General features: G+C 38.5%; 3 protein-coding genes across 3 annotated transcripts; all 3 read left to right on the forward strand.

Annotated features, from left to right (window-relative positions):
- Positions 1-6,028: 6,028 nt before the first annotated feature.
- Positions 6,029-11,132, forward strand: LOC132068747 (peroxiredoxin Q, chloroplastic-like). The gene is made up of 4 exons (XM_059462438.1): positions 6,029-6,400; positions 7,008-7,145; positions 10,109-10,198; positions 10,678-11,132. Exons 1-4 carry the CDS (start codon positions 6,182-6,184, stop codon positions 10,894-10,896), a joined length of 666 nt encoding a protein of 221 aa, XP_059318421.1. The 5' UTR covers positions 6,029-6,181; the 3' UTR covers positions 10,897-11,132.
- A 42,566-nt stretch (positions 11,133-53,698) lies between these two features.
- LOC132067048 (uncharacterized) lies at positions 53,699-54,722 on the forward strand. Its single transcript, XM_059460204.1, has one exon. The coding sequence runs from the start codon at positions 53,920-53,922 to the stop codon at positions 54,544-54,546; it is 627 nt and encodes a 208-aa protein (XP_059316187.1). The 5' UTR covers positions 53,699-53,919; the 3' UTR covers positions 54,547-54,722.
- Positions 54,723-63,819: 9,097 nt separating this feature from the next.
- On the forward strand, positions 63,820-64,173 carry LOC132066488 (uncharacterized). Its single transcript, XM_059459793.1, has one exon. The coding sequence runs from the start codon at positions 63,820-63,822 to the stop codon at positions 64,171-64,173; it is 354 nt and encodes a 117-aa protein (XP_059315776.1).
- Positions 64,174-72,089: the final 7,916 nt, after the last annotated feature.

Genomic DNA, 72,089 nt, shown 5'->3' on the forward strand with positions numbered 1-72,089 from the left:
GCCCGTCAAACCCGAGCTTGTGAAGAAGAAGGTTATTCCTAGGGTTTCATTAAAGTTGTGAAGCTTGGGAACTTGGGGTTGAAGTAGATCCTTGGAATTTTAGACCCCTCAAGGTATGTAAATGATTATTACCTTTGTATTTAAGTTAATTATCAAGAGTTTTAGTGGCTTTAAGTAAAGAGAATATAGTTATGGAAGTTGTAAGTGAATAAGGGTCAAGTTAGACTTGAGGGCTATTTTGAGGGATGATGTGAAGTAGAATTGATTGTATGGTGATATGTAGGAAGTTATATCGTTATTGTGGATATTGTTGTTGATGTTTGGGTTGGATTAGAATGGAGGGGTTATTAAGCTTATAAAAGAGATGTTGCCCGAATTGCATAAGTTGTAAACTAGATTAAGGTTGGTATGAGTACGTTCTAGTCTAATAATTGGTACTTGGTCTTGTGTGTAGATTTTTCAAGCTCGGGATAGTAGCATCGCTAGCCTAAGAAGCGGATAAGGTATGTTAAGGGTACCCTTTCTTTCTTTTGGCATAATCCCATGATATGAACCAACAAGCGAGTAAACGAGCTTCCATATTACTCTACTCTTAGAAGCATTAGGAGTACTTTAGTCTTTGATGTTCCTGTACCCCGTTGATGATTGTTCCTTCTGTTCATGGGTCCAGTTCTATGTATACAGTTTATTCATGCATTACATTCATTCACATAAATATGCATATTGACCCGTGACCAGAATGCGTTATATATGCGAATATTAGATGTATATGGGGTATGGGAAGAGGGATAGGCATTATATACACATTACCACCTGATCAGTTGGTGCATAGTGATGATGATGATATATGGATTGGGCCGTATGTTCCTCGGCATTATTGTATGGGATATGGATCGGGCTGAACGTTCCTCAGCACTATGACCTATATTTATATACATGAGCATGATTATTATTGAGAGCATGCATATTATGAGCCCACAGAGGCATTGTCAGAGATACAGACTCATGCACATACTTTCAGATACTAGTCCATACAAATGCATACAGATAGTCAGTTTGACTTTTGAGTTTCAGATTCCATTTATGATTCTTATACATATGTTACTCTTATGCCTTACATACTCAGTACATTATCCGTACTGACTCCCCTATTGCTCGGGGAGCTAAGTTCATGCCTGCAGATTCAAGTAGACCGACAGGTGGTCCAGCTCAGTAGGACCTCTCTATCCAGCAGTGGTCAGTGCGCTCCATTTGATCCGGAGCTGCATTCAGTTTTGGTATGCCCCTTTTGAGATGTATATGCATGTGAGTATAACGGGGTCCTGTCCCGTCCTTTCTACAGCGTTATACTCTAGTAGAGGTCTGTAGACAGTTGTATGTACGCGTTAGATGATGTAGCCTTGTCAGCTTCCATTCTTTTGTGTACAATACCTGTAGCAGCTCGGTTGACTTGCACTGTTCCTCAGCTTGTTTATTTATATATGCATACAGATTGTACAGAGTTCACGGTGTCTCCCTTTTATGAGGCAGTATGAGATCCGTTTAAGTTACTTATGGGCCCTTGATGTTCCTTATTGTCCAGATATGAGTACAGGGTGTTTGGTCGCTAGAGGTCAGACACTCGTCATGACTCATCGGTTTGGGTCGTGACAGTGGGGGAAGTAATGGGTTAAGTTTTAGAAAATTAACTGGCGGTGGTGGACGGCGATGGACGGTGGTGGGCGGTGAAGAATAAGGGAATAAGAGGAAAAAAGAGAGAGAGAGAGAGAGAGAGAGAGAGAGAGAGAGAATGAAAAAAAAAAACTAAATAATGCTTATAATTTTTTTTTTAAACATTTTTATTTGCTTCTCACTCTCTCAAAGAGAGTGAACTACACTCTCTGTGCCACCTCACCATCCAGGGAGGTATTGATTTCACTTTAAAATTGTCCAGGAGGGTAATAGGTCACCCGTAAAGATTGGGTGCGTCATAATTAATCCAACTAAACGTTGAGGGGGCATTTGACTATTTTCTCATATATAAAATATACTTCTACATATGTATTTATTCGGTTCGGTATTTTTTATAAAATAAAAAACCCACCCTGGTTATTCAGTACGGTTATGAATTTATTTTAAAACTTTCGATTTTATTAAAAAGAACCTAAAAATCGGTTCTGTACGGTACAGTTCAGTCGGTTCAATCGGTTTTTGAAAAACCATTGACACCCCTAATTAGCACTAATGATGAGTTTTTATTAAATTTTGATCAATAAGTATCTTATATAAATGGACATCAAGAATGTGCCTAACCCTCGTCATTGGCTCATCTTTACCTTCGGCTTCTACTTTCATTTTGGTGCTCATTATTTTCACAAACCAGTAAGTAGTACTGTGAAGCTTTTACATACTCTCTGTAAATTTTATGACATCACATTTTCCTATTTGTTATGCAAAAGGAAAATCTGCTTTGTGTCTTCGAGTTGTAGCAGTGATACCAAACAAACATGACATTGTGCTTCAAGTTCGTAGTTGATTGAATCAAATCCTTTCTGTTTTGTGTAGGAAAATTGCAGGAAATATGCATGAGGACTTACATGTGCCTCCCTGGCGTAAAATACTAAGTTCTACTTAGGTTTTTATCGGGAATGGTTTAGGTATTCAATTGAAAAGAGTTTAAATTGAGGCTTCTAAGTGGAATTGCGAACAAGTTTAGGTGGCCACGGATGACTTAAGCTAAAAAAAAAAAAAAAAAAAAAAAAAAAAAAAAAAAAAAAAAACACCAAGTAGCAACTACGTTGATTGAATGTCATAGTCCGTAGTTGGGGTCAGCAATTCTCCACCGTGCAGAAAGCGGCTATTCCCACTTTCGCCCCATACACACACTAATAGCCTCCCCGCTCCATTTTATTCGATAAAAATACTTCCTCCGTCACAATTTAAGTGTGTAAATTTTTTTATTTTTTTTTAATTTGTTTCAGAAAAGAGTTTTTCTTTTTATATTTAGTATAAGTTTCACAATTCAAAAATCTTACATGATAAGTTTAAAATCACAAGATTCAAAGGATATTTTAATACATTACACATATTTTTAATTTAGGAACACAAAATTAGAAAGTCCCCTTTTATTCTTTAAACTTTAAGTCAAGTTAAAGTAAGACATTTAAATTGAGACGGAGGGACCAACAATGTCGACCCAAAAGTATCTTGAAAAAATCCAAATTGCTTCTTATTCCACATCTAAAAAACATACTCTAATAACATGTGTCGTCCCACTTAACATTATTTAATTTTTTTTTGGTAGGGTGAACTCACTTACATGACATACTAGACGGCGTATGCCTGTGCGCAACACTTTGAATTATAATATATCTATTTGTATGTAGTTGTGTTTGAGTAGTGATAATCTATATATTTTATATTGCTAATAAACATACATAAGTTTGCATTGTTTTTTTTATATATATATATATATATATATATATATATATATATATATATATATATATATATATACACACTATGTTCAAAACACGATTAATATAACATTGTAGTTTGTGCTCCATATCCAAAACTTTATTATATTAGTGTTTGCTATGACTACAAAGTTGGCAAAAATTTATTAATACTTTTTAAAAGAGAAGACTTATTTAAAAGGAAACTATTTTCCTCTCTTTGAGATAAAACAATAGCAATATTTAAGCATCAGTTGATACTTTGAATTTTAATTCGATTAATTTAAAGGTGTAAAATATTCTATTGTTAATGTATGTAGACTGGACCTAAACAATACTTATTATTTTTTATCAAATTTTGATTTGGATAATTCTAATTCAAATTATTAATTTATTTTTACATGTTTAAAACGAAACAAAGTAGAAATTTGATTTTCTATTTAAACAAAGAATTACTATTTTTTAATTTTTGATAAATATTCTTGGCTTAGCTCATTTTACTTGTCATATTGTCTTTTGTACGGTTTTTTAAGGAAACGTCAATTAGAATTATAATTTGACTAATTTACCTTATTAATTATTTGATCTCCATTTAATATTATTTTTTCTTTTATGACATTAATCTCTTTTCACATTTATTAGAGTAAGAATAAAAATGAAAAAGTAATTAAATTCTATCTTATTTTAAAATATAAATATTTTAAGTATATTTATTTTAGTAAACATAACAAATAAATGACATGACTGAATAACAAATACAACAGTTAAATATCTAGATTAGATCTCAGGCTAATATAAGAAAAGAAAGAAAATTGTATGGTTTTGGTATTTAACCTTTTGAAGAAAAGCAACAATATGGAGTCCATATTTTTTGTTGTACAATAATTTCATTTGCTCTCACTAATGGGTTGATACGCATGTGGCAATGAATCCACCATTATTGACTTAATGGAGATACTTTGGGAATTACATGAATATTGTTTGATTTTTTAATATGGAGTGCACGTTTATTTTTTTGACATTGCTTTTTTTTTTTAATATGGGTTCCATTTTTTTTTTTATATTGCTTGATTTTTTTAATATGAAGTCAACTTTTTTTTTTTTTTTTACATAAGTTTGGAGATGGTGGGGTACACTTTTTTTTCTACTTTTTAATATGGGTCTTTGACATATATATACATCTTAAGGAGAAATATTTACGAAACGTGACGATAGTTTTATATTTACAAAACATAACATTACAAATCCTATACAAAACATGCTTTATATTTAAAAAAAAAAAAAATTAAATTATTTTTTATTTTTTAAAAATCATTTTTTTAAAAAAATATTTTTTTATTTTATAAAAAAAATTAATATTTTTTTTTTTGCTCAAAAACTTATGTATGAAAGTTGTATGAAATGTGTATATCTCGCTCAAGACTTAAAAAGTTTGCTCAAAATTTAGTGTATGAAAAATGTATGAAATGTGTATATCTCGTTCAAGGCTTAAAAATCCGCTCAAAATTGTGTGTATGAAAACAATATGAAATTTGTATCTTGCTCATGTCTTAAAATTTCGCTCACATTTTCATGTATAAAGTTCATGTTAGATTTAAAAATTAATACAACTACAACAACATTGTATATAACTTTGATACAACATTCAAGACTTAAAATAATCGCTCAAATTTTTGTGTATGAAATTTGTATATCTTGCTCAAGGCTTAAAAAGTTCGCTCAAATTTTATGTATGAAGAACGTATGAAATGTGTATATCTTGATCAAGGCTTAAACATTATGCTTAAAATTTTATGCATGAGAATGGTATGAAATGTGTATATCTTCCTCAAGACTTAGAATTTCATTCACATTGTTTGTATATAAATTTCATATTAGATTTACGGAAAATTAATACAACTACAACAACATTGTAACAATTTTCATACAATATTCAAGGCTTAAAGTTTTCGCTCAAAATTTTGTATATGAAAATTATATTAAAAATTTTGCTCACACATACACATTTCATACAACTTTCATACATAGAAATATGAGGTAATTTTTTAAGCCATTGAGCAAAAAAAAAAAAAAAATTAATATTTAAAAAATATATATAAAAATTATTTTTTAAAAAAATAAAAATATTTTTTTTTAAAAAAAATATTTTTTTTATAAAAAATATATATATTTTCTGGAAAAAAAAATAAAAAAACGAAAAATATATGAAAATCGGTCATGTTTTGTAATATATCGTTATGTTTTGTAAATAAGGAAAACTATCGTTACGTTTCGTAAATATTTCTCCAATACGTATATATATACGTAGTTTTAAAACTTTTAATATTGTTTAGTGTTTTTAGTATGAGGCCCATCTGATTTTTTTTTTTTTTTTGGTCCGTGATTGACCACGAAGCATGGTAGTAAAGTAAAGTAATGGTAATAATGAGCAGGGGTTTAACAGCTGTAAGTTATAGTTTAGGGACAATACATAAATTAGACATAATTAAAGTGTGAAAATAATAAAAACCTGATAATTTAGTAGAGTTTTGATCTCAAAAAAATGGAAAATAAGACAAAGTAGTAGGAACTGTGTTGACGGTACTATCTTAGTCGGTAGTTGGGGTCAGCAATTCTCCACCGCGCAGAAAGCGGCCATTCCCACTTTTGCCACGCACACACTCGATCTTATTCTATACTAGAATAGAACTAGAAAGCAACAATCTTCATCTCTGCTCATTTACCAAAAGTATCTTAAAAAAATCCAAATGGCTTCTATGTCCTTCTCTGCAACAAAGCATACTCTAATTCCTTCACTGCTCCAATATTCTCAAACCCCTAAAATACTCTTCAGTCGGAATCTAAGCATTGTCTCAAGATCATCAAAATCTAATTTTTATGGTCTTAAGCTCCTTCATTTGCCTTCTTTAACAACCCCTTCTTCTTCTTCTTCTTCTTCTTCAACTAAAAGTTCCATTTTTGCTAAGGTACATTGCTTCCCCCCTGCTTCACTATCTTGACTACTTTCTCTTAGCTTTCCATTTGTTTTTTTTTTTTTGCTTTGTACCCCCTTTGTTTCAAAGTACATGTGGTGTTTTTTTAACACGCTTTTTAAGAAAATATATTTGGACTCTTTTACCCTCATTTTTGTCTCAAGATTCAATATGTCTTCATTAAATATTTATTCAATTGAGATACTTGTAGTTTTTCTAATGGAGTAACAATTACTTATCCTCTGATCATTTTTATTTGCCCGATGTACTTAAGTAGATTGACTGTACAACTTTTAAAGTATGTTTGATTGATTTCAATCATGACAATTAGGATTGATATAGTAAAATTATCATTGTATTTATAGCTTCTTTGGATGTGCCAAGTCAATATAAGACAAGTAAAAATGGACGAAGGGACTACTAAAGGTTAAATATTTATTCTATTGAAGTGTTTGTAGTTTTTAAGAACAACAACTACTACTACTAGAGATAAAATGGAAAAAAATAATTAATTTTGTAACTTTTAAAATGACAAATTATTTGAGACTGTGGGAGTAATGATTACTTTAAACCTTATTTGGAATTGTGGCATGTTATGTAGGTGGATAAAGGTTCAGTGCCTCCACCATTCACATTAAAAGATCAAGATGGAAAAGATGTGAGCCTCTCCCAGTTCAAAGGCAAGCCTGTTGTGCTTTATTTCTATCCTGCTGATGAATCTCCTGGTTGCACCAAACAGGTATAGTCCAATCACCACAAATTACGTTTAAATTGGGTTCAATTTTACATTGGGTTGAACATTTTATTTGTGTTAGTTACTACTTGGACAGTCAAAAGGATATTTTTTTTTTACCATATTCAAATACTTTCTAAATATTTTGAATTGTTAACTATTGTGGCTTATAGTACTTCTTATGTAGTTTCTAAATATATTAATTTCATTTTAAGAAATTGAAGATTCTATGTTCGAGAGCACACTGGACATTAGTTAGTTTGACCCTCGTACTTTGAATCAAGCCAAATAAATTGAAACAAAGGGAGTAATTATTATAGACAAAAAAATACAGAAGAAAGTATTGAAAGCATGATTTTGTTGGTTTTATTGAAGTGTAATCCAAACAATGACTTCATTTTATGCAAAAGATTTGCACAAAGAAAGGTCCTGGTGGTATCATGAGTTGGGAATTAAAATCAATTAGCTGAATAGATGTGAATGACCAATTGTTTCTTTTACTAACTTCTTTGAAATTAGGGAAAAGCTTTTAGAGGAATGGGAACCCTTCACCTAAGTGATGCTACCATTAGGCTACAAATCCAATCACAACCAAAGCTGAATTCCAAATTTGATCAATGTGTGACTTGTTTATTAGATTGGACTTTCTGGAATAGCTGTACTGCACTTCGAACTTCTTAGAATATCTATGTTGGAGTCATTACTCTATTTTCTGTGGTCACCTCATTTATTCCTTTTTTTTTTTTTCCAGAAACAAAGTACTGTTATATGTTAACTTAACAAAATACACGTATAAGGATCAATATCTGAGTGTGCAAAGAGTGCACACTCATGACTAACTAAAACATCTAGAGGAGGAGAGTGACTTAAAGAGTCATTACAAAAAGGGGGATTTTGGGTTGCTGGTCCTGTCGAGCAGTGATCTTTATGAAGGATGTCTTGTAGCGGCACTGAAGTCGGAACGACGAGTCTAGTAGTTGTCTTGCCTAACTGATCAGCTAAGTAGGCCGGCACAGCAATCGCGGGCTGTTGATCAAAAAGCGTTATTGAGTGGTACTCATCCAAAACACAGGCATGTATTGCAAGTTGGTTGTAACTGCATTTTGCTCCCTATACATGTGTTTTCGGGGAGGATCACCCTGCATGAGGAGGCACCTGCAATCAGATATAATGTTAAAGAAAAGTGAGTGTGTTGCATTCAGCAGAGGGATTAAAGCTGCTGCGTCAATATTCACTTCCAATCGTTTTAGATTGTATTGTAAAGCTAGACGTAGTCCCTCACTAAGTGCCAGAAGCTCTGTTTCTATGGTGTTGTGACTGAAAATACATTTACAAGACCAATGAAAAACGTTTTGTTGTAGTTACTGTCCCTTTCAAGAATGCTCTGTCATGCTTTCTTTAGTATTTTTTGTCATGGGTTCTTCACTCCCGTTGTTTTCTTTTTTACTTGAGCCGAGGGTCTATCGGAAACAACCTCTAACTCCCAAGGTAGGGGCAAGGTCTGCGTACACACTACCTTCCCAGACGCCCCTTGTGGAATTATGCTGGGTATGTTGTTGTTGTTGTAAAACTTTCACGTTTTACTCCAGTTACCCTTAGAATCGCGAACAACCCCTCCCAGGCCACTAAGACCTGTGGTTATGTTGGTCGCTCCATCCGTGTTAAGTTTGAAGGTGTTAGATGTTGGTGGATGCTATTTCACTTGGAGGGGGATTTTTGGGACAGTTTTGCGATGGTCAAGGGCTACATAATAAAACTCATCAGCTCTTTGGAGACTAGCAGGTTTAGTTAGGGGCGTGCTAGTGTCACAGAAGAGCTTCTAGTTACGGTGGAGCCATATCTGCCATAAAACGAACGGATATAGAATGGAGTTCGGTATGTTGAGTTCGTTTGACGTATCTGTCGTATGAATCAGAAGATGTAGCATTTGAGAGGGTGATGATGAAGGGTAGCTGATTTTGTCATTACAGTGGTAGCATTAAGTTGAGATCAAAGATTCATTACTGCTGGGCATTCTTAAAACAAATGCTTGATGGTTTCACTTGCCTGGTGGTATAATGGACAGACATCAGAAGGGATGAAACCTAAGTGGTGGTAATAGTAAGAAGTTGGAAGTCTTCGTGGCATACAAGCCATGAAATGTCGTAATCTTGGAGGGATTTTGAGTCGCCAAATCCAAGCGAATGATGCATTTGGCTGGGGTGTTCGTAGAGCGTTATACATTGATTTGACTGAGAAGGTGCCTGTTGAAGTGAGAAGTTCAAAGGAAATTGTCATGGCGATTATCGAAAAGAGGGAAGTGCGTACTTTGGATACGTAAAACGAGTTGAGGTGGTAGCTCGAAAGGGAAGTTTGACAGGTTCCATGAGCTATTAGAGATGTAGTTGGAGAGAGTGTGAGTGTCAAGAGAGTGTGAGTGTCGTGATGTTTTGGTAAAGGTCCTGCTACTAGGCTTCTGATAGAAGTGTGGCATGGGGCCAATGGTCAGACCAAAATTTAACTAGTTGGCCATAGCCCATGTTCCATTTTAGGCCTAACTGAGAACAATTCCTACCTTGTGGAAATTTTTTTTATAGATGGAGGAGTAGTCATGTGGGGTTTTTGGTGTTTAAGTGAAGTACGGAGTAAGTATGGTCTTCGCCCAAGGGGAGGTGGAATTCTGAATGAGTCGACATGCTTTCCAAGCAGTGCGTTATCAGTGAAAAAGATTACTGCTAGACATAAATTAAGTCTAATCCCATATAGGGAACTGCTCAATTAGAGACAAGTTTAAAATACAAAGCTAGATCTATTGCTTGAAACTGTTCTAGAGATAACCCTCATTCTTCTCATTTTGTTTCCTTTTTTTTTTTTTAACTAGAATTTACGTGCTTTACTCCTGAAAGGAAAAACCATACTCTTTATGCTTCAATAGCATATACATAAAAAGTTACCTTCGTAATAACCAATGTGTGAACGTTTTTTCACAGGCATGTTCCTTTAGGGACTCTTATGAAAAATTCAAGAAAGCTGGAGCAGAAGTTGTTGGGATTAGTGGTGACGATCCGGAATCCCACAAGGTATTATCGATTTAATTGATTGGTTATAAAAATAGTTGGCGGAAGTTCATTTTTCTGTTAGGTAGTCAGTTATCTGGACTTCTGATTCTTATTATCAAATCAGATTACATTAACCTTGCTGTTCCTATTAGTCTCATTCTAAAGTTTGCATTTGGTTGAACTCCCTGATGGTTTGATTTCACAGAGAAATTACTAATCAGGTTCTTGTTTCTAATGGAATAATAATCATCAGCCAAGCAACACGTGATTTCTTACTTTTACTTTGTTTGGGAAATTGCACAGATAATTAGTTTTGCCAGCTGCATTGATTTGGATTTCTATTGGCACACTGTCAAAATTATACTTTTCATGTCAAGGATGTACTCGAGCTCATCATGTTTCAAATTTCTTATATTCTTCTCATCCTTTTTTTTTTTTTTTTTGGATTTTTGTTTGTGTATATTGCCAACTGTTATAACCAAGGTATTTGGGTTGTACAGGCGTTTGCAAAGAAATACGGACTTCCATATACCTTGCTGAGTGACGAAGGCGACAAGGTTAGAAAGGAGTGGGGAATCCCGGGAGACCTTTTTGGTGCATTGCCCGGAAGAGAAACTTATGTGCTTGACAAGAATGGAGTCGTTCAACTCATATATAACAATCAGTTCCAACCTGAAAAACATATTGATGAGACACTGAAGCTACTTCAAAGTCTCTGAATGTCAAACGTTTTCGCTCGATACATTTCTTTCCCACTGGCCATCAAATTTCTCTTATATTTAGTATATATTTTATACAACCACTGTGGTTGGTGTCACAGGAACTGTAAGGTTAGGGTCACAGTAAAAAATAAGGGATAGATTGTTGTATTACTATTGTGAGTGATGTAAATTTGCGGGAAAGCCTTTGTACGGATTGCACCGTAACTGCATATTAGAGTTCTTTCAATGGTTCAGCTTTCCACTCTTTGAACAGTTGAACAAACCCCAAGCAGCAAAGTGAAAGTTGTGGAGCAAAACTATAGTCGTGTTTTTTTTTTTTTTTTTTTTTTTTTTTTCAGTTAAGAGATCCACCATAGTTGAGGCCCAGTATATACATAAAAATAAGGATTACAAGGTGGACATAAACCTTAGCCTACAAAGCAGACAGTTCAGCTGCATCAAGAACAGAGTCTGCACAATGACTGGATCTTTCTTTACAAGAGAAGCAAAAGAGTACAGTGAGCACATAGCAATATAAGTTAACTGAGTACCACAAGAAAGACTCATTGTACTAGTCATTAGTAAAAACATTCTTTCTAATCTTAAATCTGAAATTTGGTATTCCATCCTGCTTCACTGAAGCTATAGCTTGCTCTTGGGAAAGAGAGATCTTCAGTGAAGATAATGTGCCCTCTGTCAGTAACACAAATTAGCCATCTGATCTGCAATGCCATTTCCTTCCCTGAAGATGTGTAACCAAACAAAAATGATCCTCTATGCATCAAAGACCAAATTTGATTGATGATGCTATGGATTTGCCATGAAGCATTGATCTTTCTATTGATTATATCAACCATCAGCATAGCATCAGATTCAACAATAGTCTTAAGGAGACCTTTGTCTATACACATGCTCATTCCTTGTAAAATAGCCTTAGCTTCTGCCACATTATTACTGCAAATGCCATCGAAAGAAGCAAAGGCCATTACCATATGGCCACCATGATCTCTAATAATTGCTCCTGCAACTCTAGGATTACCTTTACTGCATCCATCCACATTCAATTTCATCCCGCCATCCTCTGATTTAGACCATCTCACCCTTATGCTTTGCACAGTGGATAAAAGCATTTAGTCTCTGAGGTTGTTTAAGAAATTATGAGTATATAGTAGGCTGATACTGGTAACTTAGAACAAATGACGAGTGTTAAAGAGTTCCAACTAAGTATAGTGTCTCACATTGGTTCAACGAATTATTAGTCTTCTTATATGGTCTTGGATAATTACTACCTCATGAGCGAACTTTTAGGGTGGAGACAGGTTAATGGTGCATTTTCTTCAAAATAAGTAAAATGGTAAGTAATATATTCCATTATGGGAAAATGACCTAATAATACTACTTAAGGCACTATATTAAAAAAACATAAGAATACTTTTCCTTATTCACAAAACATACCAGGTTTAGAAAAATTAAAAGCCCACTCTTCCCTTCCCCTTTTCCCAGCCACCCCACCCTTCCGTTCCCCTTCTCCCCGTTTTCATTCCATGTATTTACAAAACAGTAGTTGTAGATCTGTTTATGATGAGATTTTCATCTTATATCTCTCGTTTTCGACACCTAGCGTCATTGATGGGTCTGCAGAAAAGCTTTTCTCAATTGACTCATGTTTTATATATAATAATGGATATATAAGTTGTATGCTCATTCTCCATTGTTTTGGTTGAGAAGTTTGGAATTTGAATGAAATAAAGCTTTAAATTATTCCATTTAAAAATCAGAACAATTGAAGATTGGATTTCCACTTGACGATGGTGTGCTGCGACGATGACGACGGCTGCAACGATGAGGACGATGACAAAGTCTTTCTCTTTTTGCCCTGATTGTAATTTCCTGTTTTACCTCATGGATAACAACAGAAAATCTATTTTTTTTTAATTTTGTTAGAAAATGAAGAGATTTGTATTAATATTGTACAAAAGTTGTATAATGTTCTAGTTGTACTAAATTTTGTCCGAATTTCGAAGCGTGATTCAAAACTGCATTAAATTTGTATGAATATTGTATGAAAGTTGTATACAATGTTGTTGTAGTTGTATTAAATTTCCAAAAGCCTAACATGAAATTTACACAAATTTTATACAGTTATATACATATTTCATACCATTTCTATACAGTTTTCATACACAAAAAATGTGAGGATTCTAAGTCTTGAGCGAGGTATACATATTTCATACACAAAATTTTGAGCGAAATTTTTGTATATGTTTTGTAAGAAATCTATTGTTATGTTTTGTAAACTGAAAAATATCGTCATATTTTATAAATATACCCTATTCTTATGTATATATACATCAATCACCCATTTGTATGTTATTTGAAACACTTAACTTTGCATTTGTCCAAAGGAGTGGCGGTAAACGGGACGAATTGGTTGAAATTGGATAGAATAAAACACAGGATATAAAAACTGGATCATAATTAACCATTAGATTACGAGTATTCATATCAAATCCCCATTTATTTAATCAACGTTCTTAAACTCAGTCGACTCATGTTACTTTCAGCAACCTGTACCATGAATCACTAATTCCATGAGCATCCAAATCCAAGAAATAATTCTTCAATTATGTCAAATATATTTCATTTACGAAGTTTTCTCAGACAAACAACACCCTCGCCTAGCACTTAAATCCGAATGGAAAAAAGAGCACAATTGCATCGAAAAATATTCACCAATGTGTATAGGAAATGGTATGAAGAGTATTCACTAGGGGTTTCAAATGGACGAGTTGAGCTGAATTTGAATTCCTAATGAACGAGTTGAACTGAATCAGGACGAGTCAAAATAGTTTGAATTAATAAATGAGCGGGGTGAGTTAGACTCATATTTTCATGAGTTAATTTCGTTCATATGCACTTAGCCAGACTCTAGTTCCTAAAAGCGACAATAGTCAAAGAAGCAATATAATCAAGTCGTGTCTCGTATTTGAGGTTAGCCATTAAAATGTTCTATGCTTAATCCATATTTCAATGGTAATATGGAGCAATAGTTGAAAGATTAAAAGCAGAAAATTAATGCTTAATCAACAATTGCTCATTTCAGACAAAATGCAGGTGAGTTATTTTGACAACGTTTTCGGACGGTTTAAAAAAAATAATCATTTTGTTACGGTTAAAAATATGTTAAACTTATGAGTATTAAAGTTCTCATTATGTTCTATTTTATGTGATACTACTCCCTTAGTCTCAAATTATCTGTAATATTTTTTTTGCACGCCCTTTAAGAAAATATTAATCAGGAGTTTTTTTTTTTTTTTGTGACTAATTTAGTACCATATTTATGTCTTAAGATATAATCTCTCTTCATTTCCCTTAAATATCTACTCTACTGAAGTGTTTGTAGTCTTCAAGGACAATTACGACTAAGGATAAAATGGGAAAAAATAATTAATTTTGTCTTGAACTTCTAAAGTGCCAAATAATTTGAGACAATTATATTTAGAAATCATGACAGATAATATTGAGACCGGATGTGACCGGACTAGTTTGTCCGTCACGTCAGTGCTGCGCCGGTGAAACCCTATTCTAGTCTAGTTGTAATAGGTTTGGTCTATTTATGATGAAGTTGTATTTATGGTAATATATGATGTGTAGTTCTATTAGAATAGGGTTACCTTATTAAACTAGGGTAAGGAAGACTTACTTGTATATAAGGAGGTCATTATGATGAATGCAAAACAGAAAGAATTCTCTCATTATTCTCGTCTCTAAAAAATTCTCGTCCATATCTCGATTTTAACATGGTATCAGAGCCATGTTAGAAAGAACACAAAAATCCTAAAATAATGGCAGGTAGAGGTGTATAAAGAAAATCAACAATCCGCATCAAACCGAAACGGAACCAAACCGGAAAAAAAACGCGATTAGTGATTTAGTTTGATTTGATTTGGTATTGAGAAAAAAAAACAACCATAATAGGTTTGGTTTGGTTTTAACTAAAAAAAATCAAACTGAAGCTAAACTGACCTGATTATATGTATACAATTTTTTATTTATCATATACTTATATAATTTATGAATATATTTATAAAATCATCAAAGTTTTAGTTTCATAATATTTTAACATCAAGTTCGGCTGATACTTTTTGTTACACCTCGAAAAATTTTCGAGTCGTTTGCGTCGTGAGTAAACTAACGTAAGTTCGGAGAGGTCATGGAACCGTTATAGGGTTAAGGAATACTCTTAACAAGTGTTAAGCAAGTGTCTAAAAGTTTTGGTATCGACCAAATCGAAGAAAATAAGTTTGTCAAAAATTTGAGAAAATTTGGCAGAATTTTGGACAGAAATTTTAGGTCAACTTCAGAGAGGTATAACTCCTGGGATATCAGGAGTTTTGAGGTGTTTCAAGATCCTAAAATGAAGTTCGTCGGGTGTAGTTTCCAACGCAACAAACCGTTTGTCAATACGACATCGGAGTAGGGAGTCATGGGCATTTTAAAACGGACTGTCAGAAGCCTACGAACCTACGCGGAAATTCTAGAAACTACTTAAAAGGCCCACCAATTTCGGCCCATCAGCCCAACCCGATTTGGACTACTATATATACTCCCTTAAGTCACCTAAATCACTTAATTTTTCACCATTTCTCATCTTCACACCTCTCTAGAACCTCCCACAACATTCATCCAATATCCAAACCCCCTAAACATATCTCAAATCCTCTAGAACATCCTCCAACTTTCACAACATGCACACATATTCCTACAAGTCTATATGACAATTTTGGTCATTTTTATTTCATTTTTAATATATCCCCAAGTCCTAGGAAGTCCTAGAAACCTCTCCAAACATATTCCAACATATTTCCAAGCCCAAACCAAGGATCAAAGTGAAGATTAAAGTGGTTAAGGGTTCCTAGTGAGGTCTACACTTGTCTCCTCTTCTTGAAGATGTTTGGGTGAGTATTTTTAAGGTGGAGTAACCACGGAATTGAAGTGTTCTTGAATTTTGAGGTAAGATTTCATCTTAGTTTCATGTTTATGAGTTTGTTTGGTAATTATGTTAAGATTTGAGGAGAAGAAAATTGGAGGAAAAGTTCAAATATGCATTTGATGATATTTTGAGTTGTGAATTAACTTGAGTTATAATTCTTAGTATGTTTTTAGCATAATCTTATTATGAGGGATAATAATGATGTTAAGGAATTGTCGTATACGAGTGTATAAGGGGTTGTATGAAGTTGTTGTTATGGATTGATTATGAAAACAAGTTCTAGGATTAAATTGAGTATGGTTTGAATGTAATCTTTTGATTATGGAATTGTTGATGTTTTATTGTGCTTTGGGAGTTGTTTTGAAGATTGGAGGGAGTGGAAGATATAGGGCAGATGCTTCCCGAATTTCGGCAGATTCTAAAAAGGGTTTAATTTGAAGGCTTACGATAAGCATACGACGATAAGCCTAACAATAGTATGAATGGTTTTATATGTAGATTGCGAGACCGGAAGTAGGTTGGAAAGTCGAGAAGTGAACTTCCAGGTATGTTAAGGTTGTTCCTTCTTTTCTTGGCATGATTCCATATATAGTAGGAGCGTAAAAAACCTTATGACTAGAGATTTGTCAAAGTAGAGCTTGTCATATTGTGGCTTAGTTTCCGAGTGTTATGTTGTTCTTTCTGAGGGGCCATATCCCTTCCCTATGTCCTTGAGTTTATCGAGAGACAGAAGAGACATGTTACAATCGACGTTGTTTTTCGATATGCATGATATATATATATATTTTATATTATATATTATAGTCGGTGAGACATTTTCTTTAGCACGGCCACTTAGTCGGTGAGACATTTTTTTTTAGCCCGGCCTCTTGGTCATTGAGATAGCTATTGCCTACGGGGTCCGGGTCGGTAAGGCAGTTGCCCGGCCGACGGCGGAGATTTTTCAGTTGCCTTACCACTTGGTCAGCGGGATATATAATAGCATTATATTGCATGTCATATGAGAAAGGTCAGGTGAGATATTCAGGGCATTCTTTGGCCTCCAGATTGTATTGTTTTCAGTTTAGTTTCAGTTATCCTTTGCCTTACATACTCAGTACATTGTTTCGTACTGACGTCCCTTTTGCTTGGGGCACCGCGTTCATGCCCGCGAGTTCGAGTGTAGCCGGACAGCGATCCAGCTCAGTAGGCCTTCCGCTCAGCTACAGACAGTGCGCTCCACTTGACTCGAAGCTGCAGTCCCTTTTGGTGTGCCATTTTGACATGTATATATAGGTATGACAGGGCCTTATCCTGTCTTTTCTACAGCTCGTACTCCATAGAGGTCTGTAGACAGTTGTATGTAGTTGGGATGTTATGTAGCCTTGTCAGCTCTTATTTTTGTTGTACAGCATACGTAGCGGCCTAGTCGGCTTACACTGTTATCCTTAGCACGTATGTTCATATATATGCGTTGGTTGTGAGTTTTCGATGCAGAGTCTATGGTATTGATCTTACAAGAGATGGTATAGCTCAGTTATAAGTTATTTATGGTCCACCAGGTTGCTCGGTGAGATGCAAGTACGAGATTAGGGGTGCTTGGTCGGTAATGATCAGGCACTCATCACGACTCATCGACTTGGGTCGTGACAGAAGTGGTATCAGAGCAGTTCTGTCCTAGGGTTTTCTACAGACCGTGTCCAGTAGAGTCTTGTTTATGGGTGTGAAGCGCGCCACACTTATAAACGGAAGGATGCGGGGCATTTAGGAATCATTGACCTTCCTTTCTATCTTAGATCATGCAATAGAGCCAGAGTCTAGGAAAGATCGTTCCTAACCCTCTTTTCCTGTAGGTAAGTGCAGATTGATATAGATAAAGAGGGCGGCTTCTGATAGTGGGGGTGCAAGGAAGGCCCCCAGGGTGGACTCCGGACCTCGGGAACAAGGACAGATTAGGAGGAGTCTTAGTTACTCCATTTAGACAGATCCTTTTGAGGATATTGAGACGATTCCCCTAGAGCTTGTGACTTCTATGGAGGAGGATCCGTCAGAGGATAGCTATGAACGGACCCGTCTGAGGGTTCATATGAGACACCAGTGGAGCAGGAGGCTCCTGAGGCTACACCAGATTTGGGCCCTCCAGTTTCTCCTATGATTGAGCATTACGTCAGAGCAGCACAAGTGTAAGTTTTACGGAGTATTCTAGCCGTCAGTCTTGGCCTTCAGTTAATCAGGAGTTGCCAGAGTATTCATATCCTTCGGACTATGATGGGGGAGATGAGGAGGGTCAGACGAGTAGATGGTGGGAGGATGATGAGAGGGATATTTCACTATACAGTCTCCAAGACCAGGATCAGGACAGGCCGGTCACAGGTATGCGGATCATCTTAGTAGAACTCTTTATGTTATGTGCGATTACTATGGGATATCCTCTAAAGATCGACAATCGGGGATTTTAAGGAAATCAATAATTGAAGTATCTATGGGTAATTATGATTAAGACATTTCTGCTACCACTAGGAACCTCGGGACTAGGAATGAAAGGCAGTCGCGTGTGTTGACTTGTGGTTACAATAATTTTCTAGATATTGGGAGTTCTAAAGGTTACGATAGCATTTATCCAACCAGGAGAGTAAAGGACTTTTCCAACCGTACGGGAAATGCGTTACAGAGTTTTATTTGGGTTTCCATTAGAATTTCAAATTGATTTTTAAAAGATATGTGATGAAAGACCATGCAACAGTAAAAAGGATGGGTGTGATCCTTATAAGAAGGCTTACCTTGATTTTCCGACAGATGTGGTGAAGGTCACCTGACAACAGAAAAGTGAGAGCAATGTCGGCTTATGAATAAAAAGGAAAGAAGAGTAGGTGTTCGAGAGGATATCATTCATTAAGTCTATATTGCCAGAGGCTCATAATTAGGACTTAGAAAGTATGTTAAGAAGTCCAACAGATTCAGACGTACGAAGATATGAGAAACCAGAATAGCCGAGAGAAATTAGGAGCATATGAGCCTTATGATTGGAATTTTAAATGATCGTGAGGTATGAGTTTGACTAGCTAGGCAAAAAGAGGGGGAGCATCTAGCCTGAGCAGTCCTTAGAACCGTATCTATGCACTAGCTGGACGACAGGATCTTGAGTTCTCCCCCGATGTTATTATAGGTATATTGCCAGTATTTCCTTATGATGTGTATGCATTGATTGATCCGAGTTCCACGTTGCTATATGTTTACTCCTTATATTGCTAGTCGGATTGGGCGAAACTTAAGTCGATTAACCCTTTCAAAGTGTTTCATTAATAAGGTGTCAGTATGACCAGATGGGGGTTGTAACTTGTTCTCAAAGTAAGAAGTGGAAGGGATAGGTATATGTATAAATATGACCCTTGAGTATAAATATTCTAATGATTTATGAGTATAAAGGGGTAGAAGAGGTAAGAGAACGATGTACGTTACTAGAAGAGCCAGATATCGACAAGAGCTTTTTATCGTATAAAGTATATTGGCAAGGATGTTGTACGGAGGTACGAGTATAAGGATATATGGATATAAGACAAAGTTAGGACTAAGGTACAGAAAGATTCTTTTTCAGAAATCCTCTTGACACAAGATTATTGAGTTAGTAATATAAGGCTGAATAGCTAATGAAGGATGTGAACGATGCTTTGAAGGAATTGGTTATGTGATGGTAGATGAATGAGTTGGAAGTCGCGAGTTGATATAAGATGTACCCTTCATTAAGGAGAAAAAAATTGTATTTTAAAAGTGGTTTGTCTAAAGACCGAGTGTTTATGTGGCAAAGAGAAGAAGGAACATTAACAATCAGGGCCGATTTTGAGAATAAAATTGGGATACCATCACGGTGATGAAATAGGGAAAGCGAATAATAGGAGAAAGTTAATCTTGGAAGAACAATAAAGAAAATATGAAGATCCTTTTGATGAAAGCTTAGGCCCATCCAGGATCAGTATGTCTACAAGCATATGTGACTCGTTACAAATATGTGCAACTGACTAGATAAATTCAGACGATGAATAGTCACAACTAAGATTAGTTACTGATTTGCTGAGAGTATGTACTAATAAGAATAAGGATAAATCTAGAACCAAGATAGATACATTCATTCTGGGAGGTAACAGAACGGTATAGAATTATGTATCCCACAAATGATACCAGTATATGAGAAGCTTGTCAAGATTATTATAGGGCTTCAACTTGTGAAGCGTAGTGTAGGCGAGGATAGCAATGGAAAATAATATGATATAAGTCGAAAAACTTGAGTAAAGATATAGTATTCTAGATATGGCATATCTCTAAAAACCGAAGCTTGAAAGGGTAGTCAGGAAAGAGTATCTCAGGAAGGTGGATTCCTAAGATATCAAGGTCGAGCCTATATCAAATGTAGCAAAGATAGATGATCTATTCAGAGGTAATAAAGATGTATCATGACCTTGATAGATCAAAAGAAGAAATATTGCAGAGTTCATAGTCTGCTAATAAATAAACAAAGCGGAAAGACCGAGGAACATATAGATATGTCGTTGAGGAACGAAGGAATGATCGAGATGGATATTATAACTATAAGGAAATCGGGATAACCAGTTAGTGTGTTCTAGTTACCATTCCAATATTCAGATGGCCCCGTATGAAGCTCTATATGGGCAAAAATATAGATCACCAATTGGATGGTTCGAAGTAGGGGAGACAAATTTAGTGGGGCCAGATTTGATCCAGCAAGTGGTGGAGAAGATCACGCTTATTCAAGACCGGTAATTAACAACTTAAAGCCGTCAGAAATCTTACGCGGACAATCGTCGACGAAAGTTAGAATTCAAAGTTAATGCTTAGGTATTCTTGAAGTGTCGCCGATGAAAGGTGTAATGAGATTTGGCAAGAAGGGCAAGCTTAGTCCCCGGTATATTGGGCCTTACAGGATTGTGCGCAAAGTAGGCCAAGTAGATTACGTGTTAGATTTACCTTCAGATTTGGAGTCAGTGCACCCAGTCTTTCATGTGTCAATGCTTCATAAGTGCGTTGGAGATCCTTCCAGAGTTGTGCTTGTAGATAATGTCCAAGTTATTGAGAAATTTTCCTATGAAGAAGTACCCATTGCTATTCTAGATAAAAGCAGTTCGAGAGACTCGGGGCAAAGACGTAGCTTCGCTTAAAGTCCCGGAGAAACAATAATAGGGAAGAAATGACTTGGGAAGCCGAGAAGATATGAAGTCCGTACCCACATTTGTTTCCACTCCCAGAAGAGCTCCAGACAGAGACACCATTATCCTCAGGTATGTGATGCTTCTTTGAATGATTTCTTGGTCGTATGTGGCCAATATGGATATTGATGTTGTAGCCCTGTGAGGCACTGTATATTTTGGGTTGTACGACAGGATGGTAGTGGTAAAATTACAGGGGAAACTCAGGCGAAATTTTTGTAGCATTCCTAAAAACTTAACATTCGAGGACGAATATTTTTAAAGGGGGGGGGGGAGAATGTTACACCTCAAAAATTTTGAAGTCGTTTGCGTCGTGAGTAAACTAACATAAGCTCGGAGAGGTCATGGAACCCTTATAAGGTTAAGGAATACTCTTAACAAGTGTTAAGCAAATGTCTAAAAGTTCTGGGATCGAGCAAATCGAAGAAAATAAGTTTGTCAAAAATTTGGGAAAATTTTTGCAGAATTTTGGACAGAAATTTTGGTTCAACTTCAGAGAGGTATATCTCCTGGGATATCAGGAGTTTTGAGGTGTTTCAAGAGCCTAAAACGAAGTTCGTCGGATGTAGTTTCCAACGCAACAAACCGTTTGTCAATACAACATCAGAGTAGGGAGTTATGGGCATTTTAAAACGGGCTGTCAGAAGCCTACGAACCTACGCGGAAATTCTAGAAACTACTTAAAAGGCCCACCAATTTCGGCCAATCAGCCCAACCCGATTTGGACTACTATATATACTCCCTTAAGTCACCTAAATCACTTAACTTTTCACCATTTCTCATCTTCACACTTCTCTAGAACCTCCCACAACATTCATCCAATATCCAAACCCCCTAAACATATCTCAAATCCTCTAGATCATTCCTCCAACTTCCACAACATGCGCACATATTCCTACAAGTCTATATGACAATTATGGTCATTTTTATTTCATTTTTAACATATCCCCAAGTCCTAGGAAGTCCTAGAAACCTCCCCAAACATATTCCAACATATTTCCAAGCCCAAACCAAGGATCAAAGTGAAGATTAAAGTGGTTAAGGGTTCCAAGTGAGGTCTACACTTGTCTCCTCCTCTTGAAGATGTTTGGGTGAGTATTTTTAAGGTGAGTAACCACGGAATTGAAGTGTTCTTGAATTTTGAGGTAAGATTTCATCTTAGTTTCATGTTTATGAGTTTGTTTGGTAATTATGTTAAGATTTGAGGAGAAGAAAATTGAGGAAAAGTTCAAATATGCATTTGATGATATTTTGAGTTGTGAATTAACTTGAGTTATAATTCTTAGTATGTTTTGAGCATAATCTTGTTATGAGGGATAATAATGTTGTTAAGGAATTGTCGTATACGAGTGTATAAGGGGTTGTATGAAGTTGTTGTTATGGATTGATTATGAAAACAAGTTCTAGGATTAAATTGAGTATGGTTTGAATGTAATATTTTGATTATGGAATTGTTGATGTTTTATTGTACTTTGGGAGTTGTTTTGAAGATTGGAGGGAGTAGAAGATATAGGGTCGATGCTTCCCGAATTTCGGCAGATTCTAAAAAGGGTTTAATTTGAAGGCTTAAGATAAGCATACGACGATAAGCCTAACAATAGTATGAATGATTTTATATGTAGATTGCGAGATCGGAAGTAGGTTGGAAAGTCGAGAAGTGAACTTCCAGATATGTTAAGGTTGTTCCTTCTTTTCTTGGCATGATTCCATATATGGTAGGAGCATAAAAAACCTTATGACTAGAGATTTGTCAAAGTAGAGCTTGTCAAATTGTGGCTTAGTTTCCGAGTGTTATGTTGTTCTTTCTGAGGGGCCATATCCCCTCCCTATGTCCTTGATTTTATCAAGAGACAGAAGAGACATGTTACAGTATCAGTGTTTTTCTGCATATGTATGATATACATACATATTTTTCTTTAGCCTGGCCACTTGGTCAGTGAGACATTTTCTTTAGCCTGGCCATTTGGTCAGTGAGACATTTTCTTTAGCCTGGCCTCTTGATCAGTGAGACAGATTGCCTAGCCTACGGGTCAGTATGACAGATTGCCTGGCCTATGGGTCAGTGAGACAGATTGGCTGACCGACGGGTCAGTTAGATTTTTCAGTTGCCTGGCCACTTGGTCAGTGAGATATATAATAGCATTATATTGCATTTCATATGAGACAGGTTAGGTGAGATATTCAAGGCATTCTTTGTCCTTCAGATTGTATTATTTTCAGTTCAGTTTCAGTTATCCTTTGCCTTGCATACTTATTACATTGTTTCGTATTGACGTCCCTTTTGCCGGGGGGCGCTACGTTCATGCCCGCATGTTCAGGTAGCCAGACAGGCGATCTAGTTTAGTAGGCCTTCCGCTCAGCTACAGACGGTGCGCTCCACTTGACTCGGAGCTGCAGTCCCTTTTGGTGTGCCATTTTGACATGTATATATGGGTATGACAGGGCCTTGTCTTGTTATTTCTACAGCTCATACTCCATAGAGGTCTGTAGACAGTTGTATGTAGTTGGGATGTTATGTAGCCTTGTCAGCTCTTATTTTTGTTGTGCAGCATACGTAGCGACCTAGTCGGCTTGCACTGTTAGCCTTAGCACGTATGTTCATATATATGCGTTAGTTGTGAGTTTTCGATGCAGAGTCTATGGTATTAATCTTACAAGAGATGGTATAGCTCAGTTATAAGTGATTTATGGGCCACCAGATTGCTTGGTGAGATGCAAGTACGTGATTAGGGGTGCTTGGTCAGTAATGGTCGGGCGTCACGACTCATCGGCTTGGGTCGTGACACTTTTAGCCCATATGACCTGTTGATGACCAGCTGATTACAAATAGCCCAAATCAAAACTAAATTTACACCCCTACAATTGTAATAGTTTAGATGATTCAGAGTATTACGTTATAAATTCTAAGGTGGATTATTATATTTGTTATAATTTATTTTGTCTCAGACAATATAGTTACATTTCAAGTATGGCATTTACATTTTGGTGTTGTTATAAGTGTATGTGGATGTTTAACTTGGAAAACATAGAAGTTTTATATGACCAAAAAGAAATCAAGAAAAAAATGGGTGACCAACCACTAGAACCAAGAAGACAGGTAGTAATGTTCAAATAAAGGGACAAACAACTGGGCAATCGTGGCAAATGTTGATGTTGTATTCCTGAATCCTTCTGTTCCACTTGCAAAATGTCGAATAGATTGTAACTTAGAAAAAGAATAAACTGAACAGAGAGAAAAAGGGTCCAAAAACTTACTCTGGACAAGCAAATGCTATTGTAAGATGCTTCGCATCGAACAACAAAAAAAATACTAAAAAAATCGTCAAACTCGAAAAACTCGAGAAAAATAGTGATTGAAAAACTCTACTTTTGTTGGTTTGGTTTGATTTATAGATTTAAAAATCGACATCACTAGTTTGGTTTGGTATTTGAAAAACTCGAACCAATCCAGTCCATGTACACCCCTAATGGTAGGTGACAGAAAAGAACAAACCGGTGATAAAGGCAAATGAATCACCAGTGAAGAAAACAAAGCCCAAAGAAAAATGATATTTCCCAATGACATTATGTCGAATGATAATCCTGGAAATGTGGTGACAAAAGTTCAATTGAATGGTGAAAATTATGAAGAATGAGCTAGATCCATAAGAGCAGCCCTAAGAGCAAGAAAGAAGTTTGGCTTCGTAAACAGTCCCATCAAGAAGCTGGATGAAGAGTCATCATACTTGGAAGATTTGTGGACTATAAATTGACAATTAGTGTTGTGGATTCACAACACCATTGAACCAACGCTTCACTTGACGATTTCACATAAAGAGGAAGCAAAATAATGGTGGACGAGAATCCGAGAGTAAATACTCGCTATAAACGGCCCGACAAAGAACAACTAAAACCGTAACTTCATGAGTGTGTTGCAAGGAAGAACCACAATATATTAGTATGGAAAAATCACTAAGTTGTTGGATGAATTAGCAAATTACGAATAGATTCCGACCTATACGTGTGGAGAGTGCACGTGCAATCTAGGAACGGTCCTTGAGGCCAAAAGAGAAGAAGAAAAAGTTCATCTTTTCCTCATGGGATTAGATGAGGCGATGTATGCAACGGAAAGGTCGAACATACTGGCCTTGGAACCCTTGCCATCATTGAACAAGGTTTATTCAAAGCTGGTAGAAGAAAAGCGTGTGAGAGCAATTGCACCAAAAATGGAGGACCGAAGTGAAACCATGGCTTTTGCTGTGCAAGAGAGAAACCTTTACGGGGACCGAGGTGAAGGAAAAAACGATGGTAAAGGAAAAAATGATGGTGGATTCTGCACACATTGCAAGAGATCCGAACACGTTATAGAAGGATGCTTTTAACTCATGGGCTATCCGAATTGGTGTCCCAAAAATAAAAAAAGGAGACGAAAATATAGAAGGTAGAGGACGCGGACAACAAAAACAACAGAGGGGTGGTCTGGTTGTGGATGAAGCAATCACGATGTTAAATAATAAATTAAGGCGGAGACAGGATCGGTGAACACAGGCAGGACAAGACCTCACGATTTGAGCGATGAGATCCAGAAGACTGTGATTCACATGTTGAATTCCCAAGGATAGACCCGAATGGCAAGATGGATGTTAAGACTGAAAACTCATCCTGGATTATTGACTCCGAAGCTACCAACTATGTGATAGGTAATTCGGAGGAACTGAGCAATCAGTGGGACATTCCTATGTGTCCGATTGGGCTTCCTGAGACAGAGGTCAGCTTCGGCGGCCAGGCAGAAGGAACAACCAAAGCAAATAATAGATATGGTTGAAAGATGTCCTTTATGTTCCAGATTTCTGTGTCACAACTTGTTGATCATTTAGATTGTGATGTAATAGTTAACAAAATTATGTGTGTTATACAGGATTCCACAATGAGGAAGCTGATTGGAATGGGTGAAAGTTGAGGTGGACTTTACTATTTCCGGAAAGTTCCGTGGATACGAGCTATAAAGGCAGAGGCAGTTGATTAGTTTGATCTTTGGCACAAACAGTTGGGTCATGCTTCTAAGACAAACGGTTGGGTCATTAACGAAGTCGACACAAGTAACGAAGTCGATTCGATATTAGGCCTAAAAGAAAGTAGTAGTAGATTGGATAAAGAATGCGATGTATGCCAAAGGGCAAAGCAAAGAAGAAGTGTTTTTACTCAGTGATAATATAGCTTCTGATATTTTTGAGATAATTCATTGTGATCTATGGGGACTGTATATGACCCCTTCCTCTTGTGGTGCTTCATATTTTTTTACTGGTTGGATGATCTTTCACGAGCGGTGTGAATTTTTGTTTTAGTTGATAAGAGAGAAGTGTCTCAAACCTTTGAATAATTTCTTTGCCTGCGTGGATAGGCAGTTTGATAAGAGGGTGAAGATATTATGAAGTGATAATGGAACAGAGTTCACATGTATGAAGACTTACTTCTTCAAACAAGGAATTATGTTCCAAACAACTTTCACGGGAACACCCTAACAGAATGGAAGAGTTAAAAGAAAACACTGTCATATCCTTAATGTGGCGCGAGCATTGAAATTTCAGGGTTATCTTCCGATCAAATTCGGGGGAGAATGTGTTTTGACTGCGGGCTATTTGATCAATAGAACACCATCCCCGGTTTTGAATGGAAAAATCCCTTATGAAATTTTATACGGGGAGGCACCTCGGTATGATCATTTAAGGGTGATAAGGTCAGTATAATACACACACACAAAAAAAAAGAATGAGGTACCAGTTTGAGAGTCGGAGTCGTAGATGTGTCTTCTTGGGATACCCCTACGGAAAGAAGGATTGGAGATTGTATGATTTAGAGAATGATGAATATTTAATCTCAAGAGATGTGCACTTCTACGAGACTAAGTTCCCTTTTGCTGTAGGATCGGATAACTTGATCGCAACATAGAAGTGATTCCGGATAAAACTGAGGGAGAAAGAAACCAACACAACTTCGAAGAAGATTGAACATATAATATAGGTATGAACAAAAGTCGGATGGACGGAGTAAGGACACCGGATATCGAACCTATCGATCAATCAAAATTAGAGCATGAGAAAACATGGAGGAAGTACAAACGAAAGGTGTCCGGATCAACGAAATTTCCCTTGAAAGAACAATTGGGGTGGGTAAACATCAGAAGCATGAATCGATTCGGTTGCGCGACTACGTCATTGGAATATTTCGGAAACAAAGTCCATCAACACGTCCGCTCAATCCTCAAAGAACCCTCAGGGGTGCCTTATCCTTTAGCTCATTATATGTCTTGTGATAATTTTTCCTCGCAACACCAAAGCTTCTTTGCAAAGAATTACCACATGAACCGAGCCAAAAACCTTCTCGGAGGCAATAAAAAATGAACATTAGAGAAAATTCACGCAACAAGAGGTCCAAGCATTGGAGGATAATATAACGTGGACGTTAGAAACATTTCCACCGGATATAGATGGGTGTACAAGATCAAGTAAAACTCTGACAGCACAATCTAGCAATATAAAGCTCGGTTAGTCATTTTCAGAAATAACCGGAGGATGAAACTGAATACAAATGTTTGCTCCAGTTTCTAAGGTAGTAACTGTTCAGACCTTCCTGGAAATTACGGTAGTGTGAAATTGAGAGTTGCATCAGATGGATGTTCATAATGATTTATTACACTATGACCGCCCGGAGGAAGTTTATATGAAATTGTCACTGGGATTTCGTGTTCCTAGTCCAGGGAAAGATGTTGACTCCAGAAGTCTTTGTATGGTTTTAAGCAATCTCCATGGTACTGGTTTTTGAAATTTTCAAGTACTTTGATAAAATATGCGTTCAAACAGTCGTACTCGGATTATTCTCTATTCAGGCTGCACCGGGGAGGTATGCAACTTAACGTCTTCGTCTATGTGGATGAATTGATTATCTCTGGAAACGACCATAATGTCATTGAACCATATAAATACTATCTCCGCACATATTTTCACATGAAGGATTTGGGCCCTCTGAAGTATTTTTTGGGAGTTGAAGTTGCACGTGGACCAACCGGGTTATTTCTATGTGAACGAAAATATGCTTTGGGTGTAATCTTTGAGTTCGTATTATTGGGAGCTAAACCAATCAGTACTCCCATGGAACAGAATCATGGTTTGACGTTGGCCGAAGGAGCCAATTTGGAGTCCGGAACCATACCAACGTCTAGTCGGTAGATTGGTATACCTTAGTTTTAAGCGACCTGAATTTTCATATTCCGTGCAGGTTCTGTCTCAATTCATGCAGCAACTGAAGGAAGCACACTGGAATGAGGTTCTCCATGTGGTGCGTTACTTAAAGAAGAACCCAGGGCAAGCCATTATGATGAGAAAAGATTCTGATCTCCGGTTGTACAGATGGTGTGATTCGGACTGGGCCAGACGTCCGTTGACTTAAAAATCACTTATTGGTTGGTTTATCTCCATCAGGAATTCACTCATGTCATGGAAAATCAAGAGCAGCACATTATCTCTCACTTGTCAGCGGAGTCTAAATACCGATCAATGGCAATGATAGTCTGTGAATTGAAATGGTTAAAGGAAATTTTGCATAGTTTGGGCATTGAACATAAATCTCCGGTGAAAATGTGCTGTGTTAGTATATTGCACAACATTTCATTTTTCATAAACGGACTAAACATATTGAAGTGGGTTGTCACTATGTCTGGGACGCACTCCAATCCGATATAATACTCCTCAGTCATGTGTCAACCAAAGGAGCAATTGGCTGATGTGTTTACAAAGGCTTTGGGAAATCGCATCATGAATACTTGCTTGGCAAGTTGGGAATTCGCGACCCTCATGCTCCAACTTGAGTAGGGGTATTGAGACCGGATGTGACCGAACCAGTTTGTCTACTAACGTCGGTGCATTGGTGAAACCCCATTCTGGTCTAATTGTAACAGTTTTGGTCAATTTATGGTGAAGTTGTAATTATGGTAATATAGAATGTGTAGTTTTATTAGAATAAGATTACCTTATTAGACTATGGTAATGAGGACTTACTTGTATATAAAGAGGTCATTATGATAAATACAATGCAGAAAGAATTCTCTTATTATTCTCTTCCTTGTCTCAATTTTACTGGATAATTTGAGACAAAGTGAGTAATTCCTAAGAATGATCCCTGTCTATATATGAAAAAAAAATCAACTTTAAACATTTCCTTTACTCTTAATGATATTTATAGCCACACAAATATCATGGCTTTAAAATCACAAATTTCAAAAGTTTTTTTTTAACCTCTGTTTCCACAAATTCCAAAAGCTTTTTTCAATTAACCTTTGTTTTCAAACTAAGTGATTCACATAATGATATGACCCCAAAGAGCTCAAGACTTTTCACCCGTAGCCAAGCAAGAGAGCTCCAAGTACTTCAAGCATGTTCATGAAGAGAGGATCATTTGGAAGAGCTTAAAGGACAATTTGCAAGAGTCTACAACATATGGATGATAGCTTGGGAGGGAGATGAAGGCCAATTGATGGAAGCCACCAAAAGTGTCTAGAAGTGCAAAGATGGCTAGGTGTGCAATTCGTGGTTAGGAGTGCAAATTCGAGGCTAGGATTGCAATCCAAGCGAAGAAGAGCCCATGTGGCTTATTTCTGCAAAGGCCACTTTTGGGCCTTTGTTGTAATAGGCAAGACTATAAATAGTTCCCTTAGTCTTTCATTTACCCTTTAGCTTGAAATTTGATGAAAACCTATTTTGGTGAAATTATAGTTTGTTTGGTAGAATATCTTAGTAGCTTAATTAGTTGAGTGTTATTAACTAAGAGTGTGATTTCTTAGTTGTTGAAAAACCAATTGTCCTTGAAGTTCATTTGAATTACTCACTTTGTGGATTTCAATTTGTGTCATTCGTTTTGGGTTTCAATTAGTTTAGGTGCTAATTAGTTGAGTTCTATTAAGAGGATTTGATTATTCCCCAAATTAACTCATAAACTCAATCTAATTTGTGTCTGACTTCTATGTTTCAATTTCTGCATTTGGTTGATTAGATTTCTTAGAGTTTAACCCTAGGATTTCTATCATTTGGCATCAGAGCAAGGTAGAGGAATTACTCCATCAATTTTTCACCCTTGATTCTACAAAATTCAAAAAAAAAAAAAAAGAATTAAAAATTTCAAAAATTAAAAACCCCAAAAATTTGTTGTTGTTTTGGTGGATTTGAGTTCATTGCTATTGAAAACCTGTAAATCCAAAATTTCAAGTGATTTGAAGAAGAATTGGGCCTATCACCATTGAAGACATCAAGCTTTTAAAGAACTCCAAACGGTTCTTGGTGATTGAGGGTGATTTGAAGCTTAATTTGTATTGGGTGTTGTTCTACACATCAAGGGGAACCTAGATCTATAATTCCGAGGAAAAACAAGGTGATTTGAAGGCAATTTGGAAATTGGGCGTTCATAGTCATTTTCATATCTTCAAAGGAAGAAGACAACCAAAAATTGAGGTTTGATCTAAAAATTTCACCCAAGTTGTGAAAAGTTGTTTTTTCAGCCCAAAAAGGAAAGATACTAGGTTAAGTGGGCCCAATAGGTCTGCAAAATCTAAAAAATCAGGCCCAAAGTTGGAGAAATTGGGTACAGCAGGCCGTGTGACGCGAGCTCATCGCGCGTGGGGAAGTTTTTCATCAATTTTTAGATTCTCTGCAGGGTGCGTGGTGTACAACTTCAGAGAGGGCTATTTTGTGCGACAGCTCTGCGACGTACACCCAACGCACGACCCCGAAATTTTTCTAAGTGTAAAGAACAGTTTGTTTCTTTCCTAACTTCTTTTCTTTGATTCTTCTAACTAATTAACAACTAGTAATCGATCTTAATTGTTGTTAACTAGTTCATGAGTCCTTATTTCATTTCATACCAATTTCTTTCAAGCTTTTCTCTTTTAAGTCATTGTTGAAACTTTCTTGGCTCAAGTGCGCTTATTTTGAGTCGTCCTTCTTTCGTTAAATAAGAATCTATTCCTCCACTTATGCATAGTAACCTTGTGAATTGATTGGACCAACGGTTCTTTATCAACTTCGGAAGAGCTCTAGAGTGAGGTGAGTAGAGAGTTCAATAAGAGAGACGTGAGGAGCTTTTACTTTAATATTGTTTACCAGTTTTGATGGTATAAATGGCTGATCTAAGAAATCAAGGAGAACGCTCCCAAGGTGTGGAGGACCCTCAATCCGGATTAACTATGATAAGTTAGGGCCAAAACCATTCGGGATACAAAGTCGGATTTTTGACCTTCGATTTCATTTTTAAGATATAAGTTGTGCATGAATTTGTTGGCATGGAACAATTAGGAAAATTTGGGACCAAAATTGGAATTTATGGAAGTTGAAAATCATGCATTTCATCCTGTTGTGGCCGTGTGGTGTGGGAGTTGGCCCACACAATTTGTGGACAATTTTAATTGGTCCAACACTTGTGGGCCAAGGGACACTTGTATATTTGCATATAATAGCAAAAGATGATCTAAGTCATCTTCATTATTCATTTCCAACACTTAGAAAAAAAAAAGAAGTTGAAGAACTCACAAAGAGGCTCTCGGCCAAGAGGGAAAAAAAACCAACTTCAATTCAAGCCATCCCAAAATTATTTCTTTGATGCAAACCCACTAATTTGAGGTCCCTAAGTAGCGTGGAAGTGTTGTTCGGGTCATCCAACCATTCGTTGTGTCAATTGCAAACCCTAGGCAAATTGTGGAGTTGAAGAAGAAAGGTAAGAATTTATCATGTTTTATGTGTTATAAAGGTTGTATGCATGTTGTAGTATGTTAAAATGGCGGAAATTCATGAAATATAGTATGTTGGAAGTGAGGTTGTGTGTGTAGTGTTAGCCGTGTGAGGTGTGTGTGTGTTGTGTTGTGTTGAAGGTGATGAATTGATCTTAGTTAGCATGTTGTGATTGTTGTAGAGTGGAGAAATGAATGAGAATCATCTATATATGTTTGTAGGAGGTGTTGGCCGAATGTAGGCCATTTATGTGACAAGAAATGAATTAATATCGCTTAATGTTTTAGTCGTCGTCGTTATGAATTCTATGTTGGAAATGAATGTTTAATGACTCAAATTGATGTTGTAATTGTTGCGGACTGATTTGGAGGTTATTGTACATTTAATGTAATTTGTATATTTATGAGAATGACATTGTTAGAATGTGAATTGTTGGTGCAAATCATGATTTGGAAGTGAGGGATGTGTTATAGTTGTGTTCTCGGGTTTGGGGACTGTTTTCGGGTAACTTGGAGCAATTGTTGGATTGTTGGAAATGTTGTATGAATTGCTTAGAATGTCTTTAAATATTGTTGGTATGGGTTCGGGTTAGTATTTGAATGTATAAGCGTCGATGTTGGCTTGAAGGTAAGCCGTTGAATTGAATATATTGAATGTTGTTGAATGATGGAAAAGAGAGTTATTAATGTTGTATTGCCTTTCGGATTGATTATTAATGTTGCTAGGTTGGTTGTTGTTGTTGTTGTTGTTGATTTGGCCGAGTTAAATTCTCGGGGTTGGCCTATTTACAGGGGAAATGCTTTGCCCAAATTTACGTAGAATTAAGGGCTAAATTGGAATTAAATGCCCAAATGTCTCTAGCTAATGTTTGGCATATTATGACTTGTTTGTAGACCTTGGGCAGCCCGAGACGTAGGTTGGATTTATCTTGAGTTTGAGCTAGCGTTGAGTGCGTACGAGGTATGTAAAGCTCCATTCCTTTCTTCTTTGGCATGCCTTAGTTTCAAATAGGCTATGACACGAGCCTCGAGGAAATTCGATTCTCGCAATCCGAGCATGTTTATGACTCTTATTCGTTTCTTGGAATTCGTATGTTGATATGATGAAATATTGGCCTTTATGTCTTTGAAATATTTGATTTTCAACTTTTGCATAAAAAGTTTGGCTTTTAAAAAAAGTTCGTAACTACGAACGCTCGTATCTTTCACGAAAGGCTCGGATTGCCTCGATATGCTCGTAGGTGATTGTATGATGTATGATAAGTATGTTTTTCATAGGCGGGCCCGACTCGGGTCAACACCGTCCGTGGGCCCCGCGACTCTTCTTTTTGTAATTCGATGACTTTTGACAAAATATGATATGACTAATATCCCGATTTTAAGTATGGTCATTTTACTTATCATTTGAGTCTATGATAATGATTTTATGCATATGGTTACTCACGACTCCGTTCGTGCATTACTATTTATATCTTTCGCCGAGTCCGGGCCGGTTACGTTGTCGTGCGCACTTTGTTATACTCCGGTGTTATCTTGTGTTATGGTTCGCCGAGCCCCTCGCTCGAGGGCGGGTTCCGCTTATATTTGGTGTTATGCGTGTATGGCGTTATCTTGTGTATGATATGTGACGGGGATACGGAGATTTGAAACTTTACGGTGTTATCTTGTGTTATGGCGCCATCGACGGGCGGGCGACCATATTTTACGTGCCCTTATGCATGATTTGTATTTTTAAAGTAAACATTTTGATATTTTGGAAATGCATTTACTTTCTGTACCTCTATTTCGATTATGACTCGGATTTGTATACTACATTTTCTGCTTTGCATACTCAGTACATATTTCGTGCGACCCCCTTTCTTCGGGGGCTGCGTTTCATGCCGCGGTACGGACGCACGGTTTGGTGATCCACACATTTAGGACACCCTCTTCTTGTTTGGAGTGCTCCCCTTATTCGGAGCCACATTTTGGTATATATTCGTTCGTTGCATTTGTATATATTTGTTCGGGGGTACGGCGGGGCCTGTCCGTCATATGATTACCGTTTGTCTGTTTAGAGGTACGTGGACATGTATGTGGGTTATGCCCGTTACGTACGATTGTGTTTGTATGTTATATGTTACGGCGATCCCGTTCGCCGTGGCGACCTCGTCGGCTTGCATTTGTATATGTTTTGGGCCGTTGCGCCATTTGATAGCCTTGTCGGCTTTTGATATATATATATATGGTTGTGTTTGAGATTTGTTTGAGACGAGTTTGATATAATGCGAGACAGCGTTTGATATTTGTGTCTGTATAAGCCATCTGTTTGCGATTCGGATTTATGAATGTGTTTGGGTGCCCAATTCGGGCACTAGTCACGGCCTACGGGGTTGGGTCGTGACAGAAGTGGTATCAGAGCGGTTCGTCCTCGGAATGTCTACAGACCGTGTCTAGTAGAGTCTTGTTTATCGGTGTGTTGTGCACCACATCTATAAACGGAGGCTACGGGGCATTTAGGATGTTATCTTTCCTTCGATCTTAGATCGTGCGATAGAGCTTTGTGTTATCGGGATGACTCTTTTCGACGAAATGTTATGTTTTCGAGCGATGCCTCCGAGGAAGGCCACGGTGCCCGAGAAGGGCAAGTCTACGGCGGCGGTGAGACCGGCCGAGCCGGATGACTACTAGGGCTCGTGCCCGGATTGAGCCGGATATTGTGCCTCCGACGGCTGGTTGCGCTACGCCGCCGGTATCGGAGGGATTTGGAGCGACCACGAGTGCGGCACGGGGGCGGCTCCACCGCCGGCTCCGCGGCACCGATGCACATGCCTCCGGCCCCCCGGCCCGGGGGCGGATGATGGGACCTGCGAGAGGCGGTCCGGTTATTGACTCGGTTGGTAGCGGGGCGAGGTCCACGGACGGGGAGCGAGGGGATGATCGTGTAGACGGGCGCGATAGTCGGAGGGCCGTGATTTTCTACTTTGTGGGCCACCGAGTTTTTCGGGTCAAAGCCCGCGAGAGGACCCTCGTGAGTTCATCCGACGGATGCGGCGTACCTGCGATTGATTAGTGCTTCCGAGACGAGTCGGTTGAGATGGCGTCATACCGGTTGCACGATGTAGCGGCTAATTGGTATGAGTCGTGGATGCTTTCCAGAGGCGAGGGTGCCCCTCCAGCCGTATGGAGCGAGTTTACAGACGCCTTCCTGGCCCTTTTTCTACCTCCGGAGGTGAGGCGGGCCAGGGTAGACGGTTCTGTTGTTTGAAGCGAGAGGGCGAGACGGTCCGGGAGTACGGTTTAGAGTTCGATTCGGCGGCCGGATATGCGCCTACATATGTTGCGACATGGTGACCGGATGCACCGATATATAGTGGGGGCGGACCGATGCTTCGTTGACGCAGTTGCTTGGTGATGGCGGCCCGGCCGGTATGGATATTGCCGTATACGGAGCCCGTACCCGGGGGCATGGAGGACGACGCGAGAGGGCGCCGGCTGATAGGGTTGATGACGGGGGCCGGCCCAAGAGGGCTAGATCATGCAGGGGTATTCGGGGATTTTCGAGGCGGGCGGCCTCGGCGGCGGCGAGAGCGGATATCCTCCCCGGCCGGCACGGGGCACACCCCCACGGGTTCCCGGCGGGGAGATCGAGAGGGTGCGGGATATTCGGGGGCGGGCCGAGCTCCGGGTTTTCGAGGCTCACGGTTGGACGAGAGGTTCCGGCGGTCGGATGAGACCACCCGGACCTCCGTGTTCCCCTTTGTGGGAGACGGCACCTGGGAGTGTTTTCGTGCCACGGGTGCGTGCTTTACTTGTGGCCGTCGGGGCCATCGATGAGAGATTGTCCGGTTAGAGGTGGTGCGGGCGGCGCGGCTCGGTCTACGGGTCGGCCGGTGGTTCATCTTCATCCTCGGTAGCTATGCGCCTGCGGGGCGAGGTACACCGGCATCGGCGGGCGGGCGAGGGGGTCGTGGCGGAGTTCCGGGTCTAGCGGTCCTTCGAACCGCATTTATGCATTGGCCGGCCGACGGGACCGGGGAGGCGTCGCCTAATGTTGTCACGGGTATATTCTTGGTCTTCTCTCGAGATGTGTATGCAACGATTGATCCTGGTTCTACATTATCATATATTTCTCCCCTTGTTGCTAATAAAATTGGGATAGAATGCGAGCCGATAGAGCCTTTTGAGGTAGCTACACCGGTGGGGATTACATTTATAGCCGATCGGTTTATAGAGATTGTTCGGTGATTATACGTGCGTTGTACTAAGGCCGATTTGGTAGAGTTAGATATGGTTTGAGTTCGATGTGATTATGGGTATGGATTGGCTAGCTTCGTGTTATGCTAATGTTGACTGTCAAAAGAAGATAGTCCGTTTCCAATTTCCGGGGGAACCAGTTATAGAGTGGGCAGGTAATACAACATCGCCGAGGGGTAAGTTTATTTCATACCTCGAAGGCAAGAAAAATGATCGAAAAAGGCTATATTTATCATCGGTCGTGTTCATGATTTAGAAGCAGAGGCTCCGACTCCTCAGTCAGTTCCGGTGGTTAATGAATTCTTAGATGTATTCCCAGATGAGCTTCCAGGTCTTCCCCCGAGCGGGAGGTAGAGTTTGCTATTGATTTGTTGCCAGATACTCGGCCTATCTCTATTCCTCCGTACGAATGGCACTGCGAGAATTGAAGGAATTGAAAGGAGCGGTGAGAGATTTATTAGAGAAGGGCTTTATTAGGCCCGATACATCACCACAGGGAGCGCCGGTATTGTTTGTGAGAAAGAAGGATGGATCGGCGCGGATGTGCATTGATTACGGCGGTGAATAAGGTAACCATCAAGAATAAATATCCCCTCCCCGGGATTGATGATTTGTTTGATCGGTTGCGGGGTGCCGGGTGTTTCTCGAAGATAGACTGCGGTCGAGCTATCATCGAGTACGGGTACGAGAGGTGATATTCCCAAGACGGCATTCGGGACCCGATATGGGCACTATGAATTCGAGTGATGTCTTTTGGGGTGACTAATGCCCCGGCGGTATTTATGGACCTGATGAATCGGGTATTCAGACCGTTCTTAGACATGTTCGTGATTGTATTCATTGATGACATCTTGGTTTATTCTCGATCGAAAGCAGAATATGCAGATCATTTGAGGACGGTACTTGGCACACTTCGGCACCAGAAATTACATGCTAAATTTTCTAAGTGTGAATTACGGTTGACTTCGGTGGCATTTACGGGGCATATTATTGGGGCGATGGCATCGGGTGGATACCCGGAAGATTGAGGCCGTAAAGAATTGGCCTAGACCTACGACGCCGGCGAGGTGCGTAGCTTTTACGGGATTGGCCGGTTATTACGGGAGATTCGTAGAGAAATTTGCTTCGATTTCGGCGCCTTTGACAAGGCGACTCGGAAGGGGAGCTAAGTTCCGGTGGTCGATGCTTGCGAGCGTAGCTTCCGATTCTTTGAAAGAAGTTGACTACGGCTCCGGTCGACTCTTCCCGAGGGCCGGATGGGTATGTGATTTATTGTGATGCCTCTGGTATTGGTTTGGGGTGTGTGTTGATGCGGCACGGCGGGGTGATAGCTTATGCTTCCGGCGGCTCGAAAAACATGAAAAGAATTATCCTACTCACGATTTGGAGCTAGCCGCGGTGATTCATGCTTTGAAGATGTGGAGACATTATTTATATGGTGTTCACGTTGATATTTATACAGATCATAAGAGCCTCCAGTACATCTTTAAACAGAAGGAGCTGAACTTGCGGCAGAGGAGGTGGTTAGAGTTGCTAAAAGATTATGATGTTGATATTCTCTACCATCCGGGGAAAGCTAATGTTGTGGCAGATGCACTCAGCCGTAAGTCTATGGGCAGCCTAGCAGACGTGCCATCAGAGAGGAAAGAAATGGTTCGCGAGATCCATCAGTTGGCTAGTCTTGGAGTTCGTTTGGGCGATTCGGAGATGTTGGGGTTTACGGTCGAGGTATTCTTTGAATCCTCTATTACGGAAGAGATTAAGCGGCGTCGGTATGAGGATCCTATTACGGCACGGTATAGAGATACGGCCCTTGAGAAGGAAAAGACCCGTTCGAGCTTACATCCGATGGAGCATTATTACACGGGGGCGGTTATGTGTGCACCCGATGTTGCGGGGGGTTGCGGCGACGGGTTATGGGCGAGGCACATTATGCCGTTATTACTATTTCACCCGGGGTCGACGAAGATGTATCATTATCTCAGATGCTTATATTGGTGGGATGGTATGAAAAGAGATATAGCAGAGTTCGTCGCTCAGTGCCCGAATTGTCAGCAGGTTAAGATAGAGCACCAGAAGCCCGGTGGGCTATTACAGGAGATGGAGATACCGTCGTGGAAGTGGGAAATCATTAATATGGACTTTATTACGGGTTACCTCGCACTCCACGGAGGTATGATTCCATTTGGGTTATTGTTGATCGGTGACGAAAATCGGCCCATTTTCTTCCGGTCGGACTACCTACTCGGTGAGGATTATGCCGGGCTATATATTAAGGAGATTGTGCGACTTCACGGAGTTCCCATATCTATTATCTCCGATAGAGGTGCCCGGTTCACGGCTAATTTACGGAGATCGTTTCGGGCGGGGATTGGGGACACGGGTGAGTCTCGGTACGGCATTTCATCCCCGGTCGACGGACGGGCGAGCGCACTATTCGGACGGCGGAAGATATGTTGCGGGCTGTGTTATTGATTTCGAGAGGTAGGCGGGATGATCATTTGCCGCTTGTTGAATTTGCTTATAATAACGACTACCACTCCGGTATTCGGATGGCACCGTATGAGGCGTTGTATGGCGAGAAAGTGTAGGTCACCGATCGGTTGGTTTGATGTTGGGGAGGCGAGTTGATTGGCCCGGATGTGGTCCGGCGGGCGGTGGATAAGGTGAAACTCATTCGGGAGCGGTTGTTAGCGGCTCGAGTCGACGAAATCATATGCGGATAATCGCCGTCGACATTTAGAGTTTCGGATTGGTGATTGGGTATTCCTTAAAGTGTCACCTATGAAGGTGTTATGAGATTTGGCAAGAAAGGGAAGCTCAGTCCGAGATATATTAGGCCTTATCAGATTATTCGTAAAATAGGCGAGGTTGCCTACGAGTTAGATCTGCCAGCTGATTTGGGAGCGATACATCCGGTATTCCATGTTTCTATGCTCCGTAAATGTATTGGTGACCCCTCCAGAATATTTCCTGTAGATGATATTCAGGTCACAGAGGAGCTATCTTATGAGGAGCGACCTATAGCCATATTGGATCGTCAGGTAAGAAAGTTGCGGAATAAAGATGTGGCTTGTTAAAAGTGTTTGTGGCGGAATAATAACGGAGGAAGTGACACAGGGAAGGCGTGAGGAGCGAGATGAAGAAGAAGTATCCTCACTTGTTTCCAGTGCCTACAGGTAATCTAAATCCCTTACTTGACTATGTTGTTTGATAAATGAATTGTTGTGTGTGATTGTTGTAAAAGAAACTCCCCCGAGTGCTTATAAGATCCCGTAAGGTTAATCTAACATTCGAGGACGAATGTTCTAAAGGGGGGAGGATGTTATATCCCGTATTTTGTACATTGGGACAATCCGGATTAACTATGATAAGTTAGGGACAAAACCATTCCGGGATGCAAAGTCGGGATTTTTGACCTTCGATTTTATTTTGAGACATAAGTTGTGCATGAATTTGTTGGCATGGAACAATTAGGAAAATTTGGGACCAAAATTGGAATTTATGGAAGTTGAAAATCATGCATTTTTCCTTGTTTGGCCGTGTGGTGTGGGAGTTGGCCCACACAATTTGTGGACAATTTTAATTGGTCCAACACATTGTGTGGGCCAAGGGACACTGTATAAGTCTTGCATATAGCTTAAAAGATGACTACTAAGTCATCTTTATTCATTTCAACACTTAGAAAAAAAATAGAAGTTGAAGAACCACAAAATAGGCTCTCGGCCAAGAAGAGAAAAAACCAAACTTCAATTCAAGCCATCCCCAAAATTATTTCCTTGATGTAAACCCACTAATTTGAGGTCCCTAAGTAGTGTGGAAGTGTTGTTCGGGTCATCCAACCATTCGTTGTGTCAATTGCAAACCCTAGGCAAATTGTGGAGTTGAAGAAGAAAGGTAAGAATTGATCATGTTTTATGTGTTATAAAGGTTGTATGCATGTTGTAGTATGTTAAAATGGATGAAAATCATGAGATATGGCATGTTGGAGTTGAGGTTGTGTGTGTAGTGTATTAGCCGTGTGAGGTGTGTGTGTGTTGTGTTGTGTTGAAGCAATGAATTGAAAGTCTAGTTAGCATGTTGTGATTGTTGTAGAGTGGAGAAATGAATGAGAATCATCTATATATGTTGGTAGGAGGTGTTGGCCGAATGTAGGCCATTTATGTGACAAGAAATGAATTAATATCGCTTAATGTTTTAGTTGTTGTCGTTATGAATTCTATGTTGGAAATGAATGTTTAATGACTCAAATTGATGTTGTAATTGTTGCGGACTGATTTGGAGGTTATTGTACATTTAATGTAATTTGTATATTTATGAGAATGACATTGTTAGAATGTGAATTGTTGGTGCAAATCATGATTTGGAAATGAGGAATGGAGTATAGTTGTGTTCTCGGGTTTGGGGACTGATTTTCGGGTGATTGGAGCAATTGTTGGATTGTTGGAAATGTTGTATGAATTGCTTAGAATGTCTTTAAATATTGTTGGTATGGGTTCGGGTTAGTATTTGAATGTATAAGCGTCGATGTTGGCTTGAAGGTAAGCGTTGAATTGAATATATTGAAAGTTGTTGAATGATGGAAAAGAGAGTTATTAATGTTGTATTGCCTTTCGGATTGATTATTAATGTTGCTAGGTTGGTTGTTGTTGTTGTTGTTGTTGATTTGGCCGAGTTAAATTCTCGGGGTTGGCCTATTTACAGGGGAAATGCTTTGCCCAATTTACGTAGAATTAAGGGCTAAATTGGAATTAAATGCCCAAATGTCTCTAGCTAATGTTTGGCATATTATGACTTGTTTGTAGACCTTGGGCAGCCCGAGACGTAGGTTGGATTTATCTTGAGTTTGAGCTAGCGTTGAGTGCGTACGAGGTATGTAAAGCTCCAATCCTTTCTTCTTTGGCATGCCTTAGTTTCAAATAGGCTATGACACGAGCCTCGAGGAAATTCGATTCTCGCAATCCGAGCATGTTTATGACTCTTATTCGTTTCTTGGAATTCGTATGTTGATATGATGAAATATTGGCCTTTATGTCTTTGAAATATTTGATTTTCAACTTTTGCATAAAAAGTTTGGCTTTTAAAAAGTTAAAGTAACTACGAACGCTCGTATCTTTCACAGAAAGGCTCGGATTGCCTCGATATGCTCGTAGGTGATTGTATGATGTATGATAAGTATGTTTTTCATAGGCGGGCCCGACTCGGGTCAACACCCGTCCGTGGGCCCCGCGACTCTTCTTTTTGTAATTCTGATGACTTTTGACAAAATATGATATGACTAATATCCCGATTTTAAGTATGGTCATTTTACTTATCATTTGAGTCTATGATAATGATTTTATGCATATGGTTACTCACGACTCCGTTCGTGCATTACGTTATATCTTTCGCCGAGTCCGGGCCGGTTACGTTGTCGTGCGCACTTTGTTATACTCCGGTGTTATCTTGTGTTATGGTTCGCCGAGCCCTCGCTCGAGGGGCGGGTTCCGCTTATATTTGGTGTTATCTTGTGTATGGCGTTATCTTGTGTATGATATGTGACGGGGATACGGAGATTTGAAACTTTACGGTGTTATCTTGTGTTATGGCGCCATCGACGGGCGGGCGACCATATTTTACGTGCCTTATGCATGATTCGTATTTTGAAAGTAAACATTTTGATATTTTGGAAATGCATTTACTTTCTGTACCTCTATTCCGATTATGACTCGGATTTGTATACTACATTTTACGCTTTGCATACTCGGTACATATTTCGTGCGACCCCCCTTTCTTCGAAATTGCGTTTCATGCCCGCGGTACGGACGCACGGTTTGGTGATCCACCGATTTAGGACACCCTCTTCTGCTTTGTTTGGAGTGCTCCCTTATTCGGAGCCACATTTTGGTATATATTCGTTCGTTGCATTTGTATATATTTGTTCGGGGGTACGGCGGGGCCACAATCCCGTCATATGATTCATTTGTCGGTTTAGAGGTACGTGGACATGTATGTGGGTTATGCCCATTACGTACGATTGTGTTTGTATATATACGTTATATGTTATATAATCGGGCGATCCCGTTAAACTATTTGTATGTGATTCGGCGACCTCGTCGGCTTGCATTTGTATATGTTTTGGGCCGTTGCGCCATTTGATAGCCTTGCCGGCTTTTGATATATATACGGTTGTGTTTTTAAAGGCCCCCCAGTAAAACAAATTCCAAAACCCTCTTTATGATGAAGAAGTTGAGGAGGTGGCACAAAATAGGTGGTAGGATGAGCCAAGATATGGAGGAAGACGCAGGTTTGTTGCTAATAGGGGTAGAGGGAGACATGGAGGCTTCGGGAGATTTCAAGGCCAGGAAGTTAGGTTCCAAGGTCATGAAGACCGGGGAAGATGGCAAGGACATGAGGAACGAGGAGATAATAATCGTAATTTGAATACCATCAAGGTGACACTTTCCAAGTTCTAAGGTAGTAGTGATCCGGAAGAGTTCCTTGAATGGAAGTTGCTAAGTGAGAGGATTTTCCTCACCAACAATGTGTCGGGAGCTTTGAAGGCAAAGGTACGCTCTCACTCAATTTGAGAGATACGCATCGACTTGGTGGGAATCCAAAAAGCGAGATAGGGCTGAACAACATATATTTGATCTAGCTACTTGGCAAGAATTGGTTGAACTCATGGAAACAAGGTATGTACCTCCCAACTACTACCAACAAGTGCTTAAGAAGGCGTATATATTGAAACAAGGTAACAAGAGTGTTGAAGAGTACTTCGATGGGTTCGAGAACTTGAGGATGAAATCCAAGATTGAGGAGAACGTGAACTACACTCTAATAAGATTTGTGGCAAATTTAAATGATGAGATCTCCAAACCCATGAGGCTACAAACTTATAGGAGTTTAGAGAAAACTTTCCATGATGCCTCCAATGTGGAAGCCGAATTGAAGGAAGAAAAGTCGTACAAGGCAAAGGTTACTTCATCTTCGTCATAGATCAAAGGTAAAGATAATTGGAAATCATCATCTACATGGGAAAATCCCAAAGCCACTACTCAAAAGCCTCAATACAAGGCTGACTACAAAGCCAAGGTCGACGATAAGGAAAAATGATGTAATAATGTTAAAACTACCTTTCCTCATCAGTCTACCATCCAATGCTTCAAATGTCAAGGTAGAGGTCATATTGCAAGTAAATGCCCTAATAGGAGATCAATTATGGTCCTACGTGATGGGTAACACACCAATAAAGAAAAAGAAGGTGGAGTTGATAAGGGCTATGAGGGAGAAAAAAGTGAGCATGAGGGAGATTCCGAGAGTGATTAGGAACAAAGAATGGAGGAGAGGGTAGAATTTGCTATGGTTATACAAAGAGCCATGGATGCCATTGTGAGGGAAGAGCTTGATCAACGAGATAACTTATTCCATGGTAGGTGCAAGATATGGGATAAACTATGTTTGTTGATTATTGATGGCGGGAGTTGCACCAATGTGGTGAGTAAGACGTTGGTAGAACACATGAAATTCCCTACAAGGAAGCATCCCAGTCACTATAAGCTCTAATGGTTCAATTATTGTGGTTAAATAAGGGTAACCAAGCAAGCTCCAATAGTTCGATGATTGTGGTGAAATGAGGGTAACCAAGAAAACCGTTATCAAATTAATTTAGCATTGGTAAATATCATGATGAGATGTTGTGTGACATTGTACAAATGCATGCTTGTCATTTGTTGCTTGGAGATATTGGTAATTTGATAGGGATGCTTAACATAGTGGAAGATCCAACAAATACTCATTTGTGATGGATGTTAAAAAATACACCCTTTCCCCATTAACCCCCTATCAAGTGAGTGAAGACTATAGAATCATGAAGGAACTCCGTGAGAGGGTTCAAAGGGAGGAAATGAAGGTGAGTGAGAAAGAGACCTTGGTTTCTCAAGGAGAATAAGGTTCAACTCAAGAGAAGGGTAAGATGTGTATGGTTTCCAAACCAAGTAATTGTTTGAAGGGAGTTGATGAGAAACACTTCATGGTGTGCCTTGTCAACAAGGATCTTCTTTTGCATGCTAACCAAACTACTAGCATTTTGCCTAGTAGTGTGACTTCTCTTTTGCAGCATTATGATAAGCTTTTTCCGGAAGAGATGCCCAAAGGATTGCCTTTCTTGAGGGGCATTGAACATTAAATTGACTTTGTGCCCGGTCAAATTCTAAACAAGCCGGCATATAGGAGCAATCCGGAAAAAGCAAAGGAGTTGCAAAGGCAAGTTGAAGAGCTTCTTGAGAAGGGTCTAGTGAAAAAGAGTCGTAGTCCATGTGCCATTCCAATGATTCTAGTTCCAAAGAAAGATGACACTTGGAGGATGTGCATTGATTGTAGAGCCATCAATGAAAGTAGCGGTAAAGTATCGACATTCTATTCCTAGACTAGATGATATTTTGGATGAGCTATGTGGCTCAAGTGTGTTTTCGAAGGTTAATCTTAGAAGTGGCTATCACCAAATTAAAATGAACCCCGGTGATAAGTGGAAAACGGCCTTTAAAACCAAGTTTGGCCTCTATGAATGACTAGTCATGCCATTCAGCCTAACCAATGCACCTAGTACCTTCACGAGGTTGACGAACTATGTATTGAAACCCTTTATCAATAAATTTGTTGTGGTTTACTTTGATGACATTCTTCTGTATAGCAAATCTATTGACGAACAAGTGAACCATTTGAAGCAAGTGTTTGATGTTTTATTGCGTGAAAGATTGTTTGCTAATCTCAAGAAGTGTTCTTTTTGTGTTGATAAAGTGGTATTCTTCGATTTTGTTGTGAGTGTAAATGGTGTGGAGGTTGACGAAGAAAAGGTGGAATCCATTGGAACTTGGCCAACTCCTAAAAATGCAACCGATGTAAGGAGTTTCCATGGGTTGGCAAGTTTCTACAAGCGATTTGTTAAGGGATTTAGTACTATTGCCTCTCCCTTAACCGAATTGACTAAGAAAGATGTACCTTTTGTTTGGGAGGATGAGCAAGAAAAGGCGTTTCAAGAATTGAAGTCCTTGTTTAGTTCTTCACCATTGTTGCAATTGCCAAATTTTGACAAGATGTTTGAAATTGAGTGTGGTGCTTCCGGGTTACGCATATGTGGAGTTTTGATGTAAGAGGGTAAACCATTGGCTTATTTTAGTGAGAAACTAAAGGGTGCCTCTTTGAACTACTCTACTTATGACAAGGAGTTGTATGCACTTGTACAGGTGTTATCTCATTAGCAACACTATATATGGCATAACGAGTTCGTTATCCGGTTGGATCATGAGTCCTTGAAACACTTGAAGGGTTAATCAAAGTTAAGCAAGAGGCATGCAAAGTGGGTGGAGTTCATTGAAACATTCTCTTATGTGATCAACTACAAGCGAGACAAGGAGAATGTGGTGGTGCCTAGAAGGTATGTTTTGCTAAATATTATGACTTCTAGAATGATGGGATTTGATAGCCTCAAGGGATTCTATTCTCAAGATCCAGATTTCAAAGAGATTTGTGAAGAGTTGACTCAAGGGAAGAGGGTTGACCGATTCCAACTAGTTCATGGGTTCTTGGTCAAGGATGGCAAGGTATGTGTACCTATGAGCTCATGGAGAGACTTATTTGTGAAAGAAGCCCATGGTGGAGGTATGATGGGACACTTTGGAGTGGCCAAGACATTTGATATCCTCCATGAACAATTCTATTGGCCAAGGATGAGGCATGATGTGGAAAAGCTTTGTAGGCAATGCTTGGAGTGCAAGCAAGCAAGCAAAATCGAAGACTCGGCCTCAAGGTTTGTATACTCCCTTCCCCCCCCCCCTACACGGTCCTTGGATAGATATTTCTATGGATTTTGTTTTGGGTCTTCCAAGAACCAAAAGGGGACATGATAGCATATTTGTGGTGGTAGATAGATTCTAAAAAATGTCTCATTTTATGCCATGCCTCAAGTGTGATGATGCATCTCATGTAGCATCTTTATTTGTTATTCCTGTGCTTAAATTACATGGGGTACCTCGCACTATTATTAGTGATAGGGACTCCAAATTTCTTAGTCATTTTTGGAAGAGTCTATGGGGTGCACTTGACACCAAGCTCATGTTCTCTACTTCTTGTCACCCTTAAACGGATGGACAAACCGAAGTAGTGAATATGACTCTTGCGAGCATGCTTAGGTGTGTGATTAGGGGAAAAGCAACTTCTTAGGAGGACCATTACCTTTTATTGAATTTATATATAATAGGTCTCTCCACTCCTCTATTGGCATGACTCCATTTGAAGTTTGCTATGGGTTTAATCCTTTGTTTCCCTTAACCTTAACTCTTTTGTCTAGTGCTGTTGTTATGAGTTTAGATGCGAAGCAAAGGGCGGCCGAAATGGTAAATATTCATGCTAAGGTGATGGAAAACATAGAGAAGATCAACACCAGGTGGCCAAAAGACAAAACAAAGGCCGAAAGAGAGTGAATTTCCAACCGGATGATTGGGTTTGGATTCACTTTCGAAAGCAGAGGTTCTCTCAAATAAGGAAGGGAAAGTTGTGCCCAAGAGGAGATGGAATCCTTGAGAAGATCAATGATAATGCCTACAAGATTGACTTAGCAAATGAGTATAATGTCCATAACATTTTCAATGTAAGTGATCTATCTTCTTGTGTTGCAGGTGATCCTTTAGATTCGAGGATGAATCCTTTCCAACAAGGGGAGGATGATATGACCCCAAAGAGCTCAAGACCTTTCACACGTAGCCAAGCAATCGAGCTCCAAGTACTTCAAGCCATGTTCATGAAAAGAGGATCGTTGGAAGAGCTTGAAGGATAATTTGCAAGAGTCTACAACATATGGATGATAGCTTGGGAGGGAGATGAAGGCCAATTGATGGAAGCCACCAAAAGTGGTTAGAAGTGCAAAGATGGCTAGGTGTGCAATTTGTGGCTAAGGAGTGCAGTTCGTGGCTAGGAATACAATTCGTGGCTAGGAGTGCATATTTGAGGCTTGGATTGCAATCCAAGTGAAGAAGAGTCCATGTGGGTTATTTGTGCAAAGGCCACTTTCGGGTCTTTGTTGTAATAGGCAAGACTATAAATAGTTGCCTTAGTCTTTCATTTACCCTTGAGCTTGAAATTTGATGAAAACCTATTTTGGTGAAATTATAGTTTGTTTGGTAGAGTATCTTAATAGCTTAATTAGTCGAGTGTTATTAACTAAGTTGTGATTTCTTAGTTGTTGTCAAACCAATTGTCCTTGAAGTTCATTTGAATTACTCACTTTGTGGATTTCAATTTGTATGATTCGTTTTTAGTTTCAATTAGTTTAGGTGCTAATTAGTTGAGTTCTATTGAGAGGGTTTGGTCTTCCCCAAATTTGCTCATAAAATCAATCCAATTTGTGTCTAACTTCTATCTTTTAATTTCCACATTTGTTTGATTAGATTTCTTAGATTTTCACCCTAGGATTTCTATCACGTAAAATGAAGCAAAGGGATCATATTTTAAAGGAATTATTCCAGACACCTTTCTTTGTAGTTTACGATGTTATTCTTACCTCTCTTATTTTGATTTTCTACTAATAATTCTTTTAATCCATATATCATGTATATTAAAGAATGCGATATGACTAATTTGTTCTTTTAAATATACTCTTTTGTTTGATATATTTGTAAATATATTTTTCTTTCCTAAACAAACCTTTCAATAAATTGTTATTTAATAATTTAATTAATCAACCCATCATTCGATTATTTAGACTAGAATTTTGAGATAGAGGATGAGAAAGTTGAAACTTGAAAATGGCTCAATCATTGAAAAATTGGAATCGGATTAACAAACCTAGGAAACACACAATTCAAGAATTTCTAGGCTTCTTCCATATTAGTCAAAAAAAAAAAAAAAAAAAAAAGGGAAAGATGTAATTTAGTCCTACATCCCTGTTTCTCATATAAATTTAATGAATGTGGATTGTGATATACGTTATACTGTTAGCATCAGTAATCAATGACACACTCAAGGTTTTAGCTACGGTCAAACTTCTATAGAACAACGCCGTTTGTTTCAATATTTTTTACTGCTATAACCAGTGGCGGAGCCAGGATTTTCATCCAGGGGGTTCAAAAATTCTAAAAGGTAAATATACGAAGAAGTCAGGAGGTTCAACACCTACTATATATACAAAATAAAATAATTTTAAGTTTAAAAATACACTATAATTTTTCGCCGAGGGGGTTCGGATGCCCCCTGGATATTAGCTGGCTCCGCCCCTGGCTATAACGAAATGTTGTTATAGAGAACATATAATATAACGTAACATGAAAGATCGAAAATATGAATATTCTAGTGAAATGTTATTATAAAAGCTGACTTTTATAGAAGCTTTGATTTGCTTTTCTTTGAGCCGGGGGTCTATCAGAAATCTCTCTACCTCCCATGGTAGTAGTAAGATCTGCGTACACTCTACCCTCCAATCCCCAGACCACACTTGTGGGATTACACTGGGTAATTTGTTATTATTATGACTGTTATAGAAAGATCCGATCTCCTGTATAAGCTATTTAATTTAAAACCCACGACGTAAATGCAATTGCCTGGCGCTCGTCATTTTGGAGAAAACATAAAGAGAAACAATGTCCCCAAAAATTAAAGTATCTTCCCTTACAATTTCCCCACGCACCCAACCCCTAACCTAACCCTTAAAAACAAAACCACCGAAAAAGACTAGGTGGTGCGTGGTTGTCACACTCAATGATTGTAGTATTTCCTTGTCCAGATATTGGTTTCACCCACACCAAACTTCTATTCCACCATAAATTTCAACTTATTTGTTGTTAGTTGTACTATTAACTTATTATAGAGACCACATTTGTTTGATTTTTTTTCCTTAAAGAATGACGAAAGTTAAAAAAGAGTATTGTGTTTTGGATATGAATTTCAATTGAGAAAAAGTTATAAATTTGTGAGTAAAAATAATTATTTAACTTGAAATACTTTTCAATATTTTGTCGAATACATTAAGGAGCTTGAATATTAGCTTTGGATTTGTTTGGAGACGATTTAAGGCGGATTTGAACTAATTTTCATATTGAAAACTCGAGGTTGAAGACGACTCTATCCGTATAGATCCATGTAAATTCCCTGCATTTTTGTGTATATCCCTTCTATCTCTTGTATATCATGTATATTGGTGAATATCCAAAAAAGTATGTGTTCGACAAAAGAATGTATATCATGTGTATCTATGTATATCCATGAAAATATGTGTACATGATATACACAACTTATACACATGATATACATTGTCAATGTTTTCCAGGTCGATTTCATATATGAAATGTATCTCCAAATCAGTCCAAATTCACCGCTAATCTTCCTTAAATTTTGTATATAGCTTTGTCCCGATGTTTCCAAAGAATCCCAACCACATCCACTAAAACAACTATTGAAAAAGTCCAGTTTGAATTTTGTTGCAACTTCAAGATGAAGTTTTGATAAAACTGTGGCACTTATGAACTTAAAAGGATTTTTGCGATAGTAGGGGAGAAATTCGGTTGATTTTGGAGATGATAAAAAAAATGGAGGATTAAAAGAAGGATAACTTACACAAATAGCCATAGTTTAGGAGCTTCTAACCAATCAGAGCTGCCTTTTACTTATTTACGATTCGTAGCTAGTTTTAGGACAATTAGCGTATATTTGAATACACTGTTCAGTTGTATCCAATCTTATTTGATGTCGTGTGTATTTGAATACATGCAACCTTATTTTCTTTGAATACATGTGTATTCAAATGATGGTATTCCAGTGTATTTAAATACTGTGTATTTCAGTGTATTTATATATTGATGTATCCTTTTGTTTTGGCTGTATTTGAATGTATTCGAGCTCCGAACAGCAAGGTCGCCGCCGGACGTCGCAAGGTTGAATGTATTCAACTATATTTGAATGTATTTGAGCTGTTGCCGGCTAGTATTTCATTGCTAGCTATAGAGTGTATTCGGGTGTATTAAAAAATGTAAATCGACTGTATCAAACAATTATAGGGGTAAATTTGTATACAAACAACAAAATTTCAGATACACTGTATTTACTCGAAATTTTTTTATACAAACATATGTATATAGATCATTCAAATAATACATACAGTCAAATACATCTAGTTTGGCCAAAAATACAATCAGCCAAATACATATAAGTTATATTTACACTCAAAAAATAACGAATACACTCAGATCTGAGATACAAGAAGGAGAAGAAGCCATTGATTACGGCTAAACGAATACACTCAGATCTGAGATATAATCAGGAGAAGAAGCCATGGATTCCGGCTAGAGATGTAAAAATTCCTCTGAAAATTGAGCAAATGCACTTAGATGGACGAATACAGTGATAGTAGTGGTAGCGCCGGCGGTGCAGATGGTATCTCCGTCTAGATTCGGTGACGAGCAGGTGTTACTGAGGGAGAAAAGAGAGGGAACGGAGAGAGAGAGAGGGGAGAGTGCCGAGGGAGAAGAGAGAGGGAACCGGGGTGGGGGTGGGGGGGTGGGGGGGTGGGGGAGAGATGTGCGGGGGAAGAGAGATCTGGAAGCGTGTAGTTTGCCCAAAGCGTATAGCTACGAATAGTAAATTGGAAATTCACTGTAGCTAGTAAAAGTAATTAAATTAAATAGTAGTTATTAACCATAAATACCTCCTAGAGTTAGCTATGTCATGTAAAATTTCCTTAAGAGAATCAATCTATTTGTGGAGGGTGCATAAACAGGGCCGTCTCAACAAGATTGGGGGCCTCAGGCCAAATTTCATAGAGAGGTCCTAATTTTCTTTAAAAGAAATAAAGAAAGATCATCATATATATTTTTATTTAAAGTCTACTTTTCTAGTTTTTTTAGGTGCAAACTCATTAATTATTGTTTTATAATCTATTTGTTCTAACACTTCTTTTTCAATTGATAATATAGCTAATCTATTCAATCTCTTTTTGCATAACCGGATTCATATTTTCTAGTTGACATATTTAAATTGAATAAGTTCTAATAATAACTACAACAAAAATATTTACTTATGAAATAAGAATGTCAACAATGACAAATTTTCAGTGAAATATAAGATAAAGTTAGAACAATAAAATCTGGTTCAAGAATTTCATAAGTTGATATAATGATATCAAAGTAGTGTTGCACTGCTTCATGCTTGTTGCAATGCTTGATAATTTGAAGAAGACGCCAAAAAGTAAATCTTGATCTTTCGTAAGTACTAAGTTTTGCAGCAGAATGTTTAGGTGTTTAGGAGAACGGAGAATTTTCAATAATAATTAGAGTACAAGAATGATGAAAGGAAGAAGAAAATAGGTAAATATAAACAATATAATACTTACCCAAATAAATAAGGATACTACAAATATAAAATTACCAAGAATAGTGATCCCATTCCCCCAATTATGCTCAACGTAACTACTCCTCCATAAAAAGAAGTTACCATTTATCTCCCCAAACAAACCCCAATGCGGACCCCCCCCCCCCCCCCCCCAAAAAAAAAAACAAACAAATAATAAAAGGAAGAAATAACTCTTGTATTTCTTCCCCATATATCTTCAAACTTCCAATTTAAGGTATCTTTTTTTTTAAAATAGTATATATTACTATTATATATAAGAGAGAACATAAGGACTTTTGTAGTCCTCACAAAATTTTCCCAATAAATATTAAACTTTTCAATTAATTACTTTTAGGTCATAATTTTTTTTTTAAAGTCAAATTTATTTTTTGTTCTTATGACCTACTTTTTAAAAGTTCGTCGAACATTCTTTCTTATTTACCCGTTTTTATCGGTATTCGGTACCCACTGAGCTCGCCTAATCCGTTCGTGTAGCATAGGGCCCAATTGGGGGAGCGCTCCCTATCCAGAATTTTTTTTTCCAGGCTCGACCCCGAAATCCCTTGTTAAGGGAGGAACAACCCCATCCGTTGCACTTTATTTTCCCTGTTGCTTTCTTATATTGATCTTATCTATTAACCTAAAAAATAATCATTTCTTCGCTAGATGTTCTTGCTTCTTATTGCTCTTCGTTTTCATTTGTTGCTTATTATAAATTTTTACATGTAAGCATTTCTTTTACTTTATATTTATACTCTAATGAGCTCATATGTGTTTTCCAAGATTAGTACAAAATGATTTTCGGATAGTTTTAAAAATTATTAAATGATGCCATATAATGTTAAAATAAAGACAACATTATCGCTTAAGATCGGTTATCTTTAAAATCTCTTATTTGGTTAACTAAAATTAATCTTTTAAACAAAAAATGAGTTTGAAGTAGGGCAGAATTAGAGCCTCAGCTACCGATTTGGTCGGATTCGGTAGCACTTTGGTCCAAATTCTGTATTTGTCTTAAAAGTTCATTAAATATGTCCAAATTATTAATTTAGAAATAAATAACTTAAAAAATTAGGATTCAAAGCTCATGTATTTCAAATTATGGCTCCGCATTTAATTTGGAGTAAATAATTTCATCAAAATGAAAGTTAAGATATTATTGGAGTGAAATGAAAGTTTTGCTTTTATATATTGAAAATATCTTATTTGAAGTTTAATTATTACCAACATAAAATTTATTTCTTTAATTAAAATATTACTTTTTATATTCGAAGTTGGGCGAAGACGCGATGCGAAACCTGGTATACATATAGGATGTTAAAAAAAGTGGGGCCCCTAAAAAGGTGGGGCCCTAGGCCATTGCCTTACTTGCCTGCCCTTTCAGCCGGCCCTGTGCATAAATCACATAGTATATATTCCTAAAAACGGTATTTGGCTATCCGTTGGGTTTTTCTGAACTACATTTGTTAAGCCTAATCGTTGGCCAAAAATATAGCAATATTTGTTGGATGTTTTTATGCGGCAGTAAAACCTTCGTTTCCAAAGTTACCAAACTAGCAGGCCCTGGCTATGGCAATAAAACCTTCGCTTCCCTATTCTCCAGAGAAATCTCAAGGGAACAGCTTAGTAGTCATATTTCAAGTTGTAGCATTGAATATATTCAATTTGATCTTACCTTCTTTCTATAGAACTTGTGCCAAAATAGAAATAAAAATAAAAAGATAAAGCACATTCCGTCCACATTTCATATGATACTAAATCTTGAAACACATTTAAAGAATCAGACCGTTTTGCCCTTAACTATGACTTTTTAAATATTTTTATTTGTAATATTTGTGAATTACATTACTTTGTAATAATTTCAAATATGCAAATTTATTTTTGAAACATAACTATCTACTCTACCGTGGAAGAAGAGAAAGAGTAAACTGAAGAAAGTTCATTTATACATACCGACTTTTTAGCTATCAAAATCTTTTAACTAGTCATAATAAACAATTTAGTTGATTTTCTATGTTACCATTTACCAAATTAAATCAAAAGTTTCCCGTTATTATAGATTTATTTAATGTAATAGGTTAAAATATCGCGATAATCAATATACAAAAAAGTAACTGACAGTAAAAAGTTGGATAACAATGCATGCAGGGCAAAACGTGAAGTGTGTTGTAAGTTGTAACTAGCACACGATCACGAAAAAAATACTTAAAAGAAGAACTCTTGCGGTACCAAGTGAGACAATTTCAATCCAGACAAACGCTCCTGACCGTACACGTGTCTCAATATATCCCACTTGCTAGTTGCCAAAAGCATAAATTGTGGTATATGTAACAGGAACTTGGATCTACCTTAGCATCTTCATTCCCGATTCCTAGCATCAAATTTTGATGCTATACTCTCTATATCTCTACCCACTCCAATAAATTCCTCAACACTCTTCTCTCTTGAGCTAGCAAAATTAATTTACTTATATTCATTCAACCCTTTGTTGTTCTGATTCGTGAAAAATCATGAGTGCATTAGAATCTCCCCTAGAAGCTCTAGCATTCAACTACTTGAGTTTCGGACTCTTTACGGTTGTCAACAATATATGGGCTTGGGTGGCTGTAATAACTGCGGCGTTTAGCTTCTGGAGGATCAAAACATCCTCAACATTGTCAAAACCAGCCATACGTGGAGAGTTCCCCGGTGGTATAGTGTTTGTACCACCGTCAGAACAAGCTGATAGTGTACCAGCTAATAATGAGACCTCAACAACATCTCCTACAACAACAATTACATCGTTGTCCCCTCGTGTGTTGGACGATGAGCTAGGAGGAACCAAAGGGAAATTCACGACATATTTTGAGCTTGATGATGTGAACCACCACAATCGTGCAGATACAAAAGGCAGAGACGAATTCAAGATTTTAAGTCAGTGGATACAGAATGACATGCTTGCTAGCAGTTATGTAGAGGAGGAGGAATTATGTAAGGAGTGGTATGAGAGTTGGGAAAAAGTGATTAAAACAAGAAAACGTGAAATGGGGTGGTATAATTGCCAAGATTTAATGGTGATTAATGGTAACGTAGTTAGATTATGGGGAGGTTGTAGACGGTTTAGGGACCGGAAACCACCGTATTCTTGGGTGGCGTAGTTAGAACATGGTAGGTGAGAATATTGGTGGTAGTAGGTTAATGTTAATTACTACTAGTAGGGAACTACAATAATTATGGTTTTCGTGATGATGGATTTTCCATACATATATTGTAAATACTCTTTGCAGGAGTCTGTAATATCTGAAATCTGATAATGCAGCACTGCATTTCTTCATTTTTCTTCTCCCGCTTCTCCCTTTCTTTGTCGTTTGGAGTAATCCATCCGTTCCAATTTGTTTGATACTTTTTGATTTTCGAGAGTGAAACGAGTTATTCATTGACCATAAATTTTTCATATGTTTTTTTAAATATTTTAAATAATTAATTATGATGACTTATAGTAATTTTTACGTAGTTTCCAGATATGTAAATTTTATTTGGAAAAATTTAGAGATTCTATTTTCAAACACAGGTCAAAATAAAAAAGTTTGACTCTCGAAAAGCGAAAAATATAAAAGAAATTGGGACAAAGGGAGTAATTTTTATTTATTTGTTTATGTTTGGGTAACCCTTTGTTGCTTACTTTCTTCGCAAAATTATACACAAACAAAGTAAAATTAATACTTATAGGCCTTCGGAGCCATTTGCGACCTAAAAAGAACGACGGTTGAGAATTAAAGACAACTCAGAATGTAAATTTTCAAGAAAAAGTTGGCAAATTAATTTCTCTAAAATTTTACATTCAAAATAAATTAAATAATTGCACTCCGCAATTTGTATGAAAAACTACATTTTTTTTTTTTTGAAAACCTAAAACGAAATCGAGTCCGGATACCATTTAATTGCTAATTCGGTTCATGATATGTGGTTGGCAGATGTAGCTATTCTTGAATCGAAATATCCAATTGTGTCTCTTACTTTCAAGCATTAATTACAAGTAGATGTGTTCCTTTGTTGTGTCTTACTTTCAAGCATTAATTACAAGTAGATGTGTTCCTTTATTTATTTCCCTTCTGGATGCAAACAAATTTGGTTGAAACTTACTAAAGCATGGAAGGTGAGAGCGATTGAGCGAAAGTACTTTGATAATGAACACAGCTGCTGTTGTTCTCATGTATAATTACTTCTTATTTAATGGAAAGCCGTACGTTATTAATTTGCTCGTCTTATTTATTAAGTATGTGATTACTGTAGGGATCTTAGTAGCGAAGTTGGTTAGCTATCTGAACTTCACCTTGTTGGCGAATGTTTGATTTCCCGTAATTTCTTTTTCCATTTCCCCTAAAAAAGAAAAAATAAGAATGCGATTACTAGTCATCGGTAGGGAAAAGGATCCTATTTGCCCATCAATTATTAAAAAATATTTAATATTATCCTTCAGTATACTATCAATTCATATTTGTTCTAACGTTATATAAATAGTTCAAATTTATCTTTTCTCCGTTAACCCCATCAATTATAGTTATATGGCATGCCAACTAACACAATTTCTTCTTCCACACCACCACCCAAAGTCAATAACTGTCACACCCTTAATCCGATAGGGTGTGATGGACACCCGACCCTTACCTAGGGCCGAGCGAACCCGCTGACTTTCGTAATACTCATAATCATACTGGGCCCGCAAAACATGACATAAGCACATAATGAAATTTTTTTTGTTTTCCGAAAACAAACATGCCTTTCATCTTTGTCAAATCAAATAAAACTAAAGATCGTATGAAATCTGTAAACATATGAAGTTCATAACACAATGCATAATAATACATCGGCTTACATAGCCGCTTACAAAACCGACATATCATACACATGACATTAATCTCGCAAAGTCTCTACCATAACTTCGTATATCATACAAAAGCACTTCCGACTCGGAAGACTCGGAGGAAATGGAGCTCGCCCGAACCAAATGGAACATCTTCGCTAACATCACCTACTCATCCGGGTACCGCGCGGCACGAAACGCAGCCTCCCGAAGAAAGCGGGTCGATACGAAATACGTGCCGAGTATGCAAAAGCGAGAAGTACGTAAAACGAAGTCATAACCGAAGTCGGGAGTACGAAAGTGCACACAGCGAATACCAAGGTGCTTGCATCCAAGTACAAATCATACATAAGCGGTACAGAAGACAAATATAATAATCAGAATGCCAAAATACTTACTCCCGAAATACAGATCATACATATCAACGTTATGTATCATATCCGGCCCACAATGGGACTGAGTGACATAAGTAAATGATCATCATATACATACCGTAACACATCATAACATCATGATCCTCATATACATACCGTAACACATCATAACATCATGATCATCATATACATACCATAACACATCATAACATCATGATCGATCATATGAGATGCCATTAACCGATGTGGGATTGGCCTAAACCAATGTGGGATTGGCCTAAACCAATGTGAAATTTTGCCTCACCACTGGGTTTGCCCCACCATTGGGTTTGCCCGACCACCGGCCCTGATTCCAACTGATCATATTCCAGAATCCATACATATAACATATAACGTAGGATATATACACGATGCCGGCCGAAAGGGGCTCGGCGTGCGGACACATCATCTTTCGAATAAAGCATAGTGCGCACGATAACATAACTGCTCGGGACTTGGCGACAAATGTAACTACGAACGCACAGCGAGAATCATGAGTAACCAAATACGAGTTTAAAACATTTTCAAAGACTTAATAGGTTAATCAAAAGAACCATCATTTATAAGCCAAAACAATGGTCAAATAGATTTTCTTCCGAATATCACTCGGGAACATATCAAATCGAACTTCAGAAACCATAGTTACGTATCGGAATCATAAGCATACGAATCATCATTTCAGACTCAACAAATAAATATATAATCATACTCGGGGGTCGGAAAGGTAGTCATATGAAGTTCTTTCAAAAAGTCGTTAGCACTGTACAAAGGAAAGTCGCGGGACCCACGGACGAGCGTCAACCCACCCCGGGCCCGCCTATGAAAATTAAAGTCATCATACGTTATAGAATCATTTATGAGCATACCAAAGCCATCCGGTTCTGTCTGTGAAAGTTACGGACGTTCGTAGTTACAAAACCCTTTTGAAAACAAAACTTTTTATGCAACCTTTGAAAACCAATCATACAAAGACATATAAACCATGGCTTGACCATATAAGGATGCCAACATCAAGAAGCAAATAAGCATCGTAAACATGCTCGGACTTTAAGAATAGAATTACCCCCAAGGCTCGTAACGTATCGTAGCTTAACCATATCTAAGACATGCCAAAAGAAGGAAAGGTAAGCTTTACATACCTTGTCCGCTTCCTAAGCTAATTCGAATTCAAGTCTCGACTTCTCAAAATCTACAATAACATCATTTGGCACCAAACATTAGTCATAAGCGCTTAGAAATCCAATTCTAAGTTAGCATTTCATTTTACGAAGAAATTTGGCAAGACTTTGTAAACTCAACAACCCCGAGAATTTAACTCGGCCAAATCTTTAACAACAATACCAACAACCATACCCACAACATCAATAATCAATTCGAATGCATTCTAACGTCAATAACTCATTTCTACATAATTCGACGACATTCCATTTATATTCAATTAACCACATATGATCAAGCCAACATCAAGGCTTGTACGTTCAAATACTAATCCGAAACTATTCAAACAAAATTCAAAAATGCTTCAAACGATTCGCACAACATTTAAACGACTCAACCAACATACCCAAAATCCGAAACCTTCCAATTTCCATAGGAACATCAACAACACATTTCTTTCTTCCAAATTCATGAACTACACCAATAATCCGCATGTTAACAACATCATTCTCATAAATTCAAGAAACTATGTTAAAATCACATTAGCTTCCAAATCAGCCCGCAACAATTACAACATCCACTTGAATCATTAAACTCTCATTTTAATCATAAAATCCATAACGACGACAACCAAAATACCAAACCGAATCAATTCATTCTTAACCACTCAAGGGTGGCCATATTCGGCCACCACCCCAACCTACCAACTTCATGATTTTCATTCATCTTAACACACTACAACAATCAAACATGCTAAATAAAATTAATCCATCATACATAACATAACATACACACGGCCACAACACAACACACGGCCACAACATCAACACCACACTTTCATGAATTTCATTCATTTCCACACTCCACAACATACACAAACAATGCATAACATATGAAAAGAGGATTAAAACTTACCCTTTTCCACTTTGTTCTTCAACTTAGCTAGGGTTGAGAATTGCATGAACAAGGGATTTGTTTGCTCCAACAACCACTTCATGTTGTTTAGGACCTTCCAATCAGTAGAGAAACTAAATAATTTTCCATGATCAATTTTTGGACCTCCAATTTTGCCCTCTTGGCCGAATGGCCCTTTATTTTTCATCCAAGGTTCTTGATTTTTCTCTAAGTGTGGAATGATATGAAGATGACTTATTAGTCATCTTTTGCTCTCTTATATAAGTAATACAAGTGTCCCATGGCCCACACATGGGTTAGACCAATTAAATTTGGCCACAAAATGTGTGGGGATCATTTCCAAGCCACATGGCCAATTTTTATGAATTGCCAACTTTTCATTATTTCACTTTTAGTCCCAAATTTTTCTAAATGTTCCATGCCAACAAATTCATGAACAACTTATGTCTCAAAACAAAATCGAAGGTCAAAAGTCTCGACTTTGTATCCCGGAATAGTTTTGTCCCTAACTTATCATGGTTAACCCGGATTGTCCCAATGTACAAAATACGGGATATAACATTACCCTTAACACTCCATACCAATAAGAAGATGAATATGCAACTTATGCACTTTTAACAAAATCAGAAGAAATTACAACCTTGTCCTTAACTTATTATGATTAACTCGGATTATCCCAAGATACAAAATACGGGATATAACAATAACACTTTGCCGCGTGTACCATCACCACCAACATAGTACATAACCATCTATGTCACTTTATGGTAGTATTTTTTTAACCTCGTAAACCCTCTTACATTCCTAATTTATTTTGGTTAAATCATAAAGAAAATCTGAACTAAAGCCACAAGAACAGTAATATTTGTTTTAGTTTAGTTTTAAAATTTAAACGATTATGAAAATACACAGATCAAATTTATATTCTTACTTGATTTTACTCCTGTAGTCGAAACAAAATTAAAAATATACTACCCTAAAACTTGGTGGTGGTTTGGAGTGCTTTGTTTGTGTTTTTGGAAGTGGTACTACCTAGGGGTGTATATGGACCGGGTTGGTTTGAATTTTTTAAATACCAAACTAAACCAATTGCGTCGGGTTTTAAAATTTATACACCAAACCAAACCAATAAAATTCGGGTTTTTCAACCTTGGATTTTCTCGGGTTATTCGGTTTTCTCGGTTTTTTTTCTTTTTCGGGAATAGTCTTGATACAAAACATATACACTTTTACTTTAAATATTTCTTTAGTCCTAGTAAGATACAACTATATAATTAAGGTGTTTCTTAAGAAAATAACATAAAATGTGATAAGAGTGATGACATTGTATTAAATATTCAAGAAAAGATAATAAAATCGGTTAAAATAGATATTGCTAATTAATAAGCCATAAAGAAAATGACCATAATCTAAAAATACTAAGTCATCTAAAATAAGTATAGCTAACAAGTATTAGTTACATGACAAAGAAAAAAAACTTAAGCTATACATTTTCACTCCCTAAACCAATTATACAAAACTAAAGAATAAATATCCAACATTATTGTCATTCTTAGTGGTAGATTGAATTTCTTTTGTGCATTAGTGTTGAGTTGGTTTTGGTTTGGACTTTATTTGAGTTACTAACATCCATAGGATATAAAACTTATTGACATTCAAAATTCTAAGTTCAAACTTGAATAATATGATAATAGATAAAAAAATTACGAAAAAATTTAAGTAATATTTATAAATTACATTACAAATAAATATTTTAAAAACTGAATACATGTAATGTCGGGTTGGTTTGGTTCGGTTTGACTTTTTTTTAGCTAAAACCAAACCAAACCAATTATGATCGGGTTTTTTTTTTTAACACCAAACCAAGTCAAACCAAATCACTAGTCGGGTTTTTTTCTCGGTTTGACTCGGTTTATCGGTTTGGTAGTCATTTCTTTTGTACACCCCTAGTACTACCGATGAACTAATCATGGACAACCCAACCGAATTTTCCGATCAACTATTAAGGACACAAGGCAACCTGAATTTTAATGTACCATTTCTAAGTTGAAAGCAACACGTACATCCTTATCATATCATATTAAATTCCTAGAATTTATCGCTAATCAAATGTGAGTTTACACTGAGTAGCAATATTATAGTGATAAAATGGACTGAGACAACAGTACGTAAGTTTAAATTAAATTAGGTTAATTCATATTTTAAGTGTCAGTCTGATATTGATGACTACCTTATGATCTGGTGCATACTTTTTTCTTTCTCGGTTTTCTGTATAGTAGCAGAAAAGACATTGGATCAAGCAAAAAGATTCAAATTATTTCTTACAATATGTAATTAAATTCCACTGCTTTTTTCAGCAATCTTATGCTTATAATTAAGTCGTTGGTATCGATGTTTAAAGTATTCGACACTCTTTAGCAATCATGGTCCAATTACCAAACACTATACTTCTCCGTTTCAATTTATATGACATAATTTAAATAGATACAAAATTTAAAAAATGAACGAGAACTTTTAAAATTTATGATTTTAAAACATTTCATAACATTTGTGCGGTTATAAAACTTTTTGAAACTTGTAGCTAGCTTTAAACATGTCATACTAATTGTATGATTATAAAAGTTTCGCTTTAAGGATAAAATATGAAGTATACATAAAATTAACTTTTTAAAGTTAAAAATCGTATCATTCTTTCTGGGACGAACAACAAAGAAATAAAGGAATATAAATTGAAATAGGGAGTAATAATGATGTCAACAATTTTGCCCTACAAATGTTACTAAATAAATAGATCTAGTAGCAAAAATGAACTTAAATGTACATATGCGAATATCCAACCGAGAGAGAGCGCGCGCTAATTAGATCAAAATAATTACTATTATTATTAACAGGCGATATTTGTTTGATGTGAAGTTTAAGTTTATATAGAGTTTTATCTATGTATTAGGTCTGCAATCCAATGAATGAGACTGGAATAAAAGGCAAAAGGTTTTGTATACGGTGTAAAACCGGAACAAAGTGTTTGTATCCGTCGACGGAAGATCAGAGCAAAAATAAGAGGGTTGGTATATAGCGCCGGCTTGGGTTCGAATAGTCGGACAACCCTACCTTCAGTTGTTCTAATGGTCTTTGTAAATTCAGGGTTGCTTCAGCATGTCAAATCTTAGCCAGTCAATCCACTTGAAAAATGATGATTCAAGTTACCATGACGAGAACCCCACCAACGGGGTGCCAACAAATGACCTACCCCCTGTTGATCCCCTGGCAATGCGGCCTCCCCGTCGATCCAAACGTCGTCAATTCCAATGATGCTATCGATAATGGCACCCAGCCCGTTGATAGGGCTTCGGTGCTAAACACACCCGATGGAGCGAGGGAAGAGATTAACTTACGTTTGATTTTTAATATGTTGCAGGAACAACAGGCGGCCATAGTCCAACTCTAAAAGAAGAACAACGGCCCAGCAACAGCAGAGGCCCAAATCAATGAGCCGGTCCGTGGAGGTGACAGAGTGAGTGACAATTGCAATGGGTTCGGTTCTAATGGTTCATCCGAGGTCTTGAAAATGCTCGAGGCGTTGGCCAAACGGATCGACACCAACGAGAAAAAGGTAGAAAACTACAACTCTCGGGTGGACCAGATCCCCGAGGCCCCACCAATTTTATCCCTGGCCAAATTCCAAACGCTATATCCGGAGGCCTTTCCTACTAGTGCAGCCTCGAAGTTAATCCCAAAGAGATGTAAGATGTCGGATATACCTAAGTACGACGGAACAACTGATCCGCAAGAACACGTGACTTCTTATACCTGCGCCATAAACGACAATGATCTCGAAGAAGACAAAGTTGATTCGGTCCTCCAAAAGGGAAATGACATGGTATAGTATGCTACCCGAACAGTCTATTAACTCTTTTGAGATGCTTGCAGATGCTTTTGTGAAGGCCCATGCTGGGGCTCGAAAGGTCCAAGCGAGGAAGGCTGACATATTCAGAATAGCCCAAAAGGATAACGAATTACTCCGAGAATTCGTGACAAGGTTTCAGAAGCAAAAAATGTTGTTACCCCTAGTTCCGGATGAGTGGGCGGCCCAAGCTTTCACTAAGGGACTCAATCCTCGTAGCTCTGCCATCTCGTTCAAACTAAAGGAGAATTTGTTGGAGTATGAAGCAGTGACATGGGCCGATGTCCACAACAGGTACGAATTCAAAATTCGAGTCGAAGATGATCAGCTCGAGTTTCCCTCAGGTTCGGCAAGCCGAAACAAAAACACGGAGAGGCTAAAAAGAGTGATGAAAACAGAGTTGAAACCATCAAAGGACCGGTATCGGCCTTACGGCCAGCCTAATAGGTCCAGCTTTAGGACGGATAGAGGAAGAATTGGTCACAACCATAATTTGGTAAGAAATGACAGACAAAATGATCGCGGCTCAGGTACCAGGGTCTTGCAATTCAGGAACAAGCCCGTTGGGACATCTGACACCGGGGAGAGCCCGAGGTTATCCGAGTACAACTTCAATGTCGATGCCGCTACTATTGTTTCTGCTATTGGGCACTTTAAGGACGCAAGATGGCCGAGACCACATAAGACTGACCTCGCCCAACAGGATCCGAATGCAGTGTGCGACTACCACGAGATTCATGGTCACCGAACTGAGGATTGCCGACAAGCGGGACGAAGTTGCCCTATTATTGAAGAACGGTAATTTGCGCGACTTTTTAACTGACTGAGCAAAAGGTCATTACAAAAGTAGGGAATCGAATAAGAAAGCTGAACCGGCAGAACCTCAGCACGTGACCGACATGATGATCGGAGGAGTACAAGTTTCCCGAGGTTCAACGATGAAGAAAACAAAGGTCTCGATCACTCGGGAAAAGAGAACCAAATATTATGTACCGGAAGGGTTCATTTCCTTCAGCAACGACGACGCGGAGGGCATCATTCAAGCTCACAATGATGTTTTGGTAATTTCTGTCCTTATAAATAAATCTCAGGTTAAGCGTATTTTGATTGATCCAGGTAGCTCGGCTAACGTCATTCCTTTGGAAAGTGGTAGACTTGACTAGGTTTGTTTGACCAAATTATGCCGGCAGCCCGGGTCTTCAATGGGTTTAACAGGACATGTGAAACTACCAAGGGAGAGATCACTCTACCGGTGAACACTGTCGGGATTGTTCAACATACAAAATTCTATGTCATTGATGGCAAAATGAGGTATAATGCTTTGATCGACAGACTGTGGGTACATAACATGAGGGCAGTGCCCTCAACTTTACATCAGATGCTGAAGTTTCCAACTCCGGATGGAATAAAAACTATCCATGGAGGACAACCGACAGTAAAAGAAATGTTTGCGGTCGAAGAAGCAGTTCCTGAACCAAAGTCATCCGTACCCAGGGATACTGAAAACCCGAGCAGTGGTAAAGGTACTAAATAGCAATCACAGGACTCGGACCCAGCCAGGCCTGAAAATGAGGAGAAGATGGACTTCGAGGAAGATGACTTCAACGTTCTAAGATCGTTCGTGCTACTACATGAATCGGACGCGACTAAATCAACTGTGGAAGAATTGGAACAAGTTATCCTGTTCGTTCACCTACCGAAGAAAGGTATACACAGGCGCGGGGGTTGACCGGAGGCTCGAACATAAATTAATTGAATTTTCTTCAAGCTAACATCGATTGTTTTGCATGGTCCCACTTAGACATGAGAGGTATTCCACCGGAGGTGATGACGTACAGGCTGAGTCTTGATCAGAATTTCACCCCGGTGAAGCAGAAACGAAGACCAATGGCCGAGGTCAAACATAAATTCGTCAAAGAGAAGGTAACAAAGCTACTAAAAATAGGCTCCATACGGGAACTTAAATACCCGAACTGGTTAGCTAACGTAGTAGTCGTACCTAAAAAAGGTAATAAATTCAGAATATGCGTAGATTATAAAGATTTGAACAAAGCATGATTGAAGGATTCCTTTCCTTTGCCTAACATCGATCGAATGATCGATACAATGGCAGGGCATGAAATGTTAAGTTTCCTCGACGCCTACTCCGGGTACAACCAAATTCGGATGAACCTGGAGGATCAAGAGAAAAATTCTTTCATAACTAGATATGGGACTTACTGTTATAACGTAATGCCATTCGGACTAAAAAACGCCGGAGCAACTTACCAACGCCTAGTTAATCGAATGTTCGAAGGACATATAGGGAAAATGATGGAAGTTTATATTGATGTATGCTAGTTAAGTCCCTGGAAACAGAGGACCATTTAAAGTATTTGCAGGAAACATTCGATATTCTGGCAAATACAACATAAAGCTAAACCCTGAAAAGTGCCCTTCAGGGTAGGTTCGGGCAAATTCTTGGGTTTCATGGTGTCAAATTGGGGAAATGAGATTAACTCGGACAAAATCAAGGCCATCAAAGACATGAAAGTAGTCGACAACGTGAAGTGAGTACAAAGGTTAACCGGAAGGATTGCAGCCCTGAGCAGATTTATCCTACGATCTTCGGATAAAAATCATCGGTTCTTTTCTTTGCTAAAGAAGAAGAACAAATTCGTCCGGACCTCGGAATGTCAACAAGCCTTGGAAGAATTAAAGCAGTACTTGTCGAGCCCATATTTGCTGCACACCCCGAAGGCGGATGAGCAGTTGTATATGTACCTGGCAGTGCGGTAAATGGAGTTTTGGTTCGAGAAGAGGAAGGTACGCAATTTCCAATTTATTATGTAAGCAAAACTTTGGGGGGTGCGGAGAAACATTATCTATTAGAAAAATTGGCTTTAGCTTTTCAAGCACGTACGAAATTAAAACCTTATTTTCAATACCACCCTATATGCATAGTGACCATATATCCATTAAAAAATGTTATGCATAAATCGGAGCTATTCGGTAGATTAGCAAAATGGGTCGTTAAGATCAGTGGTTATGACATCGATTATAAACATAGAACGACTATAAAGTATCAAATCTTAGAAGAATTGGTGGCAGATTTTACACCCGCAACGGTTCCCGAGGTAGAAAAAAAGCTTTTATTAACCTCGGGAAAAACTTCGAGGATCTGAACCCTACACGCGGACGGAGCATCGAACGTGAAAGAGTCCAGACTTAGAATAGTGCTTAAAGCGCATGCGGGCGATATTATCCGACAATCCATAAGAACTCTAAAGTTGACTAACAATGAAGCCGAGTATAAAGCTATGATTGCAGGTTTAGAGCTGGCTAGAAGCTTGGGAGCCAAAATCATCGAAGCAAAATGTGATTCATTTTTTATTGTTAATCAAGTAAACGGGATCTTCGAAGTGAAGACGAAAGACTGCAAAAATACTTAGAGAAAATCCAAGTGGGTTTACATCGATTCAAAGAATGGACCATGCAACACGTGCCTAGGGAGCAGAACACTGAAGCTGATGCATTGACCAACTTGGGCTCGTCACTAGGAGCGGAGAAATTTAATTCGGGTACAGTTGTTCAACTAACGAACTCTGCGGTAGAAAGCAGCCATGCAGAGGTAAACACAACTAGCTTGACTTGGGACTGGCGCAACAAGTTTATTTATTATTTAAAGGACAAAAAATTGCCCACAGATCCTAAGGAATCTAGGGCTCTTCGGACCAAAGCGGCAAGATATTGCTTAGTCGGAGGCAAATTGTATCGAAGATCGTTTTACGGCCCTTTGTCCAGATGTTTAGGGCCCGGATAAACTAAATACTTCATGCGCGAGGTCCATGAAGGGACCTGTGGAAACCACTCTGGAGCAGAGCAGTTGGTTTGAAATTTGATTAGGGTCGGATATTATTGGGATCATATGGAAAAGGATGCAAAGAACTTTTTTCGGAAGTATGACGGGTGCCAAAGGCACGCTTCGATGATACACCAACTAGGTGAATCGTTACATCCAGTATTATCTGCATGGCCATTCATGAAGAGGGGGATGGACATTATCGACCCATTACCTTGGGCACCGGGTAAGGTTCGTTTCATACTATTAATGACTGACTATTTTTCTAAGTGGGTTGAAGCGAGAAAAGGTCGAGAGAAAAGAAGGTCATTAACTTTATGTGGGACTATATCATCATCGATTCGAGTATTCAACACCGAAATCATATCTTCGACAACGGACGGCAGTTCATAGGCAATAAAGTCAATGATTTCCTCGAAGGTTTGAAAATCAAAAAGATAATGTCAACTCCGTATCATCCAAGCGCGAAAGGGTAAGCGGAGTCAACAAACAAAATAATCATTCAGAACCTAAAGAATGGTTGGATGAGTCCAAGAGTAGGTGGAAAGAAGTTTTACTGAAAGTACTCTGGGCTTATAAAACGACGTCGAGGTCGAGCACCGGTGAAACACCATTCTCATTAGTTTATGGTGTGGAGGCTTTGATTCCTGTCGAAGTTGGGGAGCTGATTTGAGATTCCAGTATGCCACGAAAGAATCAAATGACGAGGCTATGTTCGTGAGTCTCGACTTAACGGATGAACTTCGTGAAACGGCGTTGGTCCGCTTGGCAGCACAAAAGTAACGGATGGGAAGGTACTACAATCAAAGGGAAAATCTTCGACACTTCCAAGTCAGGGACTTGGTCCTCCGGAAGGTTACTCTGCACACCAAAAACCCTTACGAGGGGAAGCTGGGTCCGAATTGGGAAAGACCGTACAAAGTAATAGGAATAACAGGTAAAGGTTCATACTTTCTTGAATTAGAAGATGGCCAGCAGTTGCAAAATAATTGGAACGTGGCACACTTGAAAATATATTATTGCTGAGGTATGATCACTAACCCTTTGTGAATTTCTCAAGTTGTTTGCCAACTGACCCTTCAGGTACATACCGGAACAAAGCTCAAAAGGTTAGAATTAGGCCTGAAAACACGTGTTGCACTCTTTTTCCCTTAGCTCAATTTTGTCCCGAAGTGGGTTTTCCGACAAGATTTTTAATGAGGCAATAATGTACAACGTGTTACTTTTCATATCGAAGACCAGCTAAATGACAAGGTGTTACACCCTGTACTTTTAGAGAAGCAATTATCAAAATCTAACGTGAGTATGTTGGGCGATGGCTAAGTAAAGCAACTTTGGAAGATAAGGAACGGAGTATTATTGAGTATATTCTAGGAGTAAAGGATGCATATAAGGAATACTGGAAGGTCCTATAAGAAAATGAGCAGAAGAAATTGAGTTAGTATGACTTTGGAGAAAAGATGGGCAAGGTTTCGTATGATAATTTTGGTCCAACGTGGAGAAAGAATATATTTTAGTATATGAAGAGTTTTAAAGTAAAGGAAAAGCCTAAACTGAAGTTCATGAAGTCTAGTTTCCAACGCAACAAACCGCTCATCGATACGATAACGGAGGTAGGGGTATGGACGTTACAAGTCGGGGGGGCCGACGGGGGGGTACCTACGCGAACGCGTAGCTACAGTGCGCGAACGCGTAGAGGAAAATCCTAGGTCGGTTGCAAAACTATTTAAGGGCAAAATCTGACCCTAAACCTCATTTTCTCCACTCCTCTTCATCCAAAAACATATGAGAGCTTCCAAGAAACATTGAGAGGTTAATTTGTGAGCGGATTAAAATGACGGGACTATATACGAGGCTCGGGAAGCGTATAGAGTTTTGTGCCAAACACCAAATCTTGACGGGGCAAAGGAATTTATCAAAGATAGACAAGATGTCAAGCTCTTCCAACCTTGATTGAGGTAAGAATATTCTTTACTATGGATATTATGAATTATGTTATGGAGATTTAGTGGTTAAAGCTTCATAAAGTCGATTGGTTGGTTGAGAAATTGGGTAAACATCGTATTGGATGTTTTATTGAGTATATTGGTATGGATGATGGTGTTGTTGATATTAGTGTTGCTATTATTGTGGTTTTGTTGGTATTGTGATTTCGGGCTAGGGATATAAATAGGGGAGATTCTGCCCGAATTTTGGCAGATTCTAAAAGGGTTAATTTGAAGGCTTAAGACAAGCATGTGATGATGAGATTAACAATAGTATTAATGGTTTTATATGTATATTACGAGACTACGAGTAATCTTATGTAGATCGCAAGACAGGAAGTAGGCTGGAAAGTCGAGAAGTAAGCTCCAGGTATGTTAATGTTGTCCCTTCTTTCATTTTTGGCATGATCCTATGATATGAACGAACAAGCGAGTAAACGAGCTTCCATATTACTCTACTCTTAGAAGCACTAGGAGTACTTTAGTCTTTGATGATCTTGTACCCCTGGTATTATGTTCCTTCTGTTCATGGGTCTTGAGATTTCATGTATTAGTAATGCTAGCTCAACAGTTGTCCACCAGAGTTAGTGTGACATCATATTATTATGAGAGTTTTATTATTTCATCTTACATATGCATTGCATTCATTATACATATGCACATTGACCTATGACCAAAAGGCGTTATATACGAGTATATTATATGTATATGGGGTATGGGGAAAGGGATAGGCGTTATATACGCATTACCACCTGATCAGTTGGTGCACCTTGATGATGATATATGGATCGGGCCGTACGTTTCTCGGCACTATTAAATATGGATCGGGCCGTACGTTTCTCGGCACTATTATATATGGATCGGGCCGTACGCTCCTCAGCACTATTATATGGTATATGGATTGTGTTGAACATTCCTCAGCACTATGACCTATATATATACATGAGCATGATTATCATTGAGAGCATGTATGTTATCCGCCCACAGAGGCATTGTCGTTATCTGATTTGCAAATGTTTTCGGATACTCGGTCATACGGATGCATATGAACGGTCGGTTGGTTTTCGAGATCGAGATTAGGTTCATGATTCTTATTGTGTTGCTATGCCTTACATACTCAGTACATTATCGTCTTGACTTCCATATTATAAAATTGCGTTCATGCCGTGGCTTAGATAGTCGAGCGGCGGTCCCGACTCGGTAGGACTTCCACCAGCGACGTGTCGATACGCTCCGCAGCTCGGGGCTGCAGTTCATTTTGGTATGCTATTATGAAATGTATATATGGTTACGACGTGGAGTTCCATATAGGTCTGTAGGCAGTCGTATGTAGATGGGATGTTATGTGTCTTTGTTGGTTCCTATTTTGGTTGTACATCATGTGTAGCGTCCTAGTCGGCTTGCATTGTTACCTTCAGCACATATGTATATATATATATGCGTTGGTTGTGAGTTCCTGACGCAGAGTTTATTATGTTATTTTTACCGCAGTGCTCAGTTCAGTTATAAGTCATATATGGGCCACCATGTCGTCCAGTGAGGTTCAAATACGAGTTTAGAAGTGCTTGATCAGTAGAGGTCAGGCACTCGTCACGACTCATCTGCTTGGGTCATGACACAAGGACCGGGGACTTCCCAGTGTCGACTTTCACATTGTTCGACTTCTCACACTTCAAACACAAACACAAACACTAGGGGACTGCTATACACTTGACAAGTTCGAGGTCGCTCAAAGAAGCCAGATATTTTTTGCATTTTTGCACTTTCTGCACTAGGATTTGTTGTAAGGGCCAAACGATCGAATGAATCATGCCCGGCTAGTTTACTTGCTACGGCAAGGGCAGAAAAAAGATCAAATGAATCGTCCCAGTTGTTTGTACGAAACAAATGTTTAAAATGAGAAAAACACTTCGGGTAAAATTTGTGTCAATTATGCTTTTCCATGAATATTCATTTCACATCCCTGAACAATTAATCTTTGAAGCCCACGGGCTACCCTTGACTAGGGACTATCGTCACGGGATAGGCGAATAAAACCAAGGCATTAAAGTTTCGAAGTGATTCGGAGACGTCCGAATTCAAGAAACATAAAAATGAGGCCTTTATATATAATCACCGGCAGGAAAAAAGCTCGGTATATTGCGAGCTTATTTTAACTTAAAGTTGATTCCGTTAAAGCAGAGCTTCCCATCGAAGTAAAAGCTTAATCAAGGCCGAGCACAGTTCATACTCGGCCAAAACATCGGTCCAAGATGATTCACTTCCCTTTGATCAAATATTAACATTCAAATATCGATTTAAGTATTGAAAGCAGGCGAATGCTCGAAAAGAGGGATACCGACAAAAATAAAGTCGAACCAAAGTTTTCATCTTATAAACACATGGCCGAAAACTGACCTTGACTAATTTACGAAAACAAAAGAAAATACAAAGGCTTCCTAACAAGCCTATCTAGTCCTCTGGAGAGGAATCAGAACCTACGGAGCCGGAACCCTCGGGATCATCCTCCGAGCTATCTCCAAGAAGCGCCTTTAGCGCGCCGTCTTTAATAGACTTCGCCTCCTCAATGTTGGCAGCAATACCGTCAATGCCGGCCTAAACTTCTTCCAGAGTAAGCCTCCGAGAATTCCATTTGATATGCTCAACCTTTAGGAAGGATCGACCCGCCGCCATGTCGACATCAGTACGGGCTTGATCCCGTTAGGCTAAAATCTGCTGAAGCTGGGTCGATAATTCGGAATTGCTTTGTCTAAGGGTCTCGAGGGCATTAGTAGAAGTTTCAAGCTCAACCTTCAGCTCCTCGTTAGCCTTGGCTCAGTTTTTCGATTTCTCTTAAGCCATCCTCAGAACTTCTTGTTCGGAAGCCCTTTCAGCTTCTACTCGGGCAAGCCGTTGACCGGTGTTGGTAGCTTCTGCCTTGAGAGACTCAATCTCTTGCCTTAGCCCGGTAATTATGGCCCATTGCTTCTCGATCTGCTTAGCTGAGGTGGCAGTTTCATGAATAAGAAGAGCATGGTTCACCTCAAGGACTCGGTTCTTCTCGGTAAAAAGCTCGAGGTCTTTCTTTGACTGGAGGTTTTCCTTTTTGGCCTCTTCGAGCTCGGCATCCAGGACTACAAGGTCCCCGTTCTGCTGCAACTGTTCCTCTTTCTTTTGCAAGAGAAGTTTGAACTTCTCAACTTCCCATCCTTGGTCATCTAACTAACCTCGCAAATCGTCCACGTCCTTCATAGCCCGGATAAAGCCCTTATTCACCAGCACGATGGACTGCAAAGGGAGAGAAATTAAAGTTAGCAGACTAAAAAGGAAAACTGCCCAAAACAAAAAACTCTTGAAAAAAAGGAACGCGTACCCGATTAGTGGCATGTATGCTTTCATTAAAAAGGCATTGCCAAGACACTCTTTCCATTTTTCCCTTTTCGGACTTCGACACAAGAGGTTGGAGGTAGCTGGCTACCTCGACCGGCCAAGATAAAAAGCTAGTGTCCTCAGGGAAGGTGATGGTAGCCGACCTCGTCTTGGTCGGATTAGCGCTGAAGGCAGGAAATACGTCCACAAGCTTTGACCTGGAACCGTCTTAGTTCCTCTCGGGGGACTGGAAAGGCCTCCTTGACCTTTGAGGAA

The sequence above is a fragment of the Lycium ferocissimum genome, chromosome 8 (genome assembly GCF_029784015.1).
Source record: "Lycium ferocissimum isolate CSIRO_LF1 chromosome 8, AGI_CSIRO_Lferr_CH_V1, whole genome shotgun sequence".
Lineage (NCBI taxonomy): Eukaryota > Viridiplantae > Streptophyta > Magnoliopsida > Solanales > Solanaceae > Lycium > Lycium ferocissimum.

What these genes read in the sequence shown, in the direction of transcription:
- LOC132067048 (XM_059460204.1), top strand. Translation starts at nt 53,920, where the DNA reads ATGAGTGCATTAGAATCTCCCCTAGAAGCTCTAGCATTCAACTACTTG.
- LOC132068747 (XM_059462438.1), top strand. Translation starts at nt 6,182, where the DNA reads ATGGCTTCTATGTCCTTCTCTGCAACAAAGCATACTCTAATTCCTTCA. An exon ending in AAAGTTCCATTTTTGCTAAG is followed by an intron (nt 6,401 to 7,007) that starts GTACATTGCTTC and finishes CATGTTATGTAG; the next exon opens with GTGGATAAAGGTTCAGTGCC. An exon ending in CTCCTGGTTGCACCAAACAG is followed by an intron (nt 7,146 to 10,108) that starts GTATAGTCCAAT and finishes GTTTTTTCACAG; the next exon opens with GCATGTTCCTTTAGGGACTC.
- LOC132066488 (XM_059459793.1), top strand. Translation starts at nt 63,820, where the DNA reads ATGCCGGCAGCCCGGGTCTTCAATGGGTTTAACAGGACATGTGAAACT.